Source organism: Camellia sinensis, chromosome 12, assembly GCF_055761805.1.
Source record: "Camellia sinensis isolate YWXY chromosome 12, ASM5576180v1, whole genome shotgun sequence".
NCBI lineage: Eukaryota > Viridiplantae > Streptophyta > Magnoliopsida > Ericales > Theaceae > Camellia > Camellia sinensis.
In genome coordinates this window covers 86048159-86120247 of record NC_138972.1, presented here as the reverse complement: position 1 = coordinate 86120247, position 72089 = coordinate 86048159, and the positions used below count along the sequence as shown (strand labels likewise).

Here is a 72089-nt window from a genome sequence, read left to right as displayed (position 1 = left end):
ACAAATCTTAATTTTAAAACTAACAAGCTCTATCCAACTTAACTAAATTAATTGTTATTAATTTATTTACTATATTAAAATATATATATCATATTTTTTATATAAATTGTTTAAAATCATAGAGGCGTTCTATAGATCAATTCTAATTGCATTACAAAGATTTAGCTATTTCAATTTTCATAATCATAGAAATCAATTTAATTCGATTCATCAACATCCTACTACTATTATTGATATGCCAATCCATGTGAAGCGGGACCTAATATATTGGTATGTCTATTAGGGATGTAATTGGTCTTGTATGGTTGGTATTTAGGTAAAAATTTTCATCGAATAAGTAATGTCAGTTTTATTATTTTGAACACCGATACAAACTATTTCTCTCATCAAACCGCACTAAACCAAACCGATTGAAATGGTTTGGTTTGATGCGGTTTAGTTAGTGTAGGACCTTTCAAATTTTAGCAACTTTTTAGTGTAGTCACTAGTCTATGTAAAAACTATGAATTAGTTATTTATCCACAAGTTCAAACATGTCCAATCTATCTATTTAATAAATACTTTCAAGTTCCTAAATTAACAAAAATACAAACAAAAAAATAATAATAAATATTAGGCACTATTTGGCATATAAATAAGTATACTTATTTAGATAAGTGCACTTGATTGGGTCACATCACCTATCTATTTTTCTACACATCTTTTCGTAAAAAATCAAAAAATTTACTTATTTATATCATTTTAAACACCCCCAAAGAATAGTGAATTAGAATTAAGATTATATAATAAGAGTTTACTAAGAGCGTCTCCAACGCTTCATCTTTTGGTTCATTCAATTTAAATTTGATAAAAAGAGTAGACCGTTTGGTGCTCCAACGCTTACACCAAACCGGTATTAAATCGAGGGTATCTTCAATTTTTCATCAAATTGAGGATGGCTGGTGCCTTCCATCAATTCACTGTACATAGCCGTTAGAGATGCAAGTATGTATGAGCACCGAACAACCGGCCAAATGTCCGACCAGTTGTCTCCTCAATTGACCACCTTCTTACAAAATTTGTTTTAGAATTTTGAAAAATTTACACCGTTCAGACATTCCTGATCATCCACCCAATTGACCGGTAATTTAATGAAATCTTAGATTATTCCGTTAAAACGTACGGTATCAAATTTTTAAAAAAAAGGATTAAAATGTTAGAAATGCTCTAACTTGGATTATAGCAATGATAAAGTTAATTAATTGAGATTAATAATTTATTATGCTTAATAATATTATTTTATTATTAAATTATATATATTATAAATATAATATATGATGAAGCAATTGATTTTGATTTAATTTAGTACATAAAATGCTTAAACGGATATCAAACCAAAAATCACAAAAAATTAATTAAAAAATCATACAAATCAATTCTTATTTTCAAAAAAAAAAAAAATACCAAATATAACCATTTCAGTCCGATACAATCAGTTTGATCCATTTTTTTATGAATAATACTTGGGACCCTTTTGGGGGTCACCCCTCACCCCTTTGCCACGTGGCGGGTGGTGATTGGAGGAGTAGGAAAAAAAAGAAAAAAAAAATGTAACCAATGAGAGAGAGAGGGGGTCAAAGGGGTGGGGAAAAAAGGGGGATGAATCATTGTTGTTTTTTTATTTTCCTTGCATCCCTAATGTCTATCCATGTGGAGAGATAGAGAGAGTGCAATGCAAGCAAATTTCCAGCACAAGGTGAGACCACACTCACAGCAAGGACTCGGGACCACCTGAATACCCTTTCGTAATATGTCACGATGTCCATTTCTGTCCAGCTAAAAAGCCAAGCAACAGTCTCTTAAAACTAGGTTTTTTCCTGATGGTCCATGATCTACAAGAGGGTCTACGCTACACCCAATCAAGGCCGGTTTACCCCTAGAATACCCCTAGAATCAAATCTCTGTTGTCATATCATCTAACACTCTAGACAATAGAGGAAAACTTTGGCAAACAATAGCGTTCCGGAATATGAAGAAAATACAAAGTCTCCCACAATGGTCGTATTGTTTACAAGGTACAACACAAGCGTATACCCTAAAATCAGAACAAAGATACCTTTCAAATTGGAAGAGCATACTCATCCTTAGTGTTTGGTGTCAACTGTAAGTATAGGTCAGAAAATCTCACATCAACCCATGTTTTTCTAGCATCTCTACTTACAAGCCTTTTCCGTGCTTTGCTTAGCTCTTTACACGTTTACTTCAATGATCGGATTAAAAAAAACTAGTGTTTAATTACTACTATACAAAAACAAATCCCAAACACATTACACGGTGGTGGCGGTGGTGCTGTCCTCAATATGAGCCTGATTGTCTCTGCAAATCCCATCAGATTTGTCACTCTGCAACCTTTTACGCTTGCACCAACATAAATACCGAGGGATAGGCCCTTCTTCTCCAACAACCCAAGCATGCTCAGAAACAGCCCCTAATGTCATCCTGCGTCTTGGATCTGCATAAACAGTGTTTGAAAGTTTCAACAAGGAAAGAAAAAAGAAGAATAAATATCACTAACACTCTGTTTGTTTTGGCAAAAAACTTCTTTCAGAAAAAGTTTTCCGGAGAAAACAACTTTTTATGTTTTGGTTTGGTCGCATCATTGAAACTAATATACTAATGGTGATATTGGTGGTGGCGGTGGTGGTGGCAATGCAGAGGAGGAGGAGGAGGAGGAGGAGGAGGAGGTGGAGGTGGACGTGGAGGTGATGCTGGCTGGTAGTGTGATGGCATTGATAAGACTTTAGTCCAAATAATTTTCCACCTTTCAAAAGATGAAAACATTTTTCGCCCAAATAGACTTACTTTTCATCGACCATAGAAAAGCCAAAATTAGCCTGCTTGATGGAAAAAGGTGGAACATCACAGAAGTGAGAAATAGGGGAGCAAAAATCAAATTCATGGACTTCATTTGCACAAATCTAAATTATTTTCCCTACTTTCCTTCTTTTTTTTTTCTTTTTTTTTAATATATATTCCCCCAAAAGAAAAGATCCAAAACCACCAGCTGAAAGTAGAAGAGATTGACCTTTGCAGAGTAAACCTTCCAGTAAGTTCTTCAGCAAGGGGTTCACACGATCAGGGAGAGATAAAGGGTTATTAACGATCTGTGGAAAACAAAAAGTTACGAAGTTAAAAATAAAATAAAGATGCTAGATATGAACAATAAATAAATAACTAATGTGAAATATACTGTTTGGATCTTGGATTCACTTTTCCCTTGCCTTTTTTCCTCCACAAACCCAAAATCCATACACAACCTAAATGTGGCAATACAAGCAATCCACAATACCTTGTCATATGTATCCTGCAGTGTGTCTCCAAGAAATGGGTATTTACCGAAGACCATACAGTACAAACTAACTCCCATTGCCCACGTGTCAGCTGCTTTGCCACCATATGTTAGACCTGTTTATCAGATAACAATCTACAAGCTGAGTGGTAAATACATCCCATGCACTTTGTGATTTTGATTTTGGAAAAAAAAAAATTCCCAAATGGACAGAGAGATATCTAACCTAAACAGCACTCTGGTGCAGTAAATACAGGAGTTCCAGGAGAGCGGCGAAGCTCATCATTATCATCCTGCAAATGAACCAAACCAAACGGAATGCGAGGCAGTTAGGGATAACATCATGCTGGACTTCCTATCGGTTGCAGCTGGAAACTGAATAACTTTGGACAACAATAGAAATAAAGTGGTTTTGTAGAGAATAGAAACATAGAATCACATCAATGAGCAGCAATCAAGTCAATAGTACAGATAGCAAATCAATCTGACGTAGAAAGCCCGATATCTGTGAGTTTTTTTCTGCATTGTGGCATAAAAGAAAATTCAATTTGACCCAATTTCATACATTCCAAAGATTGATTGGCAAAATAGGATTCGTCAAAGCAAAAGCTCAACCTAAGCAAATCTCTCTTCCCCAAGCACAAGCCAAACTCACGTCAAGCTTATAGGATATGTTGCTAGGGTTGGTCAAGCTGAATATTAATAGGTTGTTTGGGGTGTCCTAAATAAGTGCACTTTTTGTCTTTTTAGACTAAAAAGTTGAGAAAAAAAATATGAATGTTTGGGTTAACATTGTCTTTTTACGAAAAAATATGTAATAAAAAATTGTATAAATAAAGTGTATAGGAGAAGAAAGTTGAGTAGGTTGTATATGTCTTACACAGCAAATTATTGCCTCCTTCGGGGCAAAGTGTTTGGACAGTGATGGTCGGTCCGTGGGGGCCACCACGGGTCCCATTTTAATAATTTGAACCGTTCAATATGTACAACTCGTCGAGTATTATATACCTGTAAAAAATCACGTTGATCGGATATCGATAGCTATATGATCGGATTAGTTTTTTTTCAACAGTTAAGTATCACACCATCCATTTTGTTTATACAAAACTGATTTGATCATATAATTAATAGGAATGGCAACAGGGCGGGGCGGGACCAGGGATCACCCTCCCCGTCCCCGATGGTGAAAATTATCCTGTCCCCGGCCCCGATCCCCGACGGGGGACCCATCATCGTCCCCGCCCCCATCCCCTAACGGGGATCGGTTTTCCCCAACCCCAGACATTCCCCGGGCCAAAAAAAAAAAAAAAAAAAAAACCAGCAGCAACAATAATAATCTTGTTAGATCTGAGATGAACAACAATGCACAACAATAATAATCTAATAATGATCCTCTGTTTCTTCTTCGTCAACAACAACAACAACAACAACAATGAGATATATATATATATTCTGAATCAAAAAAAAATCTGAATCAAATATATATATATATATAGAGAGAGAGAGAGAGAGTGATTCACGATATAGAGAATGATTCAAAAAATATATATATAGAGAGAGAGAGAGTGATTCAAAATATATATATATATATCTGAATCAAAAAAAAAAATCTGAGATCTAAGGGCTGATTCACGATCTGTTGGTGATCACGATCTAAGGGCTCATTCACGATCGGTTTCCGAGAGAGATTCACGATCTGAGATCTGTTGGCTGATTCACGATCTGTGGCTGATTCCGAGCCTGAGACCGAGAGGGACAGAAGAACCATTCTCTGATTCACGATCTGTTGGCTGATTCCGAGAGTGATTCCGAGAGGGACAGAAGAGAAGAGAGAAGAGAGAAGAGAGTGGTTCTTCCATTGACGATTGGTGGTGGTCGGTGACAAGGCAGCAACAGAGGTGAGGAGAAGAGAGAGAGAGGGGGCTTAGGGTGTGAGACGAAGACCAAGATGAAAACTAGATTAGGGTGTGTGAGAGAGATAGTGTGGAAGAGAATGGATTTTGTGAAATCAGTGAATAGAGAAATGAGTGAATAGGAAAGTATATATATACGGGGATAAGTTCGGGGATAAACCAGGCCGGGGAACGGGGACGGGGACGGGCCGGGTACGGGGAACACTTATCCCCGTCCCCGGCCCGAATCTGTTCAGGGATTAATTTTTAAATACCATCCCCGTCCCCGTGGGGGTATTTTTCGGGAAAAACCCGCTCAATTCGGGGTCGGGGGATTAGGTCCCCATCGGGCCGGTTTCAAATTGCCATCCCTAATAGTTAACGATATCCGATTAACGTGATTTTTTACAGACATATAGTACTCGACGAGTTCTACATATTGAACGGTTCGGATTATCAAAACGGAACACTTAGTGGGCCCCCCAAAGGCCCAACATTACCATCAAACTTTGTGGCTTTACGTATGTAATTTTTTTTTTGCCTAAAAAGTGTATGACCTGCATTCCTGCTGGGGCAGTACAACTGACAGTGTAATTCAAATTTTTATATTACAAAAATGTATAAAATATTTTTTTAATATTTTTTATTTGTGAATAGTAATGACTTTTTTGCTTTTTGGCTTTTTGAATTTTTTGGGACTTGCCAATCCTGGCCTAAGTTCAACCAAGCCTTCCATTAAAATGACATACCAAAGCTCACAAGCAAGTAGAAGTGCTACAAAGAACATGATACGTAACTTGGTCGCTCATTGATGCTCACTGTAATTGATTGGCATTTTTGGACAAGTGGATCAAAATCAATCTATTTTGACATATAAAATCAAATATAGGCAAAATATTGACACACGATCAATACAGCAAGTGATATTCTGTCCACTGATCTAACAACGTCCAGAAGTCGTGTTCCATTAGGAGCCATGATTGGGGGCTATGTAAATGTTATGATGAGAAAATTGTTCAAATGCTACAACCAGTCTAATCATTAACAGACAAATAAAGGCAAAATTTTTCACTCCCATCTGGAATAAGATTACAGAGCAAGACCAAAAACAGGTATATTATAATATTAGATTGTTTTCCAATTATTAATAAACAATACTATGAATGCGGTAGACACCAAATTCCTCTCCAATCACAATATAAAGCACTCAATGTGAGCCACTGACCTCCAGAAACTAGTTATAGGGAAAGATAAAGACAAGACAATCAGTACGAACAAGTTAAATCAGTATGTCCACAAGTGCAGATGAATCATGAATGCAATTTCCAAATTTTTTATTGAAACAAAGCTACAGATCAAGACACCAGGCATATCAAATCCATTTCCAATTGTCAGAAAAAAATTGAACAAAAATAATGAAAATTAAATCAACAAGGTTTAACAAGGATAAACCTAGAGTGCTTGTTAGCTTATTAAGCCAAGTTTGCCACAGATTTACAAAGCAAGCTATGCAAAATATGATCAGGCCTATGTTACCTGAAACGTGGATCATTCCGGTACGGGGAACGAGAACGGGATCGTGATACGCCACATGCTCTAAAATGTGGTACAATAGGGGTAGACTTGTATATACGATACTTGCAAATTTAAGATACTTTTAGAATAATTTTCTTTTAACTATTAGGCATCTAATAAAATTTAGTTTTTCTTCTTCATGTAGCAAAACATTTTTTATGTTTTGTCTTGTCAAAACTTAACTTACCTTAAATTTTAATTCATTATATTTGATTTTTTCCTCCTAAGAAAACATTTAAGAAAATTTATTGGAAAAAACTTTCGGGATCGTTTCAAATTGCTAAATTTACCATTTTGGAACACATGTGTACCATATTTTGGAACCTGTGTACCAATACGCAATTCGCTAGGGTATTAGCGTTTTCTAGTAACATAGGATCAGGCATGGCTCATGATCATTTAACAAAGCCAATCTCAAGTGAGATTGTAACCAAGCTGATTAAATAAATGCATGTGTTTTTAATCATAATAGTTATTTCAAAAAAATATATATATCATAATTAACAAAAGCTAATAAAAATGAATATTCTACAAAGGAAAAAAGGAAAAGAAAAACAAAAAAGAAAACAACAATCAAATTTCCTGCATATCATTCCTTGAAAAAAAACATATGCATACATCTAATTATTCTAATCAAATCATGGTTAAAGCAGATCAATACCTCAAAAACCTGGCTGACACTGAAGTCCCCAATCTTCACTGTACCAGCAGCAGTGACCAATAGATTATCAGGTTTAATATCACCATGTACAATATTCTGTTGGAAAAAAACAAAAATCAATATAATGTTTTGTGACACAAGAAGAGGCAAACACAGGAAAACCATAACTATAATTTGGGTTAAACAGAGCACAAGACACAATTGAAAAGGCAACCATCATTTTCTGGTGTTCAAGTCTGCATTTCAAAATGTGATTTAATCACATGCCCACGTGTCAATGAATAATTTAAAACAGGGTAGTGAAGAGATGGTATGGGGGAGTGGAAAACTCAGTACTTTGGGGTGTGGTTTTCTTACATTTTTTCCCAAACAGTTATTGATGGGAATAATTTAAAATAATTGTAAAACTTATTTTATTTGGATAATTTTGGTATTATAATTTGAGTTAACACAACTTCAATTGTGTGTTCACACCAATTGGTGGGGTGTTCACATTATAATATACTAGCATGTGGCACACACGATACGTGTGCAATTCAAATAACTAATAATAAAAACAAATAATAAAGAATTTAATATCATAATATGTATGTTGCTTAAGTGATAAGTATATTCTTAATTAAACCCAAGGTCTCGGGTTCAAAACTAGCTTACGTTGTGTATAATAATTTTTTATTTTAGCATATATAAAGTTGACACGTGACATGAGTAGAAGAAGGTTTCGCTAATCCAATTTAGGCCCTCACTTAATAATAGTATAGATAATATACTTAGTATAGAACAGATGTATAACTAAAAAAAGTATAATAACTTCCTTCACAAATCTCACCAACAACAAGAAGCATGCAAACTACTTTAGTCTGTAAACATACACTGACAATACACATCTACCATGAAAAATGCCAAGAACTAGTAAATGACATTGAGCTAAGAGTTAGCTATAGATAAAAATCTCAAAGCAAAAGCTAGTTAAGTCAATCTAGCATCATTGCTGGGCAGACACTATAAACAGAGAACAGAAAGATAAAAAACCCTTGTTGCAGTCCACAAGAAGATAAAGAAACAAAAAAAAACAAAATTAAAGGAAATTCCAAGTTTGAAAATTAGTTGTTTTCAACCCAAACTCAATTGGGAAAATTTCAAAACATAAATAATTAGGTTTTTTGGTTTAGTATAGTCTTATATTATGAATATTTAGGGTATGTATTTATCTAGTTAGTTTTCTATATGATATGGGGTATTTTTGGAAATTTGCAAAATTTCCTTGACATGGACTATAGATCACCCATGGGTCATCGTAATGTCAAGTTATGTTTTCTAACCTGAACAATAGATAAGTTTTGAGAGTCAAAAGTTTTAGTTTTCTAACTGGAAATCCAATTCCTATTAAGTTACAAAATACTTACTAAGTCCATAAAATACGTGTCAGACAGAATAATCTTGAGAGAATTAATTCCAGCAAATAAGCATCTTTGACATTCAGTGATGCAATTAAACTCTAGATGTGATGCCTAAGGCCTCTACTCGTGATTCCTATTAACTACCTTCGTATCCTTCTCCTTTAATTAATTTTTCAGCATTTTTAACCTAAACCACAAAACCAGATCTCTACTAATCCCCATTCAACCATCTAGTACCATTGTTCCTCAACCCTAGTACCCTACTTGCAAAAAAACATAAAACGGCCCCTACTTAGTTACCAGAACAACACCAAAATCTCATACCTTCACTCTCAAAACTATATCCTTTTTGACTTTTGAAACCTTACAACCCCATATTTTGCCACCATCTAGCCTTCGCAATATATTCAGCCCTAAAAGTTCAGGTTTCCGGCTGCGATATTGTAATTCTGGGCTCACTACTAATATTAGGAGAATAAAAACTATTCATCAAACAAAAAGTTGATTTACGTTTCACACTAGCAGGTAGTAAAATCAATTAGAAGATAAAAAAAAATTGCTTTTAAACTGATCCCAGCAGCCAAAAAAATTCACATTATGGCTGATTAATAGCAATTAGCTATGAGGTTTGAAAATTTTCATTACTCATGCATAACAACATCAAAACAATTGATGTTTGCATGCACAAAAAGGAATAGGGTCAAATCAATTAAGTAACTACGATAAATTTAACATTTGTTTTCAAAACAAAATATCATAGTCAACCCAACAATCAGACCTTAGCAATAGCTAAGATCATAAGAGCACTGTAGAACCAAAAAAAGAAAAAAAAGGAAGGTAGAAAATAAATACATGAGCATGGAGATACATCAACCCAGAAACTATATCCCGCAAGTACTTTCGTGCTTTGTTTTCTCCCAAGCCACCTGGTGGACCAGAACCCTCACAGACCCATTTGCCTTCCACATATTCCAGAACTGAGCAAAGGAAAGAAGTGTTCACCATCAAACACAAGGCAACTTTCACATTTTTCAAAAATTATTAACATCGTGCAAGATGATGATCACATTCAGACACAGACGTGTAGAATAAAGTGAGAGCGGGCAAACCCAAAAACACAGGGGAGAGAGAGAGAATACCCATGTAAAAGTGATCTGTGGTAGGGTCATCGATCACCTCAATGAGATTAACTATATTGGGATGCTCCAACATTTTCATAATTAAGACCTGAAAAGCAAAAGAATTAACACAATTAACCTAGAACTCAAGACATGAAAAGAAAAGAACAACCAACCAAAAAAAGAAACGGAACTATTAAAGCTGCATAAGTAATATACTAAAAAACTGTAAAGGAGTAACGAAGTCAGATCCATGTCGCTCTATATCAAAACAACCAGAAGCAGCACCAATATAGGCTACCTAATGCCAGGATGCTGCACGTTCTCACCATGTCCATAACCCAATATGTAAATCAACAATTAGTGTAATTTTCAGAAGATTTCACTTTAAACATCCATGTTGAAGAGCTTGCTAGAGTTCACAAGAAATTCAAATAACATTTGAACAAGATAAATTACACAGGACATTAGAAAATACCTCACGGAGAACGTCAGTCATAGCAGTCTCACAAGGTGCTACTCGCTGTTTCAGTAAATAAGACTTGTGAAAGGACTGCAAGTTAAAATTGGAAATATTAGTTAATTATGAAACTATATGGCACTATATTTCGGTTTCACAATGCTATGTAGTCATAAATTTGGACCAATACGATTATATATGAACTATTTGGCATTAAGTTTCAGTTTCATAATGCTATGATTTATATCCCTAGAGGTACTAAACAAGGCAACTTATGTTTCCCTAAACAAAAATGATCTAACCCCAAATAAATAAACAAACATAATCAGCTCAAACTTTTCCAACAGGGTCAATGGGAATATGTAGAAATGGAGTGACATAATCCCAAACCACTCCACATTCACTATTTCCCAGTCACTCTTTATAACTTCAGTACAAGATAAATAAATGATAGGAAGCCTTTATGTTGATAAACTAGCATACTCAAACTCCACATCCCGCCAATAGAACAGAAGCATATCCAATAAAGCAAAAACACAAATTTATTTTCCTCAGGCAAGATGAAACAGAAGTAATTTCAACAATAAGCTAGACATGAACCACAAGGCTTTGCAAACCTTTAAGGACAAAAATACATTGCACAATACTCAAGCCCCTACATAATGAAAGAACTACCTTGATTGCATAATGCTTCCCATCAACACTACTTCGGTAAAGAACCTGTTGCATTAGCAAGGCCATAAGAAGTCTAAAGAATAACTTCCTATACCAAGTAAAAAGTTACATAATATCACCATAGAAATAAAATTACCACTTTTCCATAGCTACCAGAACCAATCTTGAATTCACGAACATATTCATTAACCATCTTGTCCCCGTTTTCATCCTGATGATGAACCCAAAAATTAATAGTACTAAACCATACCAGATATCAATACTTCATTTGATGAAATTCCTGTACACGAGGTACAATATGTTTTCTTAACATAAAAAAACTAAGTGGAGATGTGCACATAGAAGACAAATGACAAACAATATGATCTCATTTACAGCCAACTAGCAAGCACATGCACAAATATAGGATTTAGCTTCAAATGGCCCCCTTCAATAATGTGGAGGGCAAACTACCAAATAACAACACCCATAAATATACATAAGACCAAAAAATTAAATAAAGAATGCTAATAGCATAATTTAGGAGTACTGAAAAAATGTACTTAGCAATGACTTGATATAACCACGACAAAGAATTAAGCAAATCACTTGGAACTTTTTCATCCATATAAAGCTACATAAATGATCTTTTAGACACAAACTTTCTAGAGGCATGATACCATTCAGAGGCATGCCAACATCATTGGCCAGATCAAGCAGACGAAGAGCCAAACTATTAGACTAATTGACTATTTGGATTCCAATCCCCAAACTTCCCTTATGAGCTATGTCACATCCAGATATTGTGCATCAAGTAAGATAGCTTTCATCCCTAAAATAATTTTGAGCCTAACAGCATCTCATGGACAACCTTACCATATGGAAAAACTTGACCAGTTGACATAGGTTCTTCAATGCATATACAGCCATGACAACATATATCAAACCAATAAAGTACACTATAGGACAAAAAATAACTCAGCAGAACTTTTGAACAAAGACAGCAGTAGAAGCTAATCAGTTGAGTAAAACTTTTGAACAAAGACAGCGGTGGAACCTAAATTACATTCCACTAATTACCTCTGAGCGAATAAGTTTGTGGGTCTCCTTAACAGGAAACTCCCTACAAATCAATCCATGTTGAATTCTGTACATGATAATCTCTTCAGAACATTTCGTAGGGCTACGCAGCTCACCTTCATCCCCATGTCCCGTATCAGATACATCATCATTATACGAACAATCGTCCACATCTTCTATATCTTCACTAAGCAACAACTCCTGTGACTCGTGATTGCCCATGTGTGCATTACGCCTTGCTAACTTTTTGGGTTTTCTTCCAAATGAAAATCCAAAACAATCACAGCACCCCATTCGGGTCACTCCCGCAAATGAAAATATCTTATTAAACATGAGACGTTTAAGCCTTGAAGTGATAAATTCCAATTTATAGGCCAACAAAATAACAAACTTTGACTGAACAAAACAATATTCCTGACATCAATATCAACCTCAAAGACTAACCCTGCTCCACAAAATGCAAAGTTAATTCCAACATTAAAATGGAAACAAACAAAAATTTAGTTATTTGTGCTACATGTGTGCTTGTGTTGTGCATATACACGCGCAAATTGAAGGTTCTAACCTAGTTTATAAACTGTGGGCTCCAAGCCCTAACCGGCTTCGCTATTCCAACGGATGCCATTCAGAAAAATGAAAGAAACAATTGATGAAACTGATGCCGTTGCGATTCAACGCCGACATCTCGATAACACCAGTTTATAACAACAAATGCGGGCCACTCTTCACTCCTCGAACCACATCACCCACCACCAATACCTTGACTTTTTCCACCATAACAATAAAGAACATGAAAACTTATCAGAAATAAACAGACCAATAATAAAGATTGCATGAAGTTCAAGAAAGGGCAAGCCACAACTCAGCACACAATAGTGACAATGAAATTTTGAAATCGAGCATATCAATAACAATATATATGTATATATTGAATCAAAGCATCGTTTACCCACCTTATGTTCGATGATGAAAGCAAGTTGAAAACCCTAGCTCCGACTCATCGAACCATTAATTAAAAATCAAATCTTTTTCATGAGAGAACCAAACCCAGATCAAATAAACAAGTCGGTAACTAACAGAAACGGGTAATCTAACAATTGGGGATCGCAAAACCCAATATTTGGTTCAAGTGGGATGTGATACGAAAAACCGAATTCGATTCAGGAGAAGATAGAAAAACCCTAGATTGAGGGGGTTGGCGAGGATAATCGAGGGAATTGATTTGAAAACAAATAAATAAATCGGATTCTGTGTATATACAGAGATATGTATATTGGTCTGGATATATTTTGCTCCAATGTGACTACAGTGCGTGTGTGAGCATGGAGACGACAGCGAAGGCAACCCGCTAAAGAAGAAATTGCGCGAGCGCGAGAGAAAGAGAGATTTCTTGCCCTTTTTCCAAAGATAAAAGAGTTTTGGGTGAGATGGTTTTCACCAAGGATCCTCTAGAGTGAAATTTTCCTAAAGTTTCCTAGAGTGCTATATTGTGTGGTTGAGATTTACTGGCAAATCACATCAGAAAAATTGATGTGACTTGCCAGTAAATCTCAACCATACACTGTAGCACTTTAGGAAACTTTAGGGAAAAATCACTCTAGAGGATCCTTGCTCGATGGTTTTTGGCAAAGACAGCAATAAGGTTATTTTGGGAAATTACTTTATGCCTCCTTGGACAAGCGATTTTTTTTAGGAGAGCTTCTATTTACGCATCCCCTTTCTCTCTTTGCACACATTTCATAAAAAAAAATTTTATTATAAATTTTTTTTTAAGTGAAATTATTATTATGGATATCAAATAAATATATTCGGAAGTTGAATGCCGAAAAAATAATAAAAATTCAGAAGTCTACTTTCGAACCAATTGTTTATTTTCAGAATGCTACTTCCGAACCAATTGCTTATTTTCGGAATGTTACTTTCGAACCAATTATTTATTGAAAAAGATGTGTATAAAGTGTAATGGGTGTGTGCAAATAAAAGCTCCATTTTTTTAGTCAAAAAGTCACTAAAAAAACTAAACAGCCAACAATCCATATCAAAAGTCAAAGATTCTCTTTCCTCTCTATTTTTTACACATCTTTTCGTAAAAAGTCAAAAAATCATCCTAAACATAATTTTTTTTAGCTCATATTTTAGCCAAATAGCTAAAAAGTTACTAAATTAGCATGTTCCCCAACGAGGCCAGTTTGTCGTTAAAAAAATTATTTGGGATAGATTTTTTGGGTTTTTAAAATTTTTGTAAGAGAATAAATAAGGTGATTGTGGTTTAAATGTAATATTTTATTTTATTAAATTAAAAAAATTATTTTGTCTTTTTTATGATTATTTTAGTCAAAAAAAATCTTATTTTAACTCATGCTAAACGAAGGCATAGACATATGAGGGGAAAATTATATACTATTACTATGCGTTCATATTCTTAGGAGTGGTTTGGGATCTCCTAAATAAGTATATTTTTTTTATTTTTTATAAAAAGATGTGTAGAAAAATAGAAATGAGATGTTAATTGATGTGACCCAAAAAAGATAAAAAGATAGACTAAAATAAGTTATGCCAAATGATAATTTATTCGGCCTTTTCATATTTCTCAATAATTTAACATAATATTTTATCTACTCATTTTTTTTCCAATATTATCGAGTATCTTGTGTACATACTTTACCATTATTGAATAATTATCCCATATGAGAAACACTCTTAGAACAAATAAAATAGAGTAAAGTAAACAAAATTAGTAGTATAACTTTAATTTTTTAAATCATAATTAAAAATATATCTATTATAACTAAACAAATAATTACAAAATTTATGAGTTATATTAAAATAATATTATGATTAAAGAATAAAACTGAGTTATATTAAAATAATATTATGATTAAAGAATAAAACTACATAATTAGGAGTGTAGTATATTTTTTGGGGATTTTTATTGATAAATCTCAATTAGAAGTGTTCTGACTCAAAAAGTTCATGAATAAATTTTTTAACCCACTTAGTCCCATGTATTTATGTTTTTATTTCATAAAGTTTTTTTTCTTGATTTATACTATTTTCTTAAACTCTTATGCCTTAATATTTAATATTGATATTTAATGTTAGGAAATGAGAGAGAAGGGAAATGATTAAGGCATAGGAAATTTCATGCACAAATTAAATAACATTGATATTATTATTTTATATTATTATACAATGTGAATATAATTTTAATTAACAACACATTAAAAATAATATATGCATTCTCTCTCATCTGATTGAATATTATTTTAATTGACAACAATTAAAAATAATGTAAACATTCTCTCTTATCTAATGTGAGCATTCACAACACCTTCCCGAAAAATTCTCTCATCTAATGTAGTGATATGAACGTTCACATCATGTGAACTTTCTTATTTTTAATTGACAGCATATTAAAAATAATGTTCATTATATTTTTAATTGATAATACGTTCTTATTCATAACATGTAGTGATGTGAACGTTCACAACATGTGTACATTCTCTCTCATCTAATGTAGTGATGTGAACGTCGTATGTTTTAGTATGAATATTCACATCATGTAATTAACAACACAGTGACAAAAATTCATTTCACATTAATGTGAATATTCATTTCAACTATATGATGAGAATATTCACATTATATAATTGATAACATAATGACAAATTCATTTTAAATTAATATGAATACAGTGACAGTAAACATAGTCAACATCCTAATACATGAGAACTATCAAAACGTAATGACAATCAACATTAAATATCAACATTAATATGGGCAGGAGAGATGGAGGGTTTTTTTGTCTTCTTACATCAAATAGGATCTAATAGAATAGTAAAAAAGAATGTGGGTTGGATGGAATAAAACTCTTAGAAAGATGATTTATCAAAAAAGCTCCCTATTTTTTTAAAGGGATGTATATAAAAAATTGCCTAAGTGTATATATATATATACGCATGTGTGTGTATGAAGTGTTTTGGTGTGTAAGATATATTATATATATTTGTATAAATTGTCATAAATATATACAAGTTATCTCATCAAATCGCGTAAGTTCTTACAAATATATAAGTTATTGTGGAGAGGTGGTTTGGAAATACTCTTCAGATCCTGGGAGACGCTAGTGATCCTCAGCTAGTCACCTGAAAATATACAAACACTCCGGTCGGGAGTGTCGGAATTAGCGTTGCGACGGACAAGTCAATTCAAACACTCAAGATAGCTTGTTTACTAAGTTAAGCAAAAAGTGATTGTTACATACCTTTCTAAATTTATGGTTCTTGTATTTATACTTGCTTTTTGGGCCTCAGGGCCTGAGCCTACTTTTATCCCATTTCCCTTTTATTTATTCGGAGCTACTGATCTCCGGCTATTCGGCCTTCCTAACGTATTCGGCATCCTAGTCACGCAATATGAAACCGAATAATATTTGATTTTTGGGGTACGCACATTCCGACTCTTCTATTTATTCGGCTCCCACAATTGCCCCCCAAGAACTTTACCAACGACAGTTTGGCTGGAGTACTTAGTTTCGAATTTCGAAAAGTCAGAGCCAAAATTCGGCGGTTGGCCTCATCCTCATGCGAATATCTTAGCGCACCCCTTTCAGTTGTTGTGTCGACTTCCCGCCCCCTCGTACGTGTCTATTTATTGCGATTTAAAATTTTGACGTCCTTTCGAGTATGTATTTTATGACGCTCGTCGCTGGATTGCCTTTTGAATCGTCCCTGCAACTCTCTTCTCCGATATCCTCTCCGTCCTTTGTAAGTTCTCTCATTCCTTGCTTCGAAAACTCTTTCTGATTTATTCATTCCTTGGCATATTCTTATAAACTGTAGGGCATAGCGAAACATTTAAAAGACCTTCTCTCGTCAGATCAAATTGCTGGCTTTAAACGTCATTTCTCCATTCCTGATGATGTCAGTCTGTCGTTTGTGGCAGACGACACTCTTGATATGGAGAGGGAGGACAAAACCACAATTATCTTTTCTCTTTTTTCAATCGCAGAGAGTGGAGTCCATTTTTCCCTTCACCCGTTTCTTAGGGCTGTGCTTCGCCATTGGGGTTTAATCCCTTCCCAATTCAATGTGAATTTCTTTAGAATTATAATGGGGGTTATAGCGCTCAACCGCCGCCTTAGAATTAACCTTGGCATTCTAGCCATCTGGCATTGCTATGCCTTGGCTAAGTCTTTTGGTCGGCACGGGCGTTTCTTCCTTAGGGCCAAGGATATCGACCATCAGCTAATTACTATGCTTTCCAGTTCTGGGAAACGAGTTAATGATGTTATGGTCGTTGTCCAGGGTAACTTGGAATTTGGTGAAATGGAGGATCACGTCAACCCTATTCCTAGCCAGAGGGGCGAGCCAGGTGGCTAGTTGCCTTCTCACTTTTATTATTTGTTCATTTTTGTTGTAAAGCCTCTTCTTTGAAACGTTACGGCTTGGCTTGTGCAAGGAACGATTTGAAGAAAGTTCTGTCTTCAACTGACGACGCCGTTCTTTCGGACATCAAAGTCGCGCTCACGTATTTTGGCCGTCAAAGTCTTCAAAAACAAGGGAGGGCGACCCACGTTCTGCTTCGTTACGAGCCAACATATACAACCTTCTCAGCGGCAAAAAAATATCCCGGTTCCGGAGGGTGAAGATTCTCTTATCGCTCTTATTTTGTTCGACTTCAAAAACTTGAGACAGGTTGGTTTTGAAGGGTCTGATTCAAAGCGGGATGTAGCTAATGTTACCTGTACGGGAAAGAAATAAACCTTCTCGTATAATCCTGTTGACCAAGTCTGCGCTCCTCCGTACGATGTCGCCTTATCACCTGAAAACACAAACGTGAGCTAGCCGACGGGTGTGTGCCGGAAACCTCTCCGATGCCTAAGTCAGTAAACTTGACAAGTAGACAAAAGCTCTGTGTATTCAGAAAGCAAAGTTGTGTGTTACCTCTCCCAAGGTGATGTTTGTGAGCTTTTATAGGTTTCGCGTGGCATAATCCTAGTAGGACTTCTACTTCTCCATGTAGAGTCCTCCTAGGATTCATACTCCTATAGGATAATGCTTATTCTTTAACACCCCCCCACTGCTTAAACCAAGTGAGATGGTTTTTGTCATGGCCGAACTACCATATGACCAGAATAACACTACCATACTATACAGGCAGGTATGGCCGATCTGACTACTAGTTCGACTCTTCCCTTCCTTGCTTCTATCCCGGCTGCGAATGCTAAGACCGAGCTATCCATAGAAGTGTCAAGCCGAACTAACTCAAACTTCCCTGAAGAAGGTTCTCTTACTCTGGTGAGAAGAGATGACCGGGCTAATCCGTAATGTGCCGCAACCGAGCTGCCCCCAAGCCTATCTGACAACCGAACTAACCGTAGTACTCCTTTTGACTGGTGTATCCACTGTCTTTCATATTTGGACTAATCTTGGCCTAACACCCAGCTCGGCCCAATTTATATACATAAATTACCCTCTCATTACCAAATCAGATCAGTACGAAACCGAGTCTGACGAGGTATTGAATTCGGCCGATCCTCCATCCACTTCGAGCCGAGGGGATCTTTCACTTGACGGCGTTTTTCACGGCTTAGAGGATCTTCCCGCCGCAGGCCCCGAATACATGGTCAAGTTAAGCCTGACAAAACTTGCCAGGAAAGCGAATGCGGAAAGGTTGGCTGCGCGATGAAGAGCAGAGGCCCTTCTGTCTAAAGTACCACCCGCCACCGAATCTCAACTTTCCCTGCCTGTTAGCAAATTAGAGTCCTTGCGCGTTATTGAGGTGGATATGACAAAAAATCGGAATGCCGAATCTACTTTGATCGTACAGGCCAACCAAGAAGTTGAGGAAGAAGCAGAGAAATGCCCTGCCGAGTTTGAGGCCGGCTCAGAAGAACAAGGCAGCAAACGTCATCGATTAGAGGGATCGAATATGATCGTTCCTTTTGTCATTCAACCGATGATAAAAAACATGCCGGTTTCTTCTCACGTTTTAGCGCTTAAAGATCCAGAAGTCGCATTCAGCTTGACTACGTCCGTGTCGTTACCGTTTGACAGGGAGGCTTTCCGGATGGAACCAGATCTGAATACGACAACACTAGCCGCTCAATCGACACTTTTGGTACATATTCGGACTTTGCTTCACTTAATCCAAATACTGTTGAAGTTATGGTTTTAAATTCTTGTTTTGCAGACCGTCGGAAGGATAGTCGATATGGGCCGTCGCCATCGCGACGCCGTCAAACAAATTGGTCGTTTACGAAAGAAAGTTAAGGCCAGAGGAGAAGGGCCGAGGTCGAAGCTTTAAGGGCAAACAAGGAAGGCTCAAGGGCCGACGCCGAGGTGGAGAGGGCTCGTAGCACAGATTAATTGAGATCGGATACCGAGAAGCAGGCGGACGTGAGCGAAGATGTGCTCAAATTGGCCCAGAAAGCAGTCTCCAAACTGGAGGCTGAGTTGGCTGAAATGAAGGCGGCGAAGGAAACAGCCAACTCGGAGGCTTCCAAAGTATTCGAGGCCGGAAAAAATGCTGGACTCGCCGAGTATTTGGACCAAGTCCCCAAGTTTGAAAATCAGGGATTCAAACATGGCTGGCACAAAAGGCATTGTTGCTGCTAAAGTTTCATTGATTATGTCAATACCGTATGAGCAAGTAGATGTTGAGTCATTGGAGTCTGATTCCGATGACTGATCTGGGCGACTGACATAGTTTTTAGGATGTCGAATGTATTTTTACAGTTTTTAATTTTGTATTTTTCATGTGTTACTGCAGTCATAGTTTTTTTGCTAGACATTTTCATGCGGGCTTGTAGCTTTTTGTTTAGTAATTTGCGTATATAAAATTTCATGAGTTGTGCTCAACTTGCTAAGGAAAATGTTGTTAATGAATGATATTGCTTTCGGTTATGGTTAGATTGGCTGCTTAACTTAGGTATTTGGCCGACCAGATTAGCAAATCTGCCATTGCCTTAGCCAGGGCACGAGCTTGCAAAGCCGAATGGGCCTAACTCGTGGGCTGGCTGATGTAACAACCCTCATACTATTTACTGATTAATGACTGATTGATTACCGATAATCACCGATTACTGCTAAACGGAACTGATAATGACTGATAACTGACTGATAATTGAACTGATTAAAGTACTGAACTGACTGACCGAACTTTAAACTGAATTAAATGAATGCATTTGATTGAATTGCATTCTATCTGTTTGACTGTATGATTATCTGTTCATGCTTATATGTTTAAACTGCTAATGGAAGGCCTTATCGGCGGCCGAATCCGAAATTGATTGATGTTTAATGATCAACATGATTAATGTGATTTTATGGTATAATTATCTGAAAACTGATTAGGTATGATTAAAGTAGATTAAAATAAGCTAATTAAAGAGTTTGGTTTATTTACCATTTTGCCACACGAGTGGCCCACTACTTGAGTCATCTTTGATTCTCATTACACTCACATAACACATTTCATCAGCCCTTGTGTTGCCTCTAACCGACCATGAGAGGAGAGTTAGAGAGAGAGAGAATTGTTCTTGTTGATTTGGCTTGAATTGCTTGGAATTGAAGTGTAGATTGCTATATTGAACCTCTAGACTTGCATTCGAGGAACCTAGGTATGAATTTCATCTTTTAATTTTGTCTTTAAGTTGATTCATGCATGGTTCATGTTAATTTGTAGAGCTAAGTCATGATTTGGTTCATTAATGGAGGATTGAAGCTCATCTCTTGCATGCATGTTAGTATTATTGCATTTTGAGGTTGATTACATGGACATTAGTACATGCATGCTCATATTGTTGTTATGGACCATGTTTTCATCTGGTTTTGAAAAGAAATGAGCCCATTTGAGCAAGCTTTGGAGCTTTAATTTGGTTTAAAACTCATCCGTGCATGTTTGAATGTTGTTCTTGAAAATTGGTTTGAAATTGGGTTTGAATAAAACACCCTTGGGCTTTGATTTCTCAAATTGAGTTTTGAATCATGTTTAACTATGAGTTTACATGTGTTTTCTGGAAATTTAGCCCAAGAGGATCGGTTTGGATGCATTTAAACTTGAGTTTGAGCTTGGAGGTGCAATCTGGGTTTTCCAGATTTCGCACTTCCGCTCGAGCGGGGTAAGTTACGCTCGAGCGTGGAGTCCGAGCAACCAGCATCTCTCTGCACTGTTTTGCAGTTCGCTCGAGCGGAAGATTGGGCGCTCGAGCGGAGTCATGTCTCAAGCTCGAGCGGGCGTCGAGCGGAGATTTCACCCATCCAGTACTTTTACAGTACGCTCGAGCGGAAAAGTTTACGCTCGAGCGTGTACCTTTGTTGCATGTCCGCTCGAGCGGGGAAACATGCGCTCGAGCGGGACTCTATTTTTCTGAAAATGCTTTTAAATGTGCATCTTTGCATCCTCATCCCATCCTAGGCATTCTTAGGCCTAGTTTAAGGCATCTTGATGAGGATATCGTTGTAGAACACACCAAGGCAAATTAGGGATTTAATTATGATATGCCCCAACTGTGTAGCTTAGTGTGTGTTCAATCTGTGAACTGTGTAGGGTTGGCAACTAGGGAGGCACGCTCTAGCATACTGTAGCCCAGAACTCAGTGAGTAACAATTGTATAAAGATATGTTCAACTGATATCTTTTGAATACTGAATTGAACTGTTTACTGAACTGGTATTACTGAATGAATGTATGTCCTTTATTTCTGAACTGTACTGTGGCATCCTTAGTACTTACTATTTACTGTTACTGTTACTGTTACAGAGATCTCTGTCGGTTCCCTCGTGGAACCACTACTGTTTACTGACTGCTGGCCATCATTACTGTTCGGTCTTTTAAGACCTACTGTTACTGTTATGCTAATGGATGTACCGCATATGACTATTTACTGTACTGAACAACTGAAATACTGATTGAAGTGAACTGTTTTCATTACTGTAAGGACATTCATTCTAAACCCCTTTACGCTTTATGTTATTCACTGGGCTTTAGCTCACTGCTCATATATATATGTAGGTGTACAGGCACCAGATCGGAGCTAGGAGCGTCAGGGTAACTCCAGTTTTGTCAAGCCAGCCTTTGTGCCTCACTGCGAGGTTTCGAGTTGCCATGCTATGGCGTTGGGGTGTTTTGTTTGTTTCCCCCGTCTGTCTCCATACCGTTTGGATTACTGTATAGACTGTCAGTGACTAACTGTACTGTTATCAAGGGATTAGGTCCCTGTACTGTGTGACTGTAAATTTTGTATAGACTGTATTGTTCCTATATGTATGAATGCATGAAAAATCTTTTTGGCATACAGACTGTCACAGCTCATTGGACATTGTTTAATTACTGTATTGGCTTCCGCCAGGCCTTGTACTCTATTTTACTGTATTTCTGTTAAGCAGGCCTTCGGTAATCTCGGATTACTGGTCGGTTACGGTGCTAAACCCATAGGGCCGGGTTTGGGTCGTGACAGAGTGGTATCAGAGCGATACTTACCACGAGTTATACCGCACACACGTGTCCAAATGAGCTATAGGGTGTCCTAGAAAAGTTATTAGGGCATCTCATGAACATGATAAGTGTGTGGTTATGTTATGACTGAATACATGCTAATGTGGTAAACTGTTAAACAAATGACTGCTTATGTGTAAAACTGTCATAACTGCTTATAGTGAAATGGATAATGCAAATGAACCTGAATCCTCGTCTACCGAGGCAAGAATGGAAAGAATGGAAAGAATGATAGAACTGATAACTGCTAGACTGGAACAACAACAGAACCAACAGCCCCCACCTCCTCCTCCTCCGGTACAGCCGAAACCTAATGCGAATATGAATGATGGGGATATTATTGCTCTCACCCATAAATTCAGCAAGATGAAACCGCCATCCTTTCAGGGAGGCCTCGAACCGTTAAAAGCTGAAGCTTGGGTTTTGGAAACAGAGAAACTATTTGAAGTGTTTCCGTGCTCAGAAGCGCATAAAGTATTGTTAGCTACCTTCACCCTTCAAGAAGAAGCGAGAAGGTGGTGGATGTTGATCCGCGACACAAATACTGTTATGACTTGGGCTCAGTTCAAGGAGTCCTTCTTTGAAAAGTATTTCCCTCAGTGTGTTAGGGATAGAAAAGTGACTGAATTTGAACAGCTGAAGCAGGGCACATTGACTGTTGCCGAATATGAAACGAAATTTACTGAACTTGCCCGTTATGCACCGCATATGGTGGATACTGAGTATAAGAAGGCCAGGAAATTTGAAGGCGGCCTTAATGTTGCAATTCTTGACCGAATAAATGTGTTGAAACTACCGACTTTTGTGGGTGTTCTCGACCGGGCATTGATGGCCGAGTCGAACATTGCAGCAGTGAAACAATCTGAAATACCGACAACTGAATGGCATGGTAAAAGGCAGGGTTTCAAATTCAAGAAAGGCAAGCATAACCCAGCCAACAAGAAACAGAATACGGGGTCGACAACTAGCCCCAGTCAAGGGAGTGGATTCATTCCACCCTGTCCTGAGTGTGGCAAGAAGCACAAGGGGGTCTGCTACAGAATATCTGGAGCCTGTTACAGGTGTGGCAAGGTGGGCCACATGGTTAAAGACTGCCCTCTGCTCCACAAGCCAGTAGTAAAGCTGTACCAAGCGCAGCAGCATCAACTGTAGCACCAAAGCCTAACCCCAGATCTACCGGGAAAGAGCCTGTGAGGCAAGACCGAGTGTTCGCACTAGTACCGGGAGATGTGCAGAATACCGAGACCGTTGTGTCAGGTATCCTCTCTATCTGTACGCAAAATGCATATGTATTGATTGATTCGGGGTCTACACATTCTTATGTATCACATGCTTTTTCACGGAAATTGAATAGACCCTTAGAACCTATGAACTATCTGCTAGCCGTATCATCACCCATAGGGGGATCTATGACATGTGCTTATATGTACCCCGCATGTGAAATTATTGTTGGGGATATGCATCTGTTTATTGATTTACTGCCATTGAACATTGATCATTTTGACGTAATATTGGGGATGGATTGGTTACAAAAATATCATGCCACTATTGACTGTGTGACCAAGCAAGTTGTTTTCCGTCCACCTGGTTTGCCTGAATTTGTGTTTAATGGGAGTAGAGTAGTACCTCCTCCGTATTTGATTTCGTCAGTGAAAGCTGTTAAATTAATTAGAAAGGGGTGTAAAGGATATCTGTGTTCTGCACTGACTGTGTCTACTGATGATAGTATTAAAACTGATGTGAATTGTATTCCTATAGTCAGAGAATTTCCAGATGTTTTTCCAGATAATCTTCCAGGAGATTTGACTGACAGGGAGATTGAATTTACTGTTGATGTGATTCCCGGAACACAACCAGTTTCTAAAGCCCCTTACCGAATGGCTCCAACTGAACTGAAAGAACTGAAGGTGCAACTGCAAGAACTGTTAGACAAAAAGTTCATCAGACCTAGCGCTTCGCCATGGGGTGCTCCTGTTTTGTTTGTCAAGAAGAAAGATGGCTCACTGAGACTGTGCATTGACTACCGTGAGCTGAATAAGGTAACTGTAAAGAATAAATACCCATTACCGCGTATTGATGATTTATTTGATCAGTTACAGGGTGCCCAAGTGTTTTCTAAAATCGATCTCCGGTCGGGATATCATCAACTGAAGGTTAAACCGGATGACATTGATAAAACTGCTTTTAGAACGAGGTATGGACATTATGAATTTTTAGTTATGCCATTCGGAGTCACGAATGCCCCTGCTGCTTTTATGGACCTCATGAACAGAATTTTTAAACCATACCTTGATGACTTTATTGTTGTATTTATCGATGACATATTGATTTACTCCAAAAGTATAGAACAGCATGAACATCATCTGAGACTTGCCCTACAAACCTTAAGAGAACAGAAACTGTATGCTAAACTGTCTAAATGTGAATTCTGGCTTGACCATGTTATGTTTCTGGGGCATGTTGTTAGCAAAAATGGAATTTCTGTTGATCCGCAGAAAATTGAAGCTGTAGTGAACTGGCCTAGACCGACCAATGTGACTGAAGTCCGAAGCTTTTTGGGATTGGCTGGATATTACAGAAGATTTGTCAAAGATTTCTCCAAAATTGCCCTACCATTGACTCAGTTAACTCAGAATGGGACATCATTTGACTCGACTGACCAAAGAGAATCTGCTTTTCAGGAGTTGAAAACTCGATTAGTGACTGCACCGGTTCTTACCTTACCTTCAGGTACGGATGGTTATACTGTATTTAGCGATGCTTCTCATAAGGGTCTGGGGTGTGTTTTAATGCAGAATGGGAGAGTTATTGCGTATGCTTCCCGACAACTGAGACCACATGAAAAGAACTACCCGACCCATGATCTGGAACTTGCTGCAGTAGTATTTGCACTGAAAATCTGGCGTCACTATCTGTACGGGGTGACATGTGAAGTATACACCGACCACAAGAGTTTAAAGTATTTCTTCACACAGAAAGAACTGAACATGAGATAGCGGAGATGGTTGGAACTGATTAAAGACTATGACCTACAGATATTGTACCATCCGGGAAAAGCCAATACCGTTGCCGATGCATTGAGCCAGAAATCGATTGGAAACTTAGCCTGTTTGCTTACAGGACAGAAAGAGTTGCTTTGTGACCTTGAAAAATCTGAAATCGAAATTGTTTTACGAGAACAAGGTGGAATCTTAGCTGCTATTTCTGCTCAACCGGCACTGATTGAAGAGGTTAAAGAAAAACAACAACTGGATGATTTCTTGAAGAAGATCATCGAGGAAAGAGAATCCAAACAGAGACCGTGATTCAAATTCGAGAATAATGTACTGAAATTTCAAGAAAGACTGTGTGTACCAAATGATACTGAACTGAAAAGAAGAGTTCTGCAAGAGGGCCACAACTCAAGATTTTCTATCCACCCGGGGACTACGAAAATGTACCTAGATCTGAAACAGAATTTCTGGTGGCCGGGAATGAAGAAAAAAATTGCTGATTTTGTATCCAAATGTCTTCATTGCCAACAGGTCAAAGCTGAACATCAACGACCTGCCGGGCTATTGCAACCCCTACCCATACCAGAGTGGAAATGGGAGCATATCACCATGGATTTTATCGTGGGATTACCTTGCTCCAGAAAAGGTATGGATTCAATTTGGGTTATTGTTGATAGATTAACCAAATCTGCTCACTTCTTACCTGTCAAGACAATCTATAATGCGGACAAATTGGTTGTTATCTATATTGATGAGATTGTAAGACTGCATGGAGTGCCTGTGTCTATTGTTTCTGACAGGGATTCGAAGTTTACATCGAGGTTTTGGCAAAGCCTACAAACTGCACTGGGTACTGAACTGAGGCTGAGTAGTGCCTATCATCCTCAGACAGATGGCCAATCAGAAAGGACCATTCAAACTCTGGAGGATTTACTGAGAATGTGTGTCCTTGATTTTCAGGGAGACTGGGAAAGTCATCTGCCATTAGTTGAATTCGCCTACAACAACAGCTACCATTCGAGTATTGGTATGACGCCTTTCGAGGCATTGTATGGCAGAAAATGTAGATCTCCGATTTGCTGGGCAGAAGTTGGAGATGGGCCGTTGCTTGGGCCCGAGATTGTGTATGAAACAACTGAAAAAGTGAAACTGATACAGCAAAGACTGAAAACTGCACAGAGTAGACAGAAAAGTTATGCAGATGTCAGAAGACGGGACAGAGAATATGAAGTGGGTGATCACATTTTTGTGAAAGTGACACCAATGAAAGGCCAGACTCGTTTTGGAGTCAAAGGCAAGTTAGCGCCAAGATACGTCGGACCGTATGAGATTATTGAGAAAATCAATCCGGTGGCGTATCAAGTTGCGCTCCCTCCTGAAATGGAACACATGCATAATGTTTTCCACATTTCTATGTTAAGAGATTATCTCCGGGATCCGTTCCATGTAATAGAGCCTACCCACGTAGTGTTGAGCGAGGACTACACTTACGAGGAACGTCCTATACAGATTGTAAACCGACGGATCAAGAAACTGAGGAACAAAGAGATCCTGTTAGTGAAAGTTGACTGGCAAAACCACGGTGGCATGTATGCCACTTGGGAAAGGGAAGACGACATGGCTACAAGATATCCTGAACTGTTTCCACTGAACCCTGTTTTCTTCCAGAATGAAGGTAACTCGAGTTTAGAGGACTAAACTCTTTATAAGGAGGGGAGACTGTAACAACCCTCATACTGTTTACTGATTAATGACTGATTGATTACCGATAATCACCGATTACTGCTAAACGGAACTGATAATGACTGATAACTGACTGATAATTGAACTGATTAAAGTACTGAACTGACTGACCGAACTTTAAACTGAATTAAATGAATGCATTTGATTGAATTGCATTCTATCTGTTTGACTGTATGATTATCTGTTCATGCTTATATGTTTAAACTGCTAATGGAAGGCCTTATCGGCGGCCGAATCCGAAATTGATTGATGTTTAATGATCAACATGATTAATGTGATTTTATGGTATAATTATCTGAAAACTGATTAGGTATGATTAAAGTAGATTAAAATAAGCTAATTAAAGAGTTTGGTTTATTTACCATTTTGCCACACGAGTGGCCCACTACTTGAGTCATCTTTGATTCTCATTACACTCACATGACACATTTCATCAGCCCTTGTGTTGCCTCTAACCGACCATGAGAGGAGAGTTAGAGAGAGAGAGAATTGTTCTTGTTGATTTGGCTTGAATTGCTTGGAATTGAAGTGTAGATTGCTATATTGAACCTCTAGACTTGCATTCGAGGAACCTAGGTATGAATTTCATCTTTTGATTTTGTCTTTAAGTTGATTCATGCATGGTTCATGTTAATTTGTAGAGCTAAGTCATGATTTGGTTCATTAATGGAGGATTGAAGCTCATCTCTTGCATGCATGTTAGTATTATTGCATTTTGAGGTTGATTACATGGACATTAGTACATGCATGCTCATATTGTTGTTATGGACCATGTTTTCATCTGGTTTTGAAAAGAAATGAGCCCATTTGAGCAAGCTTTGGAGCTTTAATTTGGTTTAAAACTCATCCGTGCATGTTTGAATGTTGTTCTTGAAAATTGGTTTGAAATTGGGTTTGAATAAAACACCCTTGGGCTTTGATTTCTCAAATTGAGTTTTGAATCATGTTTAACTATGAGTTTACATGTGTTTTCTGGAAATTTAGCCCAAGAGGATCGGTTTGGATGCATTTAAACTTGAGTTTGAGCTTGGAGGTGCAATCTGGGTTTTCCAGATTTCGCACTTCCGCTCGAGCGGGGTAAGTTACGCTCGAGCGTGGAGTCCGAGCAACCAGCATCTCTCTGCACTGTTTTGCAGTTCGCTCGAGCGGAAGATTGGGCGCTCGAGCGGAGTCATGTCTCAAGCTCGAGCGGGCGTCGAGCGGAGATTTCACCCATCCAGTACTTTTACAGTACGCTCGAGCGGAAAAGTTTACGCTCGAGCGTGTACCTTTGTTGCATGTCCGCTCGAGCGGGGAAACATGCGCTCGAGCGGGACTCTATTTTTCTGAAAATGCTTTTAAATGTGCATCTTTGCATCCTCATCCCATCCTAGGCATTCTTAGGCCTAGTTTAAGGCATCTTGATGAGGATATCGTTGTAGAACACACCAAGGCAAATTAGGGATTTAATTATGATATGCCCCAACTGTGTAGCTTAGTGTGTGTTCAATCTGTGAACTGTGTAGGGTTGGCAACTAGGGAGGCACGCTCTAGCATACTGTAGCCCAGAACTCAGTGAGTAACAATTGTATAAAGATATGTTCAACTGATATCTTTTGAATACTGAATTGAACTGTTTACTGAACTGGTATTACTGAATGAATGTATGTCCTTTATTTCTGAACTGTACTGTGGCATCCTTAGTACTTACTATTTACTGTTACTGTTACTGTTACAGAGATCTCTGTCGGTTCCCTCGTGGAACCACTACTGTTTACTGACTGCTGGCCATCATTACTGTTCGGTCTTTTAAGACCTACTGTTACTGTTATGCTAATGGATGTACCGCATATGACTATTTACTGTACTGAACAACTGAAATACTGATTGAAGTGAACTGTTTTCATTACTGTAAGGACATTCATTCTAAACCCCTTTACGCTTTATGTTATTCACTGGGCTTTAGCTCACTGCTCATATATATATGTAGGTGTACAGGCACCAGATCGGAGCTAGGAGCGTCAGGGTAACTCCAGTTTTGTCAAGCCAGCCTTTGTGCCTCACTGCGAGGTTTCGAGTTGCCATGCTATGGCGTTGGGGTGTTTTGTTTGTTTCCCCCGTCTGTCTCCATACCGTTTGGATTACTGTATAGACTGTCAGTGACTAACTGTACTGTTATCAAGGGATTAGGTCCCTGTACTGTGTGACTGTAAATTTTGTATAGACTGTACTGTTTCTATATGTATGAATGCATGAAAAATCTTTTTGGCATACAGACTGTCACAGCTCATTGGACATTGTTTAATTACTGTATTGGCTTCCGCCAGGCCCTGTACTCTGTTTTACTGTATTTCTGTTAAGCAGGCCTTCGGTAATCTCGGATTACTGGCCGGTTACGGTGCTAAACCCATAGGGCCGGGTTTGGGTCGTGACAGCTGAGGCACAGATTGATCGGCGTTTGCGCTTGAAAACATAGCTGACCAGATTAGTAAATCTGCCCTTAGCCAGAGCGCGAGCTTGAGAAGCCGAATGGGCCTAACTCGTGGGCTGGCTGAGACATAGATTGATCGGTGCTTGCGCTTGAAAACATGGCTGACCAAATTAGTAAATCTGCCATTGCCTTAGCCAGGGCGACCAGATTAGTAAATCTACCCTTGCCTTAGCCAGGGCACAAGCTTGGGAAGCCGAATGGGCCTAACTCGTGGGCTGGCTAAGGCACAGATTGATCGGCGTTTGCGCTTGAAAACATGGCCGACCAGAAGCACGGCTGGATCAAGGCCCTTCAAACCGAAAAAGCTTTCGAAGCCGTGGGCATTGATTCGGTTTCGCCCCTGTATCATTGTCACTACTTACCCTATTCCGATTTCAAAATTGAGAAGAGCGACGATGAGGGTGCCGAATAAATAGACTTTGGAACGCGAGAACAGACTTCGCGCCGAACAAATAGAATTTCTTTTATTTTCAACGTTCGTATTTGGTCTTGAAATGTTATGCGCTTAATTAAATGTATTATTTCAACTTACTGGCAAGTTTTGTGTTGCGTGGTGCAAATGTTTAAACATGCATTGACCAGCTCGAATTAAGAACAATTCTCAGTGAATATTTATTCGGCCAGTGAAGTGGTCCGAATGCATCTCTCACAAAGGCTCCGAATCCGGAGACTATTTTGGCCAATCATGATATTCACGAAGGGCAATCCGAATTCAGAGTCTTAATCGGCCTTAAGAGGCTTAATCAGCCCTAAGATGTTATGCGCCAAAAGGGGCTCCGAATTTGGAGACTTTAATTTGGCCAATCGTGATATCCACGAAGGGTGTTTCGAATCCGGAGACTTAATCGGCCCTAAGGTGTCATGCACCAAAAGGGGGCTCCGAATCTGGAGACTTTAATTTGGCCAATTGTGATATCCACGAAGGGTGCTCCGAATCCGGAGACTTAATCGGCCCTAAGGTGTCATGCACCAAAAGGGGGCTCCGAATCTGGAGACTTTAATTTGGCCAATCGTGATATTCACGAAGGGCGCTCCGAATCCGCAGACTTTAATCGGCCCTAAGGAGTCATGCACCAAAAGGGGGCTCCGAATCTAGAGACTTTAACTTGGCTAATCGTGATATTCACGAAGGGCGCTCCGAATCCGGAGACTTTAATCGGCCCTAAGGTGTCATGCACCAAAAGGGGGCTCCGAATTCGGAGACTTTAATTTGGCCAATCGTGATATTCACGAAGGGCGCTCCGAATCCGGAGACTTTAATCGGCCATAAGGTGTCATGCACCAAAAGGGGGCTCCGAATTCGGAGACTTTAATTTGGCCAATCGTGATATTCACGAAGGGCACTCTGAATCCGGAGACTTAATCGGCCCTAAGGTGTCATGCACCAAAAGGGGGCTCCGAATTCAAAGACTTTAATTTGGCCAATCGTGATATCCACGAAGGGCGTTCCGAATCCGGAGACTTAATCGGCCCTAAGGTGTCATGCACCAAAAGGGGGCTTCGAATCCAAAGACTTCAATTTGGCCAATCGTGATATTCACGAAGGGCGCTCCGAATCCGAAGACTTTAATCGGCCGTAAGGTGTCATGCACCAAAAGGGGGCTCCGAATCCGGAGACTTTAATTTGGCCAATCGTGATATTCACGAAGAGTGCTCCGAATCCGGAGACTTTAATCGGCCGTAAGGTGTCATGCACCAAAAGGGGGCTCCGAATCCGGAGACTTTAATTTGGCCAATCGTGATATCCACGAAGGGTGCTTCGAATCTGGAGACTTAATCGGCCCTAAGGTGTCATGCACCAAAAGGGGGCTCCGAAACTGAAGACTTTATTTTGGCCTTAGAAGGCTTAATCAGCCCTTAAAGGCTTGAGAGCGAGCTTGAGAAAACGAAAAGCTTTGTATTGCAACGGTGGAAAATGTACAAGTATCAAGCCCACAAGTCGGGTCAATGATAGAATTTACGTAAATGTGTTGAATTCCAAGGTCGTGGCAGGCTTCTTCCTGACATGTCTGAGAGCCGGTATGCCCCTGTTCATGCGATGGATTTTATCTGATAGGGGCCGTCCCAGTTTGGACCCAGTTTTCCATCGACCGGTCTCTGGTCGGCTGGAAGTACCTTCTTTAGGACCAACTCTCCTGGCGTGTATCGGCGCAACTGAACTCGCTGATTATACGACTTGGCGAGCTGTTGCTGATACCGTGCCATGGATGCCAGGGCGCGGTCTCTTCATTCTTCGATTAGAATCAGATCCAGGGCAAGCATCATGTCGTTTCGGCCCGTATCAAAAACTTGCGATTTCTGAGTTTGGAGGCCGGTTTCTAGGGATAAGATTGCCTGGGTTCCAAAGCATAGAGCAAACGGTGTTTCTCCAGTGGATCTCCTCGGCGTAGTACGATGAGCCCACAATACACTCGGCAATTCTTCGACCCATTTGCCTTTAGCTTTTTCCAGCCTCTTTTTGATGCCGTCCAAAATGGATTTGTTAGAGGCTTCGGCTTGACCATTGCTTTGGGGGTAGGCCGGTGTAGAGAAGTAAGGCCAAATGCCATATTTGCTGCATAACTCTCGATATACGCCACAATCGAACTGGTTGCCATTATCTGAGATGAGAGGGCTTGGGATGCCGAATCGTGTTATGATGTTTCTCTATACAAAGCGTTTAATGTCGGCATCTCGTATATGTGTTAAAGCCTTCGCTTCGACCCATTTGTGAAGTAATCTGTCGCGATGATTAAGAATCACTTGTTCCCTGGGGCCCTCGGCAATGGTCCTACGATATCAAGTCCCCACTGAGCAAACGATCAGTGGCTGGTGATAGAGTTCAACCCTTTGGCAGACAGATGGGTTAATGGGGAGAACTTTTGGCACTGTTCGCATTTTTTTACATAACTCTCCACGTCAGCTCTCATTGTCGGCCAATAATACCCCTGTGTTATAGCTCGATGGGCCAGGGAGCGTCCGCCAGAATGGGCACCACAACTGCCCTCATGTATCTCTGTCAGAAGCTCCTCCACTTTGTTAGGGTGCACGCATTCCAAATATGGACCAAAGAGGGACTTTTTATAAAGCCCTCCTTGCAGATTCAGATAGTATCGCAGGGCTTTATTTCGCAGCTTGTGTGCTTCTTTTTTGTCCTATGGGAGTTGCTCAGAAGAGAGGGATGCAGCAATGGGGTTCATCCAGCTTGGTGCGGATTCTATAACGTTGACATGGATTTCCTCCGAAGGCCTAATACTCGGCTCTGGGATGAAACCTACTTCGATGGTCCGTTTGATCTCAGAATTGATAGCGGATGCTAGGTACGCCAAGGCATCCGCGCGTGTGTTCTGGTCGCGTGTTATTTGGTTCAGTTCGTGATGGTCAAATTTTGCCAGCAAGGAATTGGCCGTTTTCATGTAGGCCGCCATACGGTCGTTTCTTGCCGCGTACTCCCCCTTTAGCTGACTGATTACCAATTTTGAATCACAAAAGACAAGCAGACGCCGAGCGCCGAGAAGGTGCGCATTCCGCAGACCCGCTAGAAAGGCTTCGTATTCGGCTTCGTTATTTGATGCTTCGAAACCAAGCTTGACGGCCTGCTCAATTACTGCGCCGTCTGGAGACATGATTACAACTCTGGTGCCGCTGCCCTTTTGGTTAGACGATCCATCACAGTAGAATTGCCAAATATCCCTGACATAAATTCTCCAATTCAGCTTTGGTCGAACTTCAGCCTTTGGTTGAACTTCGTCAGGTTTGAGGTTGGCAAGCTCGCCGGTGAATTCGGCAACAAAGTCGGCCAATACCTGCCCCTTGATTGCAGTTTTAGGTAAAAACTGAATGTCGTATTGGCCGAGTTCAAGAGCCCATTTTGAAACACGTCCTGATGCTTCTGCACTCCGTAATACTGATCAGAGGGGATAATCTGTTAGCACCCCAATACTATGTCCCTGGAAGTAATGCATCAGTTTTCTTGCCGCCATGATTAGGGCTAAAATGAGTTTTTCCAACGGAAGGTAACGTGTTTCGGCGTTAACCATTGTCTTGCTCACATAATACACTGGCCGTTGCTCCCTCTCCTCCTCTTTTAGTAGTGCGGCGCTGACGGCCCTATCGAAAACTGCCAGATATAGAATGAGCGGGTCACCAGCGGCGGGTGTTGTCAAGAGAGGTACTGAGCGGAGGTAGGTCTTGAGTCCGTTGAAAGCTGTTTCACATTCGGTGGACCATTTAAAAGCCTTACCCTACCGTAGTGTCTGAAAGAATTGTCGGCAGTGATCTGTAGACCGGCTGATGAACCTGTTGAGTGCAGCGGCCATCCCCATCAACTTTTGGACTTTTTTTATTGAACGGGGGAAGCCGAGTTCCAAGATTGCTGTGACTTGCCTCGGGTTGGCTTCGATTCCTTGGTGATTGACGATGTAACCCAGGAATTTACCAGAGCCGATTCCGAACACACACTTAGAAGCATTCAGTTTCATTCTGTATTTACATAAGATGCTGATGTCTTTTCTAGATTGGCTATATGATTCCGTTCTTCTTTGGACTTGGCCATTATATCGTTGATTTATACTTCCATAGTGTGGCCGAGTTGCTCTTTGAACATAGCGGTAACCAGTCTTTGGTAGGTTATCCCTGCATTTTTCTGCCTAAAAGGCATAACCTTGTAGCAGTAGGTTCCTCTTGGGGTGAGGAATGCGGTTTTGTCCTGGTCATTTGGATGCATGGCGATTTGATTATAGCCTCTGTAAGCATCGAGGAAGCTCATGCGTTGATGGCGTGCCGTCGCATCGACAAGCTGGTCGATTCTAGGTAGAGGAAAACAGTCTTTGAGGCAAGCTTTGTTCAGATTTGTGAAATCGACGCACACTCGCCAAGTCTCATTTTTCTTCTTCACCACCACTGTATTAGAAAGCCACGTAGGGTAAGTGACTTCTCTAATTGCCCCGGCGTCAAGCAGTTTGTCTACCTCCTCAACAACGGCGGCAGTGTGCTCCGCGACTGACCGCTGGCTTTTCTGAATGATCGGCTTACATTTGGGATCAACATTCAGATGGTGCTGTGAAACTGACGGGTCTATTCCCGACATTTCGTACAGAGTCCACGCAAAGGCGTCGAGGTTGTTGAGCAAGAAAGAGATCAGCTGCTGCCTGTCGGTCTGATTCAGAGAAGCGCCGATCATGAAGAACTTTTTTGGGCTTCCATCAATGTCAACTCGGTCTAACCTTCCGTGGCCTTCTCGTTTGGATGCCGCCCAATGTCATCAAGGATCTCCCGATTCGGCACGTCAATGGAGTTTACTTGCAGTTCCTTTGGAGTTTTGGCGGCAAGGAAATAACATGCTTGTGCCGATTTCTGGGAGCCGCAGATTTGCTCAATGCCGTGTTCTATTGGGAAACGTAGCAGTTGATGATAGGTGCTTAGGATGGCCTGCAAGGTATGCAACCACGATCGCCCCATGATGAGATTGTACGGCGATGGCAGCCTGACGACTAAGAATTACACATCCACCGTTCTGGAACCTGCTCGAACGGGTAAGCTGATCTTTCCCAATGGATACTCTGGATTGGCATTGAAGTCGAATAGTGGATAAGGAGCCGGAGTCAGGTCTGACTCGTTGAATTCGAGTTTGATGAAGGTTTTATAATACATAACCTCTGAAGTACTGCCCTGGTCGATAAGAACGCGTTCGACGGTGAACCAGTTTGCGCGTTGCTCAACAACCAATGGATCGATGTGAAGGAGTGTTAAGCTGATCAAATCAGAGTCGTCAAAGGTGATACTTGGCGTTTCTCGGAGCCATTTTGCTGGCGTGAGTTGCTGTTGGGGGCCTGGATGTGATTGGATCGCATGCACGGCCGGGGCTGCTAGCAGGCTGTATATCATGTGGACGGTGTCAAGCGGAAATGCATCCTTCGAAATGGCAGGTGTTTTGGTCGCACTCCTCCAGACGCATTGTTGGAGACGTTCGTCCTTTGCCAACTCCTTAAGATGATCTGTTGAGGTATAGCGACCGTCAGTTTCTTGCTGTCGGGCTCGAGATCATCGATCATCTGCCCTTGGGGGTCGCTCAGAAGCCTAGCGCACTGTTTGTTTGGATTTTACTATTTCCAAGGCTAGATCGCGACGAAGGCGTTCGTTCTCAGCGATGACGTTGTCCAACCTCTGTTTGGTTTGCCTAGCTTGTGCCATGGTCGCTTGTATTGTCTTTTATGTTGGGTTTGAAGATGAGCAAAGGTCCAAGGCAAGTCTTGCTGCGATGGTTTTTGGTCCAAGCAGTTTGCTGGAGTGAGGTCATCTCTCTGTGTGGTCTCGTCAGTGGCTATCGGAGGATCTTCAATCACGCCTGCCATGGATGTATTTGAGTATTCCTACAGATGGCGCCAATTGTGGAGAGGTGGTTTGGAAATACTCTTCAGATCCTAAGAGACGCTAGTAATCCTCAGCTAGTCACTTGAAAAAGATACAAACACTCCGGTCAGGGGTGCCGAAATTAGCGCTCCGACGGACAAGTCAGTTCAATCACTCAAGATAGCTTGTTTACTAAGTTAAGCTAAAAGTGATTGTTACATACCTTTCTAAATCTGTGGTTCTTGTATTTATACTTGTTTTTTGGGCCTCGGGGCCTGAGCCTACTTTTATCCCATTCCCCTTTTATTTATTCGAAGCTACTGATCTCCGGCTATTCAGCCTTCCTAACGTATTTGGCATCCTAGTCACGCAATATGGAGCCGAATAATATCTGATTTATGGGGTACGCACCTTCCGACTCTTCTATTTATTCAGCTCCCACAGTTATGATTTCTTAAATTTTTTTGAGTTAACTTATATATATTTATGAAAACTTAAGTAATTTTGTAATATAATATATACTTATACATTTCAGAATTGCTGTATATGTATATATTCACATGATTGTTCCTTTATTCTTTGAAATTGCACCATCAACCCTCTAAATTAATACGTAATTACTAAAATACCCTTTTTCATTATCCAATTTCATTTGAGATGAGATATAAACTATCCAACTCTTACCTCCCCCCACCATCTTTTATCGTTGTCTACCACTTTGACCATCACATCCTTCAAATGACAAGAAGGCAACCACCATATATGGCTTGATGTTCATTTCATGCTTTAGAGTTCGTTTGTGATGTGAGTTGGCTTTTTGATTATTTTATCTTAGGGTTAAAAAGTCACTTTTTGGATGGGTTTTTTGATTTTTTTTACTTTCGTGGGAAAAAATATAAAATGATTACGAGTTTGATGTGACAATTTGTCATATTTAGCTAAAATAGCTTATTTTGTCTTATATGCCTATTTGAACCCTAATGGGGCATCCCAAACGAACACTTAATCACACATGAACTTTACTATCTATAATTATTGAAACCAACAAATTACTATAATGGGTTATGGTAAATAAATGAAATAAAAATAATGAAGAATAGAGACAAAGAAAAATGTAAGAATGACATGAAGTTACCAATGGTAGTAGTTGTGAGGGCTACAAATGAGTTGATCCGAATCAAGTTTTAATATGTTTGGATTTATTTATTAAGAGTTTAACGAGTTTGAACTTGAGCCCGAATTTAATAAAAATTTAAGAACTAAGCTTAAGCCAAGTTAGTTTAGACTTGACTCGAGTTTGAGTCTGTTCACGAGTCTTAACGAGTCAAAAAATTATAAATTCATACTTGAATATGAGACTAAAATTATAATCAAAACTTATATAAAAACATACTAAAAAAAGTCAATATTTTATTAAAATAATAATATTTAAGAACTAAGCTTAAGCCAAGTTAGTTTAGACTTGACTCGAGTTTGAGTCTGTTCACGAGTCTTAACGAGTCAAAAAATTATAAATTCATACTTGAATATGAGACTAAAATTATAATCAAAACTTATATAAAAACATACTAAAAAAAGTCAATATTTTATTAAAATAATAATATTTAAGAACTAAGTTTAAGCCAAGTTAGTTTAGACTTGACTCGAGTTTGAGTCTGTTCACGAGTCTTAACGAGTCAAAAAATTATAAATTCATACTTGAATATGAGACTAAAATTATAATCAAAACTTATATAAAAACATACTAAAAAAAGTCAATATTTTATTAAAATAATAATATCTACCACTACTATTATATAAATGTAATACCTATAGTTAGGTAGTATTTATATTTATATTATTTAAATATATAAATAACATATTTATCATTTTTTATACATATTTTTATATTATTTAATATATAAATAATATATTTATTTTATTATTTACATAAATTTTAAACGAATTAATTAACGTATCGAACTTTAATATATTTGGATTTATTTATTAAAATTTTGATGAATTTAAAATCGAAACTTAATAAAAATTTAATGAATTGCATTAAACGAATCATTACCGAGTCGAGCTCAAGTTTTGTTAATGTATCAATGATTACGATTCCTAATAATAGTGTATAACTAAAGGGAAATATGAAATCAGTGTGATACAATGAGAACTTGAACTATGCATATAAAGGATATGCACTATGTACACAATAAAATTATATCATATCAAAATATTAATTAATGTGTTTAGTTTTAGTTTTTTAAATTTAATTTTTAAAAAATTGAGTTTTTTTTTTATTTTCTGGTTTTTTTTTAATTTTTGATGAATATTTTTTAAATTTTAAACATTTTTTTATTTTTTTAAATACACCTTATTTAGATGTATCTAAAAAGTAAACTATTTGTAAAAAAAAAATTTAAAAAATTAATAAATACAAAAAAATACTAAATATATACTAAATTTTCAATTTTTTAAATATTTTTGATATTTAGTGATTTTTAAAAAAAAATATCCACGGAAATTATACTTTTTAAGTGTATTTAATAGGGGTGGGCGCAAGTCGATTGCGGTCATGGAACCTCCAATCCGTCATCCATCCGCTAGATTGGCAGATTGGAGAAAATCAATCTGTATCCGTCTGCCAATCCGAGGGATGTGGATTGAGCGAATTGGAGGATTGACGGATGGATGCGAATCAGTCTGGCAGTTTAAAATTTTTATAAATTTTCAACATAATTCAACTTGTGCACTTCCTAAAAAAAAAAAAATGATTACAGTCAATAACTTAAAAAAGTATTACAATTACTGCATGCATCATCCAAAGAAAAAAAGTTTAAATTTTTTGAATATTGCAATCACTACATACCTCATCCACATATTATAATCACAGCATGTCTCATCCACATAAAATATACAATCTGTGGTTTTTAAAATATAAAAATAATTCAAACCACCAAAACCATGAACAGAGCAGTAATAAAGATTGTATACCTCTGTATTGTTACATTTATATCTATTTTTGAAAATAAAAACCAACCAGCATAAATCATCTTTTTTATTTATTATTTTTAGAGTTAGATTTAAAAATAAAAAAATATAGATAAATAATACATTTATTTTTTTCAATTCAAAAAATATATTCAAGTTGAAGACTATTTTTCAACGGAATATTTAAACTTTTTTTCAATTGAAAACACAAACAGAATATCTAAACAAATTAGAAGCACAAAATCTTACAAATTATTAAGGGTGCTTGCGGTTTGGCGGTTCGGTTGCGACTAAAAGGAATCTCAAATCTGCCATCCGTCCAAAATTAGGCGGATTAAAAAAAATCAATCCGCAACCGTCCGCTTGTCATCACGCATCTATCTAAAATGTAGCGGATTTGTTCGATTCGGTTGGTTTGGACGGATCGGTATATCCGCTGCTTTTCCCTAGTATTTATGTTATGTGTGTCTAAAAAAATTTTTTAAAAAAAATTACTAAAAATATTTTTAAAATTCAATAAAAAAAAATTTCTAAAACATATTTTCAAAAATTTGAAAAAAACATAATAAATAATCTTTACTATCCCACTGATTTGATATTTCTCTAATAAACAACTCTCTTCTCAATTATCATTACGCCTATAACCCTTTCACTCTTTGGGGGAATTGGGATCCTCCCCTTGAAGCCTCTCCTTCATTCCCTCTTTGTAGGGGCCTTCGGGTCCACTTTGAGGCCCAGTTTTGATAATCCGAACCGTTCATATTTTTAGATTTATTCAGTATATCATACCTGTAAAAAATTAAGTTGATCGAATATCATAAAGTATGTGTTCGGAAAACTGTTTATTAAAAAATAGTTTGTAGTCCCAATTTTCTGAACGCATACTTTCTGATATCCGATCAACTTGATTTTTTACAGGTATAATATACTGAATAAATCTAAAAATATGAACGGTTCGGATTATCAAAACTAGGCCTCAAAGTGGACCCGAAAGCCCCTGCAAGGAGGGAATGAAGGAGGGGCCTCAAGGAGGGGATCTGGACTCTCTTTGGGGACTACTTTAGCCGAGCAAGGATCCCCACCACCTTTCCTCTTTGGCGTCCCCTCCGGGCAATGGTCCAAATTGAACCACACCATCCCATGTAAAATGTGTGGTTGAGATTAGTTTTTTTTTTTTATTTAAAAAAAAAGGCAATTAACTCGCTAACACAACACGTCCCACCACACACACACACACCCCCCCTCTCTCTCTCTAATAAAAAAATTAAAAAATATATTTTAATCTTTTTCATTTTATTTTCATAAAATATACTTCATCTATCTCAAAATTTAATCTATTATTCCATTTTTTATTATCTCAAAATATTAGTATATTTTTAAAAATTAAGGACAAAAATAACATAAATTTTCTATTTTTTCCATTCTTTTAAATTCATTAATAATATAAAAAGTACAATTATGACAATTGATATTCTCAAAAAAATATACTATTAGTTTTTGATATTTTATAAATATAGAAATTATTTTTTTTAGACCAAAATGACAAATTATTTTTTTGAATTGAATTTTGCAAATAGTTTGGTTATGAGTTTTGAATAGAATTTGTAATAGAGTTTTGAGTTGTGTGTTTGATTATGAGTTATAAGTTTTTTAACTAAGTTTTGATTCAAAACTCATAACTAAACAACTTGAAAACATAACTAATTTCATCAAATTGAAAACTCTTGTGTGTTTATTTTCAACAAATTCATTTTTATATTTAAAAAATAACAATTTGAAAACATAACTTAGCATAGTAATTACTTTTTATTTATTTAAATATTTATTAAATATATTTAATATTAGTGTCATTTGGTATATTTTCAATGATACTAATTTTATAAAATTAAAATTATATATATATATATATCTTATGATAGTATATTTTTTTAGTATATTTTTTGGAGAATATCAATTGTCATAATTGTACTTTTTATATTATTGATAAATTTAAAAGAATGGCAAAATAAAAAATTTATCTTGAAAGAGAAGAAGTATATTTTATGAAAACGAAATAAAAAAAGATTAAGGCTCTGTTTGGAACAACTCTGAAATGTTAGTTCCAGGGCTTATTTTATACATGATGTTTGTTTGCGAGTTTCAAAAATTAATTCCACAATCGCTTTTGAAAACTTGGTTGAAGGCGGGAAAATTTTAACTAATCGGACATCCCACCGGTCGTTCAGCCGGTTGACCGGAACAGTGCAAATATTTTTTTTTTCTTGAAAAAAATATTTTTTGAATTTTTAAAAAAAAATTATGAGCTTTAATAGAATTTTGAGTTGTACGTTTGGTTATGAGTTGTAAGTATTTGTATCAAATATCATATGTCACATCAAAAATTCTCCACTCAATTAAAATTTATTTTCAAAACTCTTTTACCAAACAAATTTTTTACACTCAAATCATAATTTCAAAACTTATAAACTCAAAATATAACTTTTACTCTCAAATCATATTTCGAAAATTCTACGAAATGCTACTTAAAATATTTTTTTTAATTTTTTATTAGAAGGAAGGGAGAGGGAAAGAGTGTGGTGGAACATGTTGTACCAGTAAGTTAATTGTTTTTTGTTTTTTTAATATAATCTCAGCTCCCCTCATCCATTGTTGCCTCTTTTACTCCAATCTACATCTTCTACTCCATCTTTATTAACAAAAATGATTTAGGATTCTAAATAATGAATTCTAAATCCGCTATTAGCGAGGTGAAAAATAAAAAAAATAAAACAAAACAAAACAAGACATAACACACATGATGACAGTAAACAGAACTATTGTCACACCATTAATAATAGCATTAATTAATGGAAAAATGCTTGGGATCACTAATTAGTGCTCCCACTAATTAGGTGGCAGTGGGTCCCGTCATGAATGATGTGATGTTTTGGTCTTGGAGTTGTAATTTTTTTTTTTTTTTTATATTTTTTTAATGCATTAGTGCTATTAGTGGTGATATTTTTAGTGGGATGAATCATTGTTGTTAATTAATGATCTCTAACATTATTACTTTATTAATCTACTGCAATAATTTTCTCAACTCCCTAGCCGCAATTTACCTTCCTCCAACAGTAAGTAGTCCATCTGTCACTATTAATTTTCCCATCAATCACAATCGTAACAATCCCAACAACCAACTGCTTTGTTGTTTCACATTCTCAATCACAATAATGATTCGTACCATTAAAAAAAAAAATCATTAATAACATTAATATATTAGAAATACCAAAAAACCAAACAAACAAAGCATAGGTAGTGAGCAGCAGCCCCACCGTAAGATTTATGAGGCCCAAAATCAATAATTAATTGATAAATTTTTGGACTCTTTACATTTTTTTTATTGTATGAAAAAAATTAAAGGTAAAAGATAAAAGATTTATATCAAAATCACAAAAAATACTTTGTATTATATTACAACAACTAATAAATATCACTTAATTCTCGCTCTTCTTACATTTTTTGAAGCAAATATGTGACGTCCCAAATTTTTGGAACATCAAAGGAAATTAAATAAACAAAATGACTTAATAAATAAAAAAATTGACATCTTAATTGGACATTCTCACTCTCGTTCATAACCAAAGGTTCAAACAACAATAAATAAAAACTTAAAATTATCCAAATACAACATTCAATGAAATTATAAAGTCCTTAATAGCTATTATATAAAATAATAAAATTTATTCGGCTTTAATCAGGGTTTCAAGTTAGCCAAGGCTCTACGTTAGCATCAACTCCATTTCAGCTTCAATTATTTCCTCGTCAAAACCTGGCATAAAACGCCAAGGCAACAAAAATATATGCTATGAGTTTTGCAACACAGTAAAAAAATATAACCAATCTACTATTCTTTTTAAGAGAAAGATAATAAGATTATAACATGAGATAACAATATAATTATAAACATAAATTAAACCATTAAAATAATTTCAATAATTCTAATAAATTAGTTGATACTCGAAATCTCACCAAAGAGATTTAACTAACTAACCACTAAGCATGGCAACGGTTAATTTGAAGCCCTCATTGGTCAAATATTTAAGTGTTTGTTGGAAAAATGGTTTAATATAGGCATATTTTTTAGCCCAAATTTGAGTGGGCCCCAAACGTCTTTTAGGGTGGGTCCGAAGAGGTGAAGTGTTCCTTGCCGCGTGGCAAGTTACATGGTGAAGACGGAAACGTTAAAACCATTTATAAGTGAATGGGAAATTGACGTCGTTTTCGGGTCTAACATTAATTTTTTAGATAAAATTCATTTGAATTTTTTCAATAAAAATTATTGTGGGAATTTAATTTAAATCTAAATTCAAATTTTGATTTCCTAAGTAGTTTTCTAAAGTTTGTACCTCTTCCTTTATTGATTAAACTATTCAAATTAAACTATTCAAATAGTTTAATATTTCAAACAGTTGTAAAAAACTTTTCAACCATTGGCTTTATTGATTAAACTATTCAAATAGTTTAATAATAAAATTCCAACAGTTTTAAAACCGTGCCACCAACGGATCTTTTTCAAACAGTTTGAAAAATTGATCTTTGCAACGGTCAGATCACTATTCAACAGTTATTTGTTTGAATAGTGCGCGCACCTATTCACTTCAATTTGGTACCTGTTCGGGGTCAGGTTTTTGCCTATAAATTCAAACCATTTTCTACAGTCTTGGATACGAAAAAATCTGTCTGAATTTTATTTCTCTTGCTGTCCAGATTTTTCTATTTGCATTAATTCTTCATATTAGTTTTAGAATACGTTTTCAGAGAGTTAGAACACAAGTTTGGTTCGCCGTACAATTTGTTTTTGAGTGCTACTACAAATTAGTTAAGATCATTGTATCCTGGGAGATAGACGCCACTCAATCGTAAGCACCGTAGTGGGGCGAATCTGTCTTAAGGACAGAGTGTCACACACTCGACTTGGTCTTTTAATTTTTAATTCGGTTTGATAAATAAATTCAGTACGTTATTTATTTATTTGTTCGATTTTGTTTCAATTTATTTTATTTACACAGAAGATTGTTTCAACAGTGTTACCAGTCGTAACTACCAGGGATGCCCACGTCTGGAGTTATATACCCAAGTAGTGGCATCCATGGTTTGCCCCAAGGAAACGGTCTATTAGGGGTACGTAACCTCCCTGTGTGCCACCTGTACATCCACCCTTATTCCAAAACTGAATACCGAAAAAGATTCAAATAAGTCCCGTGCCATCTTAGGGTTTCGCGACACAATTTACGTGAGAATTCTCAAAACTGGGGCTCACCCTGAACAACCAGCATTAACTGTCAACCCTTAATTTCGTACACTCTTTAAAATCAAGACTCACTCTGAACAACTGGTATTAACCGTCAATTGTTAACTTTGTATATGCCGTTAATCATTTCAGTTAGTTTTGATATTAATCACAAATAATTTCAGTTTTTAATTACAAATAATGTTATACCGACTCATTAAAATTTTCAATATAAAAATATAACACATGTTACACAATAATAAAAAATTATACAAAATTTAGATAAACAACTTATTTAAACCATGATATAAAATAATAATTTAGATACAAAGAAAATAAACCATAATCACACACATACTTGGATTTTTAATCTACAATATTAGACTAGCAAAATATTAAATTTTAGTCCAAATAAACAATTGAAGAGATAATTTTCGATCCCTCCTGAATCTGCCAAAATTTTGAGAATGTATATCTCTCAAATAAAATTATAAATAAATTACTTATACAACTCTAAAATTCATATAAATCTACAAAATACTCAATAAACATGTTATGGTCATTTTTCAGAAAGCATTTTCCAAAAATAAATTATAAATAATTCTTAAAAATTCCAAATAAGTTTATGATACAGGTTTATCACATTTTCTTAAATTAATTCCATAGTTAAATTTATAAATCAATTCCATAATATAAAAATTTATTATGCAACTAGACTTCTCAAATTTCATTTTTTGTTTAGAAATTAGCAAATTTAGTTTAATAAAAGTTTTTAATGATTTTTCAAACACATATTAAAATCTGCTTATAGCTCCAGATTTGGTTAAAAATCTGTATAAATTTGTACAAAACTTAATAATTGTTTAAAAAATTCATGGATGAAGTAGACATCATTCTAAACAACTTTATAGAAAAAATCATCTCAAAATTTTGAGTATAAAATTGTCTAAAAATTTGTACAAATGTTCTGACAGATTCAAGGGCCAAATAAAATCTTCAATCATCTATTTAATAGTATAAACTACACATGCAAGCCTATTTCCATAATAATACTATGACTTTAAGACTATCAATATTTTCAAATATTGATATACACATCACAAAATTTATATACATAAATATAAAAATTTCTATCTATAAGTTAGTCATTTATCATATGAATATAATCTGAAAATTTCAACAATTAAAAAAAAAAAAAAGAGGGTTGAGATGGTTTTCTTACTTAGTTGTAGAATTGAAATGGAATAGTGAAGTGGTAGGAAAATATGCAACCTTAATCTCTTCCTCTCTTTCTCCTTCTACTACCTAGCTGTTCACCGAAATCTTTTTTTTGCCTCTTATCTCCTCACTGATCCGGAGGGGTATTATGCATATGTATATATATAATCAAGCTGAGCCTTCTCTCTCTCTCTCTCTCTCTTTTCATTCTATGTAACCAAATCTTCAATTTCCAAAGGCTATGTTCTATACCACTGTGCATGCAACCAAGTGGCAATGCTGCCACTTGAAATCTGCCGAATATATATATATTTTTGTGTGTATTTATGTGAGTTTCTTATAATTGATACACTAAGATTTTTAACTAAGGTATTTAGTAAGAATAATTATCACGTTGAATCCTTATTAAAATAATTTATAAACAATAAATATTGAACATCCACTAAATTATTATTTTTTTATAATATCTTTGTTAGTAATTGAATTTGGTTAATTTAAAACTAACCTATACACTAATATATTTCAGATAAACTCTAAATAAAATTAATTAATTAATTATTATTATTATTATTTTTATTTTTAGGATAATTAAATGCGGGTTTTCACAAAATAAATCAATCATACTTGCATAATCTAATTTTTTTGCAAAATCATTTTCAATGGATAACAATGCTAATTATTTTAAAGGGTCCTTTCAAATTTTTAATGAGTCAATTTATTTTAAATTAGTTTGAGCCTTTCTTAATTTTTTTTTGGACTTAAAACATATCTAATATATTATACTAAACTATAATAAGAGGGGGTCCTTTTTTGGTTATATTGTCAATGGATAGCAATGTTAATTTTTTTAAATGGGCCTTTCAATTTTTGAATGGATCAATTTATTTTAAGTTAGTTTAGGCCTTCTTCAATTTTTTTTTTACTTAAAACATACTTAATATATTATACTAAATTATAATAAGAGGAACCCTTTTTTGGGTCTATTTTGAGGGGATCTAGACTATGGCCTGGTGGGCCTATGCCCAGGGTCAGCCCTGGTAGGCAAGGCCCACTGTCACATCATTAGTACTGCTATTAAAACATCACTTTTAATGCTCTCAACTATTTTTCTTCTCAACCACAAGATTATGTCATCCAACTTTTAACTTGTGATTACCCATCAAAAGTATAACTTGTTGCTTATTTATCTCAAATCATAAGGAAAAAAAAAAGCTTACGATATACGTTATTTAAATGGTGTGTACTATATATATTTTGTAATTATAAAAAAAATTATATAATTTTATATTTTTTAAGTTATAACTAATCAAACACAATATATATATATATATAATCAAATATTTTAAAATAATATTATAATTAAAAAAAATAATCATAATTAAAAAGAAAAATAATATAACTAATGGTGCATATGATATGAGATATTTATAATAGAATCTCCCAAATCATAAGATTATGTCATCACACTCACGAATAATCATAATTTGTGTATGATGTTGTAGCATTTCCTAAAATATAAATGAAGTATTAGTGTAATTTACCTTTTCATATATATATATTTTTAAGAACGTAATTATTTCAAGTGGACATTCCAACTTGACTATTATAACTAATGATTCATTCAGTGTGTTTGGTGGGGATTACCTACAAGTAACTTAAAATTTATTTTAATTTGGGGGTTATATCAGATTATTTGGTTCTACTTATAAATTATTGGTGATAAATAGTTTATATAAACTGCAAAAATTAATTTTTAAAAGTTAGGAGAGAGATGTTTTTAATTTTTATGTTTTAACTTAAAATAATCTCCAACTAATTGTGAGTTCACGATGGGAAGATAATTGTTAAAATTTTATGATAGTCCACTATAATTTATCATTTTATGGGCATTTAAAAAAATGGGAACCTTTATATATAAGATATCCAAATTAAAAAAAATGTATAAGTTTTTTATAATTTTTTTTACTATTGTCATGACCCGCCCCCCATACTTAAAGGTTAAGTATCGTGATGACCAGTAACTGGAGTTACTTATGGCCAATTCTTGAACAAATTAATAAACGCAAGTGGAAATAATATTTAAGTGAGGGTACAAAAATAATTATTTCTCACTTAAATATTATATCCGTTCGCGTTTATTAATTTGTTCAAGAATTGGCCGTAAGTAACTCCAGTTACTATCCATCACGATACTTAATCATTTGGTATGGGGAGCAGGTCGTGACAAGTGGTATAAGAGCCTAGGTTTTTAAAGTTTTTATAAAAATATCGGAGCATAAGACACATGCACAAATAGGATGGGGGAAGCGTTGAACTAGATTACAAGTTATATTTAAATTAAATATTTATGTAACAACAATCGTGGTATATATAATTATGGTATTTTAGTAAATTTTGTAATTAAGATGAGTTATTTGTTACTTTATATAAAATTATATATATCTTACATATATATGTTGAATAATTTGAAGAAAAAAAATTATGAACAGGTATACTAAATCTTAAAAAAAAAAAAAAAAATCATTTAACTTTTTGGAAGTGGGTTCAAATCTCTAATATTTCAAAATTTATAAAAAAATATTGATTTTGAAACTATTTCTCATCAATGGAAAGTTCATATCAAATTCTTTCAACTCTTGCATATGATTCTGTCATTATATTCTCATTTTATTTTTATCAAAAATAAAACCAGTGAAAAGTTTTTTGAATCACCCATTATTTTTCATTTTGGCTCAAAAATGTTTTGACAAATAAATAGTGATTTGTTTTGGTAATTTTTTTTGAGATAATATTTTATATCAGATTAATCATTAAATATATATTTATCAAGGTGCATAGCGGATAGTTTACACATATAAAAAATTTCGAGAACGAAATTTTTAAAAGGAGAGAAGATTGTAATAAGTCAAATTTTTAATTATTCTTTAAATTTCATACTAATATTATTTAATCACAATTAAAAAAAAATATACGATTTATAATGTGTGAGTCAAGGTTAATTAAAAGAAATTTGAGGTGGAAATAATAAATAAATAAATATAGATATACATATATATGCAATGCCTTGTCACCACCCTAGTACATAGGGTGTTGAAAATGTACATGTAGCTTAGTAAAATCATCATATCAAATGGGACACGGGGAAACAGGCAACAATGCCACCTGTGGGACAGGTGACTAAGCTTGAAACAACAATGATTCATCCCATTAAAAACATCACCACTAATAGCACTAATGCATTAAAAAAGTAAAAAAAAAAAAAAAATACAACTCCAAGACCAAAACATCACATCATTAATGACGGAACCCACTGCCACCTAATTAGTGGGAGCACTAATTAGTGCTCCCAAGCATTTTTCAGCTTGAAATTGCCATGAGGCAAAAGCTAATGAAGTCTCACCAACTATGCCTCTGTTTGGCAAGTTGATTTTCAGGCTTTTTTGGCTATTTTAGTCACAAAAAACAAAATAGGTTATTTTAGCCATAACAAACAAAACATCACATCCAACCTATAATCATTACATTCTTCTCTCACAAAAAAAGTCAAAAAAGCCAAAAAGCCAAAAAGCCCTTCCCAAACCAAGCTTTTTAGCCCAGGTTAAAATAGCCAAAAAAGTCAAAAAAACCAAAAAGCCAACCTACTTCCCAAACCAAGCCTATAAATAGGTTGCTGGTTTGAGAAACGAAAAACATAAATTATGGTGCGGTAGATTGGTGGCAGAAAATTAATAATAAATGAGTTATATTATATTTTGAGTTATTATAATATATTTTACGTATGTTTTGAGTTATTATAATTTATTTTATGTAATTTATATTTTATAAATGATATTAATATTTTGATTAAGTAAATTATTTTCTGATATCTATTTGCTTAAATTGAAACATATAAATATGTTTGTTTAAATTTTAGAAAGTATTTGACAATAATATTGTAAATAATTATTTTTTTGTAAGTACTACCGCAGGAGTCCCATATCTTGGGAGACTTAAATAATCATTGACACCTGTTTGACCACTTTGTGGTCCTCTGTTTGTCATAGATCTATTGACCAATGTTCTAATTGTCATTCTGGTGACTCTTGTTCTATTTTGTTCTGTATCGTGGTTATGATTATTTGCTTATATGATTTCCGTATTCTACTTCTGTTAATTTAAAATTAATTATGTATTTCAGTTACCAAACTAATTTCTGTTTAGCCCTATAAGTATCTATGGTAAATTTTATATCCTTATGCTCTTAGTACAATATTTCTCACTCTGTCATGTGCTTATAGTTGTTTACCACTTTTAGGCGACATGTCAGGGTCAGTGCGTGGGGTAGGCACAAAGTACTTCGTAGATATAGTTCAGTTTTGACAATTTAATTAAATAAGAGTTTTAATGATTATTTTGGTACTCTCACTTAAATATTACTTCTACTCGTGTTTATTAATTTGTTTAAGAATTGACCGTAGATAACTTTAATTACTGACTATCACAATACTTAACTCTTGGATACGGGGAGCTGGTCCTGACAATTATACTTTCATATGCTTTTGTTTGGTATATTTTTCACACAAATATTGCCAATTGAATAAAAGAAAAGAAAACTAAAAATAAGAATGTAAAAGGGAAATTTGCATTTAAATGAGAATATTTTAAATGGCGATATTATAGGTGCATGAAATTTTTTTGATACATTACTTCAAAATCGGTTGAAATTCTGATTTTCCATATGTTTTCATATATTTTAGTTTTAAAATTTTATACACCAATATAAATTGAATAAATTAAAATAATATATTTAAATATTTTTATACATTAACCACTTGAATATTAAAAGATAAGCAATCAATATAATACAGTTATTGTGATGAGTAAATAAATAAAAGGGGAAAAAGCCATTTATAGAGCAAATTTAATTTTTTTCATTTATTCCAATATGAAAAATTCTTCAAGTTTTATAAAGCATTTTAAAATATCATATACGATTAGCTCTTTTATACAAAATCAACAAAATCATACCATCACTTAACAAATAAAGCCAAAAAATTCAATTGGATATTAAACTTTATCTTAACACAGGTCAAATTAAACCATCACATCTCAGAAAAATTGCTAGTAGATCTTGGGACGTCATGTGATCACACACCACATTAATCACAATTCATCATAGGTTATCATATTCTCCAATCACCCAACAATACAAATTTATAGATTTCATCATTTCATTAATCACAATCTAAGACCAATAACTTCTCCGCACCCCATTGTACTTGTAAAAAAATATATGGCCTATTTGGAGAATTGAATTTTTAGTTAAAAATTCATTATAAGTTATAACATCATCATCTTTATTTTTTTATAAATATTTAAAAAAAAAATTAAAAATCAATTAAAATAACCCATGTTTTCGAGTTATTTGTATTTAAATATAATTTTGCCAATTTAGAAGATTTTTTTTAAAAAAATTCCATTTAAAAAATTGGTGGGTCCAAAAAGTTCCAGCATCACGGCCGCCAACCATTTCATTGTTCGGCATCACTGATGCAAGGTCAAGCACGGGTCTTGCGAAAGCAAACGAAAGGGCCTGCGGGTTTAGTTATTCGATTGTGTTTGTGTGTCTAATCAAATTGAATTTGAATCGAATAGGGTTACTCATTCACAAGGCTGTGGTTGTTGAATTGAAGCAACAACAATGGCCGTTGGTGTCCTCGCTTTACAGGGATCTTTCAACGAACACATCGCAGGTCACCTCTCTCTCTCACTCTCTCACTCTCTCTCTTCAATACATACATACATGTTTAAAGATATACGTATACATGTTTGTTTGTATGTATATGCCTTGCTCGTAATGGTTTCGTACAAGGACTTGAATCTTATGTTTGTGTGTTTTGGGGCAGTGCTTAGAAGACTGGGTGTGAAGGGTGTGGAGATAAGGAAGCCAGAACAGCTCCAGAGCGTGACCTCTCTCATCATCCCCGGAGGAGAGAGCACCACCATGGCCAAGCTTGCTGAGTATCATAATCTGGTACCCTCTCGCTCTCTCTCTCATACATATATTTATAATACTCATTAGTATTTTATCTCTGTCTCTATAATTTCAATTATCCATCTTTAATTTTAGATTTTATGTGAATTTGGTCTAATTAATAATGCATTTTTGAAGGAAAATCGGCATTTAGTGGAACGATAAATTATAACACATGCGGCTCATGTGTCCATTTTTTATAAAAAAAAATAAAATAAGTTTAATCAATTGTACTAAATTGAGATAAAATCATAAATTTAGTGTTAAATTGAGTCAATTAAAATTGTAGGGATTAAAGTGACACAAAAATCAAAGTATGGGACTATCGGCATAATTTGTCCTAGAATATACATATCTTTGCCCTAGAATATACATATCTTTGCTTCGTATCACGCTCTCAGCTGTATAAATTAATCCACGAAAAATGTTTGGGGGCCCTAATTCTGTGGCTCAAATGGCCAAAACGACGTCGTTTTGGCCATTTTGATGTTGTTTTGTACTCAAAACGACGTCGTTTTGGCCATTTGAGCCACATTTGAGCCACAGAATTTGGGCCCTCTACCATTGCTCTTAATCCACTGGGCCAACTATTAATCACAATCTCTGTTTTTTTCAGTCATAATCAACAATTTGTGATAGTAATAAATAAAAAAATTTCAAATGTTGATTAGGAGTTTTTTGAGCAAAATAAATAATAATAATAATAATGAAGTTTATAATGTGTACTTTTACAATTGATCGGATAAGTTTTCATGTTTTGGAAGCTTTGGATGATTGTATCATTCTGATTAGTCATCTGGTTGCACAACCGAATCTTCACAATATTTATAGTTGAAAATGCCCTCTTAAGAGCAGGGGTTACAACTTGCAACCAATAAGAAGTCAGAACCTATGTTACCTAGAATGCGAATTGCTCCAGTATATGAAACGGAAATGGGAACGTAATACACTACATACTCTAAAATGTGGTACAATAATAGTAGATTTATATATATTACACTTAAGAATTTAAGGTATTTTTAGAGTAATTTTTTTTAACTATTAGATATCCAAATTATTTATTTATTTATTTTTTTCATGCAGCAAATCATTTCTATGAAAATGATAACTCATTTTTGATATTTTTGTCTTATCAAAACTTAACTTATCTTAAATTTTAGTTTATATATTTGATTTTTTTCTCCTAAGTTAACATTCAAAGAAATATATTGGAAAAAACTTGGATAGCATCGGATCACTAAATTTATCATTTTGGAACGAAAGTGTACCATGCTTTGGAACGTACGTACCAATATGTAAAGCGCTAGGGTATTAGTGTTTTTTGATAACATATGTCAGAAGCAAGTAAACTAATGGAAATATTTGGTCTTTTTGAATCTTCATAATTTTTTTTTGGCTAGATCACTAGTTCCATTAGCATTGAGAAATCACCACTACAGCGCATAGCAACAATATAAGTATTAAGATGATCATGAAGTAGCATGAACTCCATTGAATAAATATGAAAGTCAGTGAGATGGATCAATTTTTTATTGTTAAAACTAGAGAATGAGTTAGAGGTACTCTAACATGCCACACAAAGAAGCAACTTAGTGTTCGCCGTAGTGAAACAAGCATTTAGTTTTTGAATTTGCTATTTGTGACAATGTGCACATTGTGCAATAACTTACACGATAGTAATGTTAGATTGCCATTTCATGAGCCTTACAGTTTCTTCGTTCTTGAGCTATAAATATATAATCTATATTGGGAAGTGGGAACATCAAATCCATGTTTTCTCACAAAAAAGGAAACATAATAAAGTACAAGGATTTATGTGATTTAAAATAGTAAAATAAAAGGGCTTTGAGAAAAAGAAAGCTACAATAAAGGGAGAAAGAAAGAGAACAAAAATCTGAATTCTATGTCTTCTTTTTTATTCACTGATCTTAGCCATATCATGCTAAGATCACTGATCTTAGCCAAAGAAAGAGAACAATAAAGCTACAATAGATGAATACTTCACTGATCTTAGCCAGATCATTTGTTTTGGGCCCAGATGAATGGAGGTTTTTATTCTTAGGCCACATAAAATGACTTGTCAATTTTTTATTTATTTATTTTTTCATTTTGTCCCCTCAGACTTTGGGCAACCAAAGTCCGTCATTATTTTCACTGTCATCATTACTTTAATTTCCTCAATACTTGCAGTTTCCTTCTTTGCGTGAGTTTGTTAAAATGGGGAAGCCTGTTTGGGGCACCTGTGCAGGGCTTATCTTCTTGGCAAACAAAGCTTCGGGTGGGTTTTTGTTTTACTATTTTCTCCTAGCGTTACACTGATTTATCAGTGATGTAATTCCATTTTTAAACAAGATTTGTTTCTATTATTGACATTTTGGAAACAAAAGCATATAATATCATTTTGTGTCTCTTTTTAGGCCAGAAAACTGGTGGGCAAGAACTAGTTGGGGGCCTTGATTGTACTGTTCACCGGAACTTCTTTGGCAGTCAGGTAATTCTTATCATTTTCCATCCTTGAGTATCATGTTTATGAAGGATGCAAAATGACAATAAGCAGTGAATGGAATGCATGTTTAAAAACACATGCTAAGTTGACACAGTTAGAAGTCAGATTTGACAAATTCAAAAATTGAAAATTTAGGCTAAAATTTAATTTTTAAAGCATAGTGCTGTGCAGTTTAATTCACTGGATATTTTAGATCTACAACTACCTCTGTAAACTAGTTCATGCACCTGAAGTCTTAATTAGCAATTTGACATTGCATTTTTTTCACTCTGTAGCTTCATGTCAGCACAAAAATAATGTAATCATTATGCATTTCATGAAATCAAAGCTGCACTAGGAGCGAATTTATTTTATTAGTCTACTATAGTGATGACAAGGTAGTTGATTTTTTTTAAGTAGATGCATACTTTTTCTGAACCAATTTTATCATTTCTAAATTAAAAATAATAATAATACAGATTCAGAGTTTTGAGGCAGAGCTTCTAGTACCTTCTATTGCGGCTAAAGAAGGTGGCCCTCCAACTTTTCGAGGGGTTTTTATCAGAGCTCCTGCAATCCTCGAAGTGGGACCCGATGTTGAAGTGCTGGCTGATATTCTTGTACCATCTAACAAAACAGTTGATCCAAATTCTACTCTTGATAGCCAAGAGGTTTGCACCTATTAGCCCTTTTTTTTATTTTTCTTTATTCTTTTTTAAATATCATTTATTATTAAGTGTATGACTGCAATATTTAATGTTAAATTGATTATGCTATTCAATTTAGACATATTCTCCTACACAATTGTTTACTTGGAGTATATTTGTGCTATTCCTGTTACAGTATTGTACAGGCAGTATTTTGATGGTTTTGCTGTGCCTGCATTTGCTTATTTCTTGTTACATGTCATAACTTGTTTATATGGTCAATAATGTTTAATTGTATGCAAGTAACAATTATCTACTTATGTAATTAAAGTTTGATGTTAAGAAGTGGTTGCCCTGTTGAACTTGCAGCCAAGCGAGGGGTTGTATTTTTTTTGTTTTCTTAAATTTGTGTATTCTCAAAAATGATTTCTCTTTTTATCTTTATTTGTGATATTATGTTAAATTTAAAAGAATGTAAAAGCTTTGAAAGATTTATGGACAACCTGGAGTGATCCAGTGATTGTTATGGTACAGTGCATCTGATTTCTGGATCAGTATAAGCTATTTTTTTAATGTTGAGTCAGTTTCTCTTCTTTAAATTACGGAAGTTAAAAAATTACGTCCTTACCATTTTGAATGGTACTTTCTATTTACAGTTAGTAACCTTCTAAATATAGTTTGACAAAGTGAAAGCTCAGGACTAAAATTTTCTTACTGACTTTAGATCAATTGCTGGATTCCTTTTTTATCCCCCATGTAACAAATAATCTATCATTATGTTAGGTTTCAATTAAAAAGAAAACTGAATGGCTAAAAGTGCATGCTAACCCAAGAACCTATAAGCATAAGATCTGCTCTTAGATCTAAGACTTTTTGGAGGGTTAATGACCAGATAAGTTTGGGATCTCTGGATATATATTTGGTTGAAGTTGAACTGATTAGGACATGTAACAGTGGACTCAACATTTAACCAACTTCTTTATTTTTTCAGATAGATAAAGTTTGGGATCTCTGGATACATATTTGGTCGAAGTTGAACTGATTAGGACATGTAGCGGTGGACTCAACATTTAACCAACTTCTTTATTTTTTCAGATTTATCTTTTTTTCTGCCCATTATTTTGTTTGTTTACAATAATCATATTATTATTATCATTATTGTTAATTATCACAATTGGTAGTTAATACCTATTTTTTGATCAACACCGCCGTTAATGTTGTGAAATAGTTTGGCATACATTGTTGGGCCCATATTTTAATAGCTAAAGTTTTTGGGATAATTGGTGATCAAATATGGTATTAGAGCTTCGGTTCCAGGAAGTCTTGTAATCTGCGTTTGTGCCCCTATTATTCCCCCGTTTAGTTATATTTGTTAGCCTCTCCATGTGCAAGGCAATCACACATGAGGTGTGTGTGTGTTAGATTTATAGTTGCACTCATTTCCTAATAACTTGAGCTTTTGGGACAACTAGTGGTCTTACAAATCTTATTATTAGAGTTGTTAATTTTAGTGTTATTATTGCAATTATTGTATTTCTCCACTGCAAAAGGCTACATTTTAAGTAGTGTTTATTGTCACTCGTAAGGGAGAAATCTAAGGAAATGTTTAAGGATTTTATTCTCAAGGGGCTACTTCTATGTACTCATAATTATAAACTTAGACCTGGACTTGGCAGACCATGTAACGATTAGGTAGGAACTGCTAAGTTCTTGGTTTGCAAACACCAGCTTCTCAGACGGGCTGACCTCACCACTGGAGTTCATTAGCATGGTGTGAGAAAAAGGAAATGATAAGATTTTTTGATCATCAAATTTAGTAAAGGGGAAGAGAAAATTTGGGCATTCTATCTGCAATCATCCCTTTTTAACCTTGAGTTTGACCGTACATTAGGGGGAAAATAATTTCCCTTTTGACTTATCCAAGAAGATAAGGCCTAGTGCTCACGTGTGGAACACTGAAATCTAATATTGGGAAATGATTCCAGGTAGTAATCACTCACTCATTTGTTATCAAGGTTTTTTAGGAGTTGAGTTTATGTGTTACTGTCTATGTGAAGAAAATGAAATATCTGAAAATATGTCAAATAAACTTAAAACATTTGTAACTTGTGCTTGTGTAGAGCACATGATGTGAAAAATCCACTATGTACTGGTCTGTTCTATATGTGCTGGATGGTTTACTCACTGTGGGGCAATCAACATCAGCAATTGATGAAATTGATAGCTAACAATTTTAGTTTACGAGCAGGAAATTATGAGTTGCAATACATTTACACGTTAGTTTTGAGTGTTCTGGAAGGTAGAATTGATTGTGCTGTGATGGAATTAATTAAGAAAAAAGAGAAAAAGTTAGATTCAAATAGTTTACATCTTATTTTCAGTTTTGTGCAGCAGTCAATGAAGTAAGGTAAGTAAGGTATTCCTGGTCAATTTTAAGCTAGGGAACTATGTTCTAAAAAAAGAGAGCTGATTACACGAACTTGATTTGGCCTTATAGTGAATTTTGAGGCAATTTTTACGGAATGTCTGGTACCTTAATTTTCTGTCTATAAAGTTGTCTTCACGCCATACAACATTATTATTCAATGTCCAACATAATTTATATTTTATGTGGAAATTTAGAAATTAACTTGAATGGTTTTGGAAAATATCAATTTTTGGTTTCCCAATCAAATGAATATTTTATTGATCGTCAGATGGATTAGAGAAAAGAGTTGTTTTTTTTATTCTAAAAATTTAATCATAAATTACTATCTATGTTATTCTGAAAGCAGCCAAACTTCATATTGTTCTATTTTTTATGATTAGTTTAATTTTTTTAATATCGGTTAATCAACTACACTATCTTCCTTATGAAAATGTTTTAGAGCTCTAAAACATGAGCTGTAAAACAGCTCGAATGAGCTGGATCCCACAATGATGTGATGTTTGTGCTAGCTTTTTTGTTTTTTTTCCCATTGCTACCTCAGTAGAGCTCATTTTAGAGCTCTCTATCATTACCCCTTTCTGATAGATTGTGCACATCACTGAAAAGATGATCTTTCTGGTCACAATCACAATGATCTGTTCCTCGGGGTCTTGATTAAGAATTTTGATAGAGTTTGTTATTGTGCATCTACTTATTTTTCTTGTATACTGAGGCATTGTTTTTTGTTATTCTCCTGGAGATGGTATATGTTGGTGGCATCACTCCTTACGGATTTAGATAGCAGTTTCTGTTATCATTCATGATTTTGCTTCTTAAAATACGAGTTGCTTCTTAAAATACACTCATATACAAGAAGTGAGCCCGTAGTTAGCAAAGGGAGTTTACTTAGGACTGCTTGTGGTTAGTTTTTATGATTGAAATGAGTGAAAAATATCTAAGATTTTAAGGGTTTGTAGTGTTTGGAGAATAAAGTGTTCGTGAAACAATAATTTTTCAGCTTTAGTGATATTTTGCAAGCCAAGGTGCTACTAGGGTTGAGGAACTATGATGCTTGAGGCTTATATAGGGACTAATACAGATCTAGTTTTGTGGTTTTAGAGGCTAACAGTGTAGAAAAATTTACAAGGGGAAAAAGCCTATGCATTACGCTCAGATTTCATTGGTATCATACCTAGTGTTGGAATCGCATCGTGCCTATATCTATATACTAGCTTTAATTTAATGAATTTAAACTACAGAGGAAGGCCTTTTGGGGCTCTTTTTGTCATACATTATCAAAATGAGTCGGGGGCCAAAAATGTTGATTAAATTGAGGCCGCCACATTAGACACTGTCCAAGTCACTTTTTTGTAAGAATTATTGTTTACAAATACTAAATTATCTAGTTAAAGAAAACCCTTAATCAGACCAGTCACCAAAAATAATAATATGTGATTCAAAATAACCATACTCAATTTTTGTGCCCTTTTGAAACCGGGGACACCGGGGACTTTCTGATATCAGGTCACGTATTTTTTCACAGCACAAATTGTTTCTATGTTTCAGGAAAGTACTGGTACGGCAGATAAAGTGATCGTTGCTGTGAAGCAAGGAAACTTGCTAGGGACTGCCTTTCATCCGGAATTGACGGCAGACACACGATGGTATATAATATATATTTACTGTTCGTTATCATATAGTTATCATATAATTTTATACGAGGTTTTAAACATTTGCTTGTGCAGGCATAGTTACTTTTTGAAGATGGTTGGTGAGGTCGTAGAAGGAGCCTCAAGTAGCAGCATTGTTGCAGTTGGAGAAGAGTTCAGCTTTTACCAACAACCCAAAATTGATCTTCCTATATTTCAATAGTATCAATGGTATAACAAATGAGTAAAAGAACTGCTGATTTGTCTCGTCTCGTCTCTTTTCTTTTCTTTTCTCTTTAACCCCTGTTTTATACTTGCATTTGTGATGGAAGATGTGTGATATAATGTCGAGGTGAGTTTATGTTTGTTAGGGTTTCTTTTCTATTAGTGGGATAGTTTTAACGCAGATATCAATTCTGCTGACCAGATGATGTATATAATGTTGGAAGTTAATTGTTCTCTTTTTCTTAAGATTTTAAGTAATTATATATATATATTGTTTCAAATTTATTAACCAATTAAAATGTTTATTTGATTTTACATTTACCTGGGGACACAGCTTTGGTTGGACCCCAGACAACACAATGCTACATTGCAAGAATCAAAGATCACTTCATGTGCAGAAAGCTTCTACAGCTAAACTCTTGGTCACTCCAACACACGGGTTGCCAAACGTGTCAATCGACACTCCAATGTTGCAACTCTTCGATCCAATACAGGCCTACAAAAAAATTGTGCTCTTTAAGTGAAATTCGATAATCAAAATGATTCAAAGAGAGATAAACAGAACTCCGGTGCACCTTCTGTATGATGGAAAGAGCCCCACTGCTGCTACACTGGCCGTGGCTAAAACTTCCACAAGTACCATGAGGAGTTCCAAAGCTTGCAAACTTGATTGAAGAAATGATCTGATTAGGAAAAGGGCATTCAAGTGATAGCATAGGTCCGGATTTCTTTCCTGTCATTTGATCTGTACTCCACATGTCCACGGGTTGTGGGTGAGACTCTGAAACGTGAGAGCACAAACTTCCAATCTGTTTCGTAGCAAAAGATAATTGTGTTGGATCGCCACCCATTTCCTCAAACAGCACTAGGGTGTTCCCACTAGATTGTAACCATGAACGAGGCACATGGTACCTACAAGATCAATAAGATCAAAACTGAGATCACATTAGAACTACAATAAGTTGTTTTAGACAAAAAGTCTGAAACTTACAGTTGTTGAGATGGTTTGCCACAATTCTTGAGGCATTTGTTTGAATTGTAAGGGCCTCTGTAATTGCAGGAGTTGGTGCAACCACCGCTTGGAGCGTTATTAGTTGGCCAATAACGCCCGATGCTTTGCCCGTTCACCCATGCCTCTCCCTTTCCCATCCCTGTGAAGTCTAGTGCGATTGGATTATTGCCAGATGGCGCATCAAAATTTGTCTGAATAACAAAGCAAGAGAGAGTAAGCTTGGATAAAGACTAAAGATACAATTGAACCCAACTTGCAAAGTAGTTTCCAAGTAAACAACCACTTTTGGCTATTATTATATTGCCTAAATAGAAACCAAAATGATGCCATTTATTTACCAAAATCCAGGACCAACACAATTTTCAAGTTTAAATAAAAAGATCTTGACATGGTTAAACAGTTCTTGAACAACTTGCAGTCGAATATATTCAGAGTCTTGTGTTCTGTTGCATGAAATCCATAAATACAACTACCAAGAGAAGTAATTTGCTCTGAAAATGATCTATTATGTATTAGAACATGATATAGCAATATGAAGGTGTATGTCCCATAAGCATAAAATCAAGTACTTATTATTTTTTGAGACTACAATCCAAGTCATTGATATCCCATCCCTACAACAATGAATCCCTCAATTTGGCTAAATTGTAAGCAAAAAAGAAAGAACATAATATTACCTTGTACCAAATCAAGGGTTGGTTCTTGGGTAAAGTGGGTTTTGATACCCAATCTGAAGAACCTCCACCTGAGAGGCCTAATTCTTCGCCTTTCAGTCCAGTCTGCACCAAAAGAGACAAAATGAGAGTGAAAAGCTGAATGTTACTGCATTTAATTCTTCGATCAAATCAAACTTGTAGCATTACAAAGCCGAAAATATGTCAGGTCATATACTCTAATCAATTAGAAATAACAACAAAAATTTGTTGCACTAAAAATGACATTTCAATTTGCCAGTTCAATTTCCAGTTTCTATTGAATTACTATTTAGGAATTGAATATAAGAGGATATTGTGAAAATCAAAACAAACTTACCTGATATGTCCACTTCCGTGAGGATAGATCAATGGTAGATCCATTATTTAGACCTTTCAGTTTCACTGGTCCAGTAACCCCAGCACCCCATGTGTCAAAGAATGCTCCATAGTTCTGGACAATGTTAATAGGGTTCTGTTAGATAAAAATTACTTTCCAGTAATATTTAGACTGTCTAAACTAATCCTCCTCATGGTAGCACCATTTAAGAATATAATCTACATTCTAGATAACAATCTCATTTTTGATGAATGCTAACATAAATCTAAATCAGGAAGGTCAAACCTGAAGTCCAACTGTCAAACTCAAGAGATCGATTCTATTCTTTCCAGGGACGAGTGTAATGGGAACCTCAATGGCAACCTTAGCATTGCCTCTGTTCCCTTCGCCACTCCCTACAATGAACCATTTGACTTTTTAGGCACTATAGACAGAGAAATTAAAACTATAATGTTCAAGCAAACATTTATTCATTTGGCAGCCTTACAAAATTTATATCTTGGTGAATATGGTTTATCTAATAAGCATTTCAAATGGTTCAAAGGACATTTTTAATGAAGCAAAGGAGAACCCATAATATGTGAGTGTGCCTTTTTGTGCGAATTATGCAAAAGATTAAGTTTATGCCCAATTCACCCCTCCCAGAACCCCCATCAAATTGGGACTAAACTGAGTGTAGTTTTTTTAAAAAATAAAACAATGTCTGGACAACTTATGGTATACGCAAAAGAGATAAATCTCCATCACAATTATGCCACATAGTGATGAATCAAAATAAGATGCCAATTTATCTGTATCTCTTGCAGGGTAGTCAAATAAGTCTATGCCTCCACAATAATTGATGGGGTATAAGTCAGTAGAAGACACAAAGAAGAAACATCAAATATAACCTCCAAAAGAGATAAAAACAGAAAAGAAACAATTGTTTTAAAAAAAAAAAAAACACCGTCCAATAAACTCATGTCGTTGCAACATCTTTTAGTACCCATTACCTGCAAGTTTCCCGTTAATAAAAGCATGAAGGACATGGCCAAGTGATTCCACATGAAGAACTGTTTGGGACCCATCTTGACTGTTAGTGCTGCAAAAGTATCCAGGAATTGTTATTAAGATATCAAATGTATCAAAGCCATTGGATTCAGATCACAAATTTTTAAAACAAAAGGTTTTTAATACCTTACTGAATACCAAAGATAGTCACTTTTGTCAGCTGTAGTATTTATTTGCTCTGCTAACCCAAGTTGCATAAATGCATTGTTACTTGAGATACCAACTGGTTCATTAAACCAACTCCAGCCTGACAGGAATGCTTTAGAAGCACCAACATTATCGTTCAATGATTGACGCGTGAATTGTGGAATTGTAGCCACAGAATTAATCTGTCACATAAAAATAACACAAATTAGCTTATCTTGTTATTGGAATAAAGAGAAATTCATATTTTATAGCCCCATATTTATTAAAAGGGAAATTTGGTTGTTAATTTTTTTAAAATAAAGAGAACATAAGTTAGCTGTTATGGTATGAAATGGAGTTCCATGAAGATACTGCATCATCTGATTGTAGCTCTTTATACAAATGCAATAAATATGGATAAAAAAGCAAACCTTCATCACACACTGTTTTACTCGAGCTAATAATAAAAAATAAAAGAAAATGAAACCCCTCTTCAAAAACATGCTGATGTAATTTAAAACCAATAGGTATATTAAAAGGAAAAGGCTTGTTGCAAACAGAGTTCTTGTGTAGTAGCACGGTAAAATGTAAGACATAATTTGAGCAAATGAGGCAAACCTTTGCAGTATTTAGCACTACATTTTTGCAGTCGGGTAAGATGCTCACAGACCATGCTGGTAAATTATATGAATTGCCATTGAAATTCACAGTTGCATCAGATTGGGTATCCACATTGGCAAGAAAAGCAGCACATAAACCTGACCCAGTTTTATATACACCTGCCTGAAATGGGGAACATCCCTTTTTAAGAACAACAAATTCTATTCATAAAGTATACAGCATGAATTATAAAAAAAAATTTTGTTGACCAACATCATTTCTTTTTCCTTAATATAGGCAATGATTTTTGAATCCTGCCAGTCACTCGCTTCATGGAAGCTCCGGAGTTATCACTGGGTGCAAGACAATTTCAAACCATCTACCATGATACACACAAGCATTTTTGTTTTTATTTTGGGTTTGGTTAGATTGCTGAAGAACCACAGTCAATCACAGAGGAGAAAGTTCCCTGAGAAACCGGTTAAGGACTAGAGAATTATAGGTATACCTCCAAATTTGGACCAAGGGAAGTAATTGTTGGACCAGTGGCAACCATTGCTGGTTCACAAAGTTTTATGGCTTTATGCACATCTTTTAGGTGGCCCCACTTAGGTTGTCTAAGAAGTCCTGCAACATTGGGGGAAAATTTTTAAAAGCCTTTTATAGATGGAAGACTGACTTCAACTATTAAAAACATAAAAGAAGAAAAGCCTCAATTATGGGTTGATATATGTATCTTTCAGATTATAAAACAACAACATTCTATCAACATCTAACACTTCTAGATTGCAGCATTTCATAAACTGGAGTATTAGTTTGGTTGCTTATGGGATGCAAATCATTTATTATTGATAGAGGGAGAAAATCATACCATACTCATCAATTGGAGCATCATAATCATAACTTGTAGCAATGAAAGGTCCACCAGTGGTCCGGCCAAAGTTAGTCCCACCATGGTACTGGTAAAGCAATCAAAACATATTTAATATATAAGCTTGCATTCTGATTAATTTAAACCAGATTCAAAGCAGACTGTGAATCATAAGTATCAGGCAATTGTCATAAAAACTGGTAACAAGTATAATAGCTTTCAAGAAAATAGAATTACCATATAATAATTTTGGAAGGTTCCCCCTCGCTGGAAGAATCGTGCTACAGCAAAAGCAATGTCTTCCACAGGTCTGTATGGCACAGCACCGCCAAACGAAAGAAACCTAACATTCCAGATAGCCGTAATGGTTGAAAACATAGAAGCATTAAAAGAAAAGAAAGCTGAATGTTGATAAGATTAACTTCTGATCCAAACAACCAACATACTGTGAGAGGCTAAGATGCCAGACATCTTACCATCCAGTCCAATTCTCAGTCCACATTTTTGGTTTATTGGCAGAATTGGGGGTGAATTGGTCGCAATAAAACCCATTGCAAGTGTTGATCTGTACGCAGTCAAAAGAACATGTAAGCTGGTAAAAACATGTAGTCATATTTCAAAAGCATTAAAGATCAAGTTCTGTAAAAGTTAGGTTTTGATGTTAACAAGCCACACAAATATATTGGAATGAAACTCACAATAGGATCGGGTGCATCTGCTTGCTGGCACATCACCCAGGGCACTCCTGTATCCAAAGATGTAGCCATGCTTGCTGCCCAATTAATGTAAGTTTTGGCAGCCGATCCATAAGCCGAATCAATGTTCCCATATTCGTTTTCAATCTATCGCAAAATTTAATCATTACCCTCCTATTAGAACCCTCAATCATCACAAAGTCAAATTCTTATGAACAACAATTATCAAGATATAGCCACACACCACCCACAAACATAGAATGCTACATAAATATGGCAAGAAACTAACCTGAGATAAGATAATGGGTCCACCTTGGGATGCATAGAGATTTTCTTGCTTCATCATGTCAACAATCTTCGCCGTAAATCGCTTCATTTCCGCCTAAAACAAAAGGTATTCAGATGATTATACACTGCCCAGAATCTTAAATTTTAACTGAGAACAGAGTGAGAAGGAAAACCTTGAATGGCTCATTATCAGTTCGGAACTCAATCCCAGGTATGAAATGCAGCCAAAGAGGAAATCCACTGTTTAGAAATACAAAAGAAAATGTGTCAATATAGTTATATACACAAAGAAAAGATTTTTGTTTGAACAAAACTGTAATTATAATCTTTACCCATAGTTCCATTCAGCGCAGACATAAGGACCGATTCGAATGTGAACATATAACCCAGCTGCCGCAACCAATTTGACAAATTTAACTAAATCTTTTCCTCCTTCAAAATCATACTACAAGAATATAAATAAAGTCAGTTCTTATTTGCACACCCTCCGAGTTCAATATAGACATTGACAAAAAAAAAATAAAAAATAAAAAAATTAAACGGAAGAGATAAACAAATGCTCTGTTTGGCTGGTGAGAAAATTGAATAAAAGATATTTACGTTTTGAATAGCGGACTTTCCACATTAATTTTGTTACGTTTTTTGAATCAGTTTCTCAAAAAAATTTAAAAATTAGTTTGGTGAAAAAAAAAAGAAAAAAAGAAAATCATTATTTTAATATTCAGTAGCTTCTCATATTTTTAGGACCAAAACAATTTTAGAAATATTCTTTTTTTAGTGTTTATTTTTATCAAATTAATTTTCAGAAACAAATTCTGAAATCTCAAACTAAAGAAGAACATATACATGGATTTTTTTTTTGAGTATGCGTTTTTTTTATTTTTATTTTAGGGAACCAAACAGAGGCCAGTGGCGAGAAACACTCCAATCCAATGCGAAATAAGACCTGGTTTCGAACTGGTTCATGCAAGTTCCAGAAAACGTAGGTCTCGATTACATCTAATCCACCGTCTTTCGATTTCTGAATGAGGTCCGGCCACATCTGCATCAATTATAGTATATATATACACATTTAGTGTGAGAACCAGCAAAAGTTCTAGAGAGAGAAAATTCAAAAACAGAGAGAGAGAGAGAGAGAGAGAGAGAGAGAGAGAGACGTCGGGAGTGCTGCGAGGATAGTGAATTGAGCCGGAGATCAAGACCCTGCGGTTGCCGTCAATCACCAAAGCTCGTTGATCGTATGTGACATTGGCGCCAAACGTCGTCGTAACAAGAACACCAAGCACCAAGAACGAAACAATCAAAAGCAGCTCTGTTCGTCTCATGCTCATCATGATAGCAATGAGAAATGTTGCTGCTGTGACTGTTTTTTAAGTAAGTGTTTTCGTAAAACACTTTCTTAGAAGGATTACTTTGCTTTGCTTTGGATGATTCCTTTCCTGTTGCTTAACCGTTTTTCTGTTCCGCTTATGGTGGTAATGGCGGCAATGAGAAATGAAGGAATTTTGTGAGACTGTTTTTAAAAAGTGTTTTTGGAAAACAGTTTCTTGAAAGCATTACTTTACTTTACTGTACTTTGCTTTGGGTGATCTCATTGTTGTTGCTTAGCCGGTTTGTAAAAGACGAAGAAGAGAAGATAAAAAAGAATCGTAATGCGGGAAAATAAGAGGAAAAGCTATCCTACGCCGGAGACGACACGCTTCCTCTATCCAGTTGCTTGGTTTGGTCTTGTTCTTTTCTTATTGTGTCCTCAGGACCTCATCTACTACTACCTGTGCTGTTTCCTACCGCCACCACCACTAATAACACGGGCAAGATTTTCTGTTCTCAAATATTTCATTCTTTTATCTCAAATCACTCATAATTATTAAATTATATAAAAATTTTAAAATTTCAAAACATATTTAATAATTATAAGTAATTTAAGAAAAAAAATAAAAATAAAATAAAACTATTTAAAGACAAGAGATGCTTGGGCTAATAACACCCCCACCGACGCTGTCTTCATTCACTTCACTTCACTTCTCACATGTGGGACTCCTGCTTCACCCACCTTTCTTCAAAATTATTAATAAGTGGATCCTACAAGTTTGTTGTCTATCACAAATGATTCATCATTTAAAAAAAATTTAAAATTTTATAAGAAAAATAATGTTTAGTTTAAATTCATTGTAAGAAAGTTGAATCTAAGTAGTTAGGTCTCGTTTGGTAAATACATATTTTAGTTAAAATGTTAAAAAGTCAAAATATATTATCACATCACTCTTTCTATTTTTTTTACATATTTCTTTGTAAAAAACTAACAAGCTACAAAAACAGTATGTTTTCAAATGAGGTTTTATTACTCTTTTAAAGTAGAGTCATAAACAGAAGAAGATATATATATATATATATATATCAAATCATTGTGAATTTATAAAAATATTTTCAAATGAATGATAAACTTTATATATATTAAACTATAATCACTCAGCAATTATTTTTTAAAATAACCATTGAACTGTGATTCCCCCTGTTCGAAAAATTACAAAACTCAAATTTCCACATTTTCGTCTTTATCAAGAGATAGATGTGAATAAGATTTAGGGGTTGTTTGGAGTGTTTTAAATAAGTGTATTTTTTATTTTTTTAGACTAAAAAATCAAGGAAGAAAATATAGATATTTGGATTAACTTTCGACTTTTTTATAAAAAAATATGTATTAAAATATTATATAAATAAATGTGTCGGAGAAGATAATTAATGAATCAGTACGGTTGGGCAGTGCCTTGGCTGAAAAGTATATGGGAAAAGATTGCTTACTTTTCGGCCTTTGATTGGATGGTATTGTTCGGCTCGTGAGGGCCCATCACGGGTCCCGTTTTTCTAATCGGAACCGTGTGATGTGTAAAATCGTCGAGTACTATATTCTTATTAAAAATCACGTTCATTGAATATCGATAACTATCTGATCGTGTTAGTTTTTTTTTTTTCACATGTTAATTATAACATCATCTATTTTTTATACAAAACTGATTTGATCCTATAGTTAATGATATCCGATAGACGTGATTTTTTACATACATATAGTACTCAACGGGTTATACACATTAAACGGTTCTGATTAGAAAAAGAGATCCGTGGTGGCCCCCATGGGCCCAACTTTACCATCCAATATACACATAGGCTGCTGTAGACGTGATTGGTATTTAATATTAGGGCAAATTACATATACCTCCCTTGAGGTTTGGTTAAATTACAGATACTCTCTTGAGGTTTCGAAAATTACATCTCGCCTCTTAAGGTTTGTATTTTCATAACAATTTACTCTTGAGGTTTAAATTTCATAACAAATTACCTCCTAATTTGTTATGCAAATATAACATTCAGGGAGGAATTTGTAATTTTTCAAACCTCAGAGGGTATTCGTAATTTACCTAAACCTCGAGGGGTACGTGTAATTTGCCCTTAATATTATGTTTATTTATTTTTTTATATATATATATTTTTGTAAATAGTGATAACTTTTTAATTTTTTTGATAATTTTTTAACTTTTTGATTTTTTTTTGAGTTGCAAACTTGGCCTTAAGGGTTGTTTGGGATGACCTAAATAAGTGTACTTTTTCTCTTTTTATGAAAAAATGTGCAGAAAAATAAAGAAATAATGTGATAAAAAATAAATAAATAAAAAAATAAATTATTTTATAGTAGCCAAACTTGACCTTAGTGTCGCCAATTATCAGTAATTTGACACCAAAATAATGTGATAATCAAATCATTGATTACAGCTCTATCACAACCTTTTAAATGATTTTTGATTTTCGTATTTGAAACGTTCCCCAATTATCTCTCTCAACTCTTATTTTGATAATTCTTCACCAATTATCTATCTCCACTTTAAAATCTTTTTGTATTCCAATTATGAGATCAAAGTTAATAATACTATATGCATCCTTGTTAATATTTAAATATTATTTAATGTACTGTTATAGCATTTGTGAGAACTTTTATTTAGGTCAAGTTTTGCTACTACAAAATAATTCATCTTTTTATTTTTTTTATCTTTTTTTCATCACATCACCTCTTTACTTTTCTGCGCATCTTTTCGTAAAAAGATAAAAAATACATTTATTTAAGTCATCCCAAACAACTCCTTAAAAAGTATGAATACTTGTGGGGGTGATTTTCTGACCACACTGCCAAACAGGTACCCAGCTGGAGAGCACCGGCAGAATAGATTAAGCCTGAACGACCTGCAACAGAAAGAGAAGATTCCGGCGGTGGCTCGTCCACTCGGGGACACTACGACAATCAAGTCAGTACTCAGTATCTCTAAAAAATAACCAATAGTGCTTAACTCACTAAACAGAATATCAAAAGCATACCTTAAACCCATGAGGTGCCTCTCTTTTATAGCAAACTCAATCCTAGTCTCAATAGAAGCCTAACTCTAATGGACTTAGAATTACTATTAATCTTGGACTCCCAGTAGGATTAGGATAAACTCTCTAAGAGTTTCATCTTTACCCAAATTGAAATCTTCTCTCATTCTAGGACTCTTGTCCTTATCCGTTTATCTCGGATTCTGACATATTCACAGATAACTTTGGCTTAGCCGAGATCATCTCGGTATCATGACCATGACACGTGGCACCTCGACTGGCACTTTGGTGACACGTCGGCCACGTGTTGTCATTCAAAAAATACTTTTCAAAAAATTCTACTTTCTTGTTTTTCGTATTTTTTTTGTTTTTACTGAAATTTTTTTAATATTTTAGCAATTTTTTTACTTTTTAGATATACCTAACATAAATATACCTAGAAAGTAAAAAATTTGTAAAAAAAATATTTTAAAAATTCACTAAATACCAAAAATATAAAAAAAATACGAGAATTTAGTACATTTTTTGTATTTTTATGTATTTATTAATTTTTTAAAATATTTTTTCACAAATTTTTTACTTTTTAGATACATCTAAGTAAGGTGAATCTAAAAAAGTAAAAAAAATGTTTTAAATTTTAAAAATATTCACTAAAAATAAAAAAATATGAAAACCAAAAAACTCAATTTTTAAAAAATTTAATCTAAAAAATTCAAACAAATCGTTTGGGAACAGGCTAATTTAGTAACTTTTTGGCTATTTGACTAAAAAGGTAGGTAAAAAAAACTTGTATGTTTGGGATGACTTTTTGGCTAATTACGAAAAGATGTGCAAAAAGTAGAGAGAAAAGAGAATCTTTGACTTTTTGGTATGAGTTGTTGGCTTTTTGACTAATTTAGTAACTTTTTGGCTAATTGACTAAAATAGCCTCTTGCCAAACGAGGCCTGAATATTTTATGAAGCTCAAAAAAGCAATATGGTTAATATCATATACCACTACATATGACATGATATTTAAAAGTAAAAATAAAAATATATGATACTCAAACATAGTTATTATTATTGAAAACTAAAATATAGTCAAAAAGAAAAAGTTTATGAACAATGAAAACCAAATCCAAAAAATTCTCAAAATGTTAAATTTATAGTGTAAAATTAAAATTATATGCATGGGGCTATACCGAATGAATTTCAACCTTTGATTAATTTCGGATTCTTTTCATTTGGATTCATAGAATTGGTCAAAAATAAAACAGCACTGCTTTAGACCCCAGTGACGTAGCGTGCTGCCATTCGCTAAAAAATAATAATAATAATAATTTTTTTTGGAGCCAATCACGGGTCTACACGCACGACCCTCACTGGGGGGTCTTAGGCATTTTTCAAAATAAAAATGGATAGAGATGTGACTACATTTTAGGGATACTTATGTGTAAGTTCTAATAAGTGAATTTATTGTTTAATAGATATTATGAAAAAAATTTGTCATAAAAAAATTTCATTAATTATAAGTTCTAACAATAATTTACAAAAATCATAATAAAAAAAGTCACTAATTATCAATTTTTAGTTACATATATAAAAAATTATTACAAAAAAATTATTTTTAATGATAATTTTACTAAGACTTATTTTCAATAAATCTTAATGAAAATTAAATCTAACTATTAAAATCTACGGTCTTGCTACATCCCCCTAAAAATACCCCCCCTAATCTCCCTAATTTCCATATCAAGTAAAAAAAAAAAAAAAAAAAAAGTTACCCAAATTGAAAATTAGAGGGATTAAGGGATATTTTTAGGGTTCCAAATCATTTTCCTAAAATCTATTAATAATTTACCCTACATTTTAACGTAGGACAAGTATAACATTTTTGTTTGAGATGTGACTATTTTGTACACGTATGGTATTTTAACGGAGGACAACTGTGTAGCATTTTTGTTTGAGATATGACTATTTCGTACCCATGTATGGCATGGTGGGGTATGATTTATTGGTTTAATAATCATATTTTAAGCTACGATGAGTAGGAGGTAAATGATTTGAATTAATGAAATAATGACAAATTTTTTAATTATAATCTAACTATGGGAGTATTTAGCAATAGGTTTTTTTTTGGCTTTTGAGAAATAAAATAGTAATAAAAGACGAAATGGATTAAAATAGTTAATAAGAAAAAATATCATATCAAATTCAAAATTATTATATTTTTTCTTTTATAAATATCACATTCAATTATAAAAAATTTAATTCTCTTTTCAAAAACAATTATTTTAAGCTATTAAAATAGACAAAATTAAAAAATAGTCTATTAAAATAGTTAACTTTCTAAACACCCCATATATCCAATTATTTTGTGAATTGGATAGTGTTGTTGGGTCGGTAGGATTTATCATAGATTCTGTTTTGATAATTCGAACCGTTCAATGTGTAGAACTCATCGAGTATTTTATCTTTATATAAACACGTTGATCGGATATAGATAGCTACTTGATTGGATTAGATTTTTGTCAACAATTTATTTTAAAAATTATATTTACCATTGATAGAAATCTGATCTGATCAAGTAGTTATTGATATCCGACTAATGTGATTTTTTATAAGGATAAAGTACTCGACAAATTTTAAACATTGAACAATTTAAATTATCGAAACAAGATTCGTAATAAGCTGAGCTTAACAACAAATTCTAATCCGATTACAGATTCGAGAGAACAATGGCCCATTAATATGCTAATGCTATCTTTGAAAATATATATATATATATATATATTTCATTACCACGTGTATGTGAACGATTCATTGCGAAGCGCAAAGTCAATTGTCGTGAGCCCACGGGAACATTAGGACGGGTCGGCTTTGTCTTTGTGTTTGAAAGGCGAGTGAGTGTGTGATAAATGTTTAGTCACCATTTTCTCTCATTGTTGGATAACAGGTTAATTTAGGCCTAGTTTGAAAATCATT

At 35.1% G+C, this 72089-nt stretch overlaps 3 protein-coding genes across 4 annotated transcripts; 1 reads left to right on the top strand and 2 right to left on the bottom strand.

Annotated features, from left to right (window-relative positions):
• Positions 1–1982: 1982 nt before the first annotated feature.
• LOC114308165 (serine/threonine-protein kinase GRIK1) lies at positions 1983–13616 on the bottom strand. Of its 2 annotated transcripts, none has more exons than XM_028253688.2 (13): positions 13122–13616; positions 12734–12932; positions 12169–12613; positions 11246–11320; positions 11110–11154; positions 10453–10527; positions 9996–10083; positions 9709–9833; positions 7457–7552; positions 3555–3621; positions 3329–3444; positions 3065–3143; positions 1983–2491 (listed from the first exon to the last, which is right to left on the bottom strand). In XM_028253688.2, the coding sequence occupies exons 3-13, from the start codon at positions 12499–12501 to the stop codon at positions 2307–2309; spliced, it is 1284 nt and encodes a 427-aa protein (XP_028109489.2). In that variant the 5' UTR covers positions 12502–12613; positions 12734–12932; positions 13122–13616; the 3' UTR covers positions 1983–2306. The 2 variants fall into 2 exon arrangements, with proteins under 2 accessions (XP_028109489.2, XP_028109490.2); XM_028253689.2 differs by having other exon boundaries at positions 12734–12927; positions 13122–13603.
• A 35731-nt stretch (positions 13617–49347) lies between these two features.
• On the top strand, positions 49348–59382 carry PDX2 (pyridoxine biosynthesis 2). The gene is made up of 7 exons (XM_028253687.2): positions 49348–51395; positions 51549–51676; positions 53867–53954; positions 54094–54167; positions 54641–54832; positions 58782–58879; positions 58961–59382. Exons 1-7 carry the CDS (start codon positions 51344–51346, stop codon positions 59085–59087), a joined length of 759 nt encoding a protein of 252 aa, XP_028109488.1. The 5' UTR covers positions 49348–51343; the 3' UTR covers positions 59088–59382.
• LOC114308163 (beta-galactosidase 8) lies at positions 59326–66801 on the bottom strand. The gene is made up of 19 exons (XM_028253685.2): positions 65921–66801; positions 65710–65805; positions 65096–65208; positions 64937–65003; positions 64765–64857; positions 64479–64622; positions 64257–64345; positions 64018–64123; positions 63781–63868; positions 63418–63536; positions 62928–63092; positions 62310–62512; positions 62126–62214; positions 61419–61528; positions 61134–61247; positions 60779–60880; positions 60081–60292; positions 59665–60001; positions 59326–59585 (listed from the first exon to the last, which is right to left on the bottom strand). The coding sequence occupies exons 1-19, from the start codon at positions 66095–66097 to the stop codon at positions 59478–59480; spliced, it is 2532 nt and encodes an 843-aa protein (XP_028109486.2). The 5' UTR covers positions 66098–66801; the 3' UTR covers positions 59326–59477.
• Positions 66802–72089: the final 5288 nt, after the last annotated feature.

Bases quoted from the DNA above. Each gene is read 5' to 3' on its own strand.
- LOC114308165 (XM_028253688.2), bottom strand. From the start codon at position 12,501: ATGTTTAATAAGATATTTTCATTTGCGGGAGTGACCCGAATGGGGTGC. The intron at 11,321-12,168 runs GTAATTAGTGGA...GTTCATCATCAG, and splicing joins ACAAACTTATTCGCTCAGAG to GATGAAAACGGGGACAAGAT. The intron at 7,553-9,708 runs GTATTTATTTTC...TTTTTCCAACAG, and splicing joins TGATGTATCTCCATGCTCAT to AATATTGTACATGGTGATAT.
- PDX2 (XM_028253687.2), top strand. From the start codon at position 51,344: ATGGCCGTTGGTGTCCTCGCTTTACAGGGATCTTTCAACGAACACATC. The intron at 54,168-54,640 runs GTAATTCTTATC...ATAATAATACAG, and splicing joins GGAACTTCTTTGGCAGTCAG to ATTCAGAGTTTTGAGGCAGA. The intron at 58,880-58,960 runs GTATATAATATA...TTGCTTGTGCAG, and splicing joins TTGACGGCAGACACACGATG to GCATAGTTACTTTTTGAAGA.
- LOC114308163 (XM_028253685.2), bottom strand. From the start codon at position 66,097: ATGATGAGCATGAGACGAACAGAGCTGCTTTTGATTGTTTCGTTCTTG. The intron at 63,537-63,780 runs GTATGATTTTCT...CCAATGTTGCAG, and splicing joins TGCTCCAATTGATGAGTATG to GACTTCTTAGACAACCTAAG. The intron at 60,881-61,133 runs GTAAGTTTGTTT...CTTTTGGTGCAG, and splicing joins CACGGAAGTGGACATATCAG to ACTGGACTGAAAGGCGAAGA.